Genomic DNA, 72,089 nt, shown 5'->3' with positions numbered 1-72,089 from the left:
AGAAGCAGGTTTATACCAAAGTCAGACACAAAGTGCTGGAGTAACTCAGCGGGACAGGCAGCATCTCTGGATAGAAGGAATGGGCGATGTTTCGGGTGACATTTCTGGTCGAGATCCTTCATCAGGATGCCCTTCGGCCCATCGAGTCCGCACCAACCAGCGATCCCCGCACGTTAACACTATCCTAAACTCACACGGGGAATAATTTTACATTCATACCAAGCCAATTAACCAGCAAACCTGTACATCTTTGGAGTGTGGGAGGAAACTGAAGATCTCGGAGAAAACCCACGCAGGTCACAGGGAGAGCGTACAAACTTCATACAGTCAGCGCCCGTAGTCGGGATCGAACCCGGGTCTCTGGCGCTGTAAGTGCTGTGAAGCAGCAACACTACCACTGCGCCACCGTGCTGCCCCCACAAACTAATTAAATCTTTGTAATCAGAGCTCTATTGAAATCAAAGTTGTATCTGGTTCAGCACTATAGATCTCATTAAAGGCAAACATCATTGGATTCCATTGAGTGTGACGTGGTCTGAACAACATTGAGTGTGACAGAGAAATATTAATCGGGAAACCAACTCCACATTTGTGCGATAGAGTTGCTGCCTCACAGCACCGGAGACCCGGGTCCGATCCTGACTACGGGTGCTGTCTGTACGTTCTCCATGTGACCTGCGTGGGTTTTCACCGGGTGCTCTGGTTTCCTCCCACACTCCAAAGACGTACAGGTTTGTAGGTTAATTAGCTTGGTAAAAGTATACAAAAAGTGTCCCTAGTGTGTGTAGAATAGTGTTGGGATCGCTGGTGGGCCGAAGGGCCTGTTTCCGCAATGTTTCCTTCAATGTTTCCTTCAATGTTTCCTTCAATGTTTCCGTAAACTGATCTTTCCAACTGAACTGGCAATTGGGGAAAAAAACAGTTCTGGAGGAACTCAGCGGGTCAGGCAGCAAGGAATGTTTTAGGTCGGGATCTTTATACATATTGATCTGGAAATCTGGATTCTTCCACACCACTCATTCAGCACCAACCCAGATAGATATCGGTTGAGGGAGACCTTTTTGCCCACCTCCACCTTTCTCCACGGTTCTGCGTTATCCAACTCAGTTTCCCTGGTCCTTACCGTTCGCCCCTCCACCGGTTTCCGCACCCAATGCATCCTTCTCCAACATGTCCGCCAACTTCATAGCGATCTCACCAGCAGTCACGACTTCCCATCTCCACCCCTCTCAGCTCACCGCAACTCCTTGGTGTGATCATATCCACCACTTTGCATCAATTAATGAAAACAGGGTCATAGACCCTTGGCTTTCTCCTTCCTAAAGTCTACAAACAGCTCCTTGATCTTGTTGGTGTTGAAAGGAAGGTTGCTGTTCTGGCACCAATCACATATTCAATCTGACCTTATTGCCCGTCAATGTAGGAATGTTACAATACTTACCTTCAGTGGCGCTGCAATTCTGCCACTGGCCGTGTGCGCGATTTTGGCGCGTTTGAGGGGGAGGCGGGGTTAAAACGCGGTTTTCTCCGACCTGAACCTGAATTATATTTTGTTGGAGTGCAAGATGTTGCTAAAGAATCGTTCCAAAGGCCATTCTGTGTGTTTTAAAAAAAAAATTTGCCCGACAAGTTAATCGCTGGAGTAATTTTTAAATCAGCTTCTGAAGCCGTCAACGCTGACAACGGGGACGGATTTTATGTAGGGGACAGGTAAAAGAAAGTAGTTTATTTTTATGTATAAAAGTGTTTCTTAAGATGCATTTAAGTCACATTTTAAGTAGCGAAACGGCGATTTTTTTCCCCCCGAACGAACCGGCAGTGTTTTTCATGCCGATATGGGGACTAAAATAGTAAGATTAAACGAGAACTTACCAGTTTGAAGTTTGATCTGTATTTTATTAGGAGGTACGATGAGGGATTACGTGAAGAACCCGCTCAGCACCCATGCGCGGCATACTTCAAAGCAGCGGTGTGGAATCACAGATAGACACAGTTATTGAAGTAAACATAGTAACGACAAGGAGACATCAGTTTATCAGTTTGACCCATATTATTGAGGGTGGGAGTGGAGGGCACGTAATCCCTCATCGTAACTCCTCATAAAATACAGATCAAACTTCAAACAGGTAAGTTCTCGTTTAATCTTCCTATTTTACTTCGGAGTCACGTGAGTGATTCCGTGAAGACTTCAAAGCTCTGTGATTTCAAACCGTGTAACAGTTATTACTTCACGCACTGCCGAAGCCCTTGAGGGAGGAAGTGTGTTATCGTTATCAACCAATGAATCTGTTTGTAGAAAAACACAATGGTATTTTTTAACAATAACAACAAAGACATTAAATTGCTCCCCTGGGCTTAAATTAAATATTTGCAGTCTGTAAAATCTTTCCTGCAAATAAAACAGGTTTTGCCAACGGCTTATTATAAAATTTTCTGAACGATCTTTCCCCCCACCATCCTGCTGTAGCCAGGATGTGTCTATAGGCACGTCCATTCTTTTAGCCGTCGACGTGGATGCTGCCCTGGTGGAATGAAATTTGTACATGTTAGTTTTTATCCCAGCAGCTTTTAGCACCTGCTTGAGCCATCTCGAAATGATTTGGCTCGTCACCCGACCATAAGGTTTTTTATGACTGACCCACAAGGCTTTTCATCTCCCTCGAGTATGTTGGTTGTGTCTATGTAGCATAGTAGGGTCATGGCACATAACCGTGTTTCTGGCGGGTAAGCCCGGAATTCCATGACTGGATTAGGTGTTCCTAGTCTGCTCTGTTTGATCATTCCCTGGATAACGACAGAGATCTGGTCTGGAGCTGAGCATGGTTTCCAGTCGCAATAGGTGTAGTGACTGGACCCTCTGTGCAGATACAAGTGCCATCAACATGAGTGTTTTGAGCATAGATTGTTCCAGGTTGAGGGATCTGGCTGGTGGCCATCCCCTGAGGTATGTCAGGACCACACTGACATCCCATGTATGGGTGTACCTTGGTCTAGGGGGTTCATGTGCCTATCCAAAAGTCTGAAATACCATTTTTGTAAGTTTAGTCTACTTTAGTTTAGTTTGGAGATACAGTGCGGAAACAGGCCCTTCGGCCCACTGGGTCCGCGCTGACCAGCAATCCCTGCACACTAACACTATCCTATACACACTAGGGACTACTTTTACATTTACCAAGCCAATTAACCTACAAACCTCTACGTTGTGGGAGGAATCTGAAGATCTCGGAGAAAACCCAGGCAGGTCTCGGGGTGAACGTACAAGCTGTACCCGTAGTCGGGATCGAACCTGTGTCTCCGATGCTGCATTCGCCGTAAGGCTGCAACTCTACCGCTGCGCCACCGTGACTGCCATGTGGGTGGCAGTACCTCCACTACCACCCACATGGCAATCTTCCAACATCATTAAACTTAAGTGTTGGGTCACTAAAGGGCCTGTCCCAGTTTCACGACCTAATTCACCACCACCGCCGAGTTTGCCCTTGACTCATTCTCGCAGCATGGTCGTCACGAGGTCGTAGGAGGTCGTAGGTAGGTCATAGCAGCCCGTGATGCTAGTCGTAGGTACTCGTGGCATCAAGTATGTCAGGGCGTTTTTCTAGCATGATGAAAAATGTCCACGTGTAAAAAAGGTTGTGAATTAGGTCGAGAAAGTGGGACAGGCCCTCCACTTCTTCCTTCAAGTGTAAAATGTAAAATGAAGCCATCACTGCGATTCACAGATTGATACTTATGCATTGCAACCAGGCCCTTTCCACCAGCATATCCATGCAAATTTCCTGGCATGTGGGCAACACAGGAGTGTTTAGGGTGGTACGCTGGCACAGCTGTTAGAGCCGCTGCCTAACAGTGCCGGAGACCTAGGTACGTGACTTTGATTTCCCTGTGATTGCGTGGGTTTTCTCCTGGTGTTCCCGTTTTCTCCCTCATCCCAAGGAAGTGCGGGTTTGGGGGGAGTTACACCTGGAAACTTTCCATCCAAGTGCGCAAGAAACTGCAGAAAGCTGTGCACATAGCTCAGACCATCAAACAAACCAGCTTAGGAAGTTTGGCATGTCCTCTACGACCCTCACCAATTTCTACAGGTGCGCCGTAGAAAGCATCTTATCGGGATGCATCACTGCTTGGTGTGCGAACAGCTCCTTCCATGACCGTGAGAGATCACAGAGAGTTGTGGACACAGCCCAGACTATCGCAACCTCCCTTCCATTGACTCCATCTGCACCTCACCCTGCCTCGGCAAGTCCAGCAGCATAATCAAGGACCAGCCTCAGCCCGGTCACTCCCTCTGGCAAGAAGTACAGAAGTGTGAAAACGCACACCTCCAGATCCAGGGATACTTTCTTCCCAGCTTTTATCAGGCAACTGAACCATCCTCTCATCAGTTAGAGTGCAGACCTGACCTACCATCTACCTCCTTGGAGAACTTCAACCTATTGTTAATCCAACTTTATTAGACTTCAATGCTGTATCTTTGTATTGAATGCTAGACCCTTTACCCCTTATCTGTGCACTGTGGATGGCCTGAATGCATTCATGCATAGTCTTTTCTATGACTGCATTGCACGCTAACAAAAGCTGTTCACCCACCATCATAAATATCCCCCACCATAATAATGTTTCCGTGTTTTACATGCCTAACATACGATAAGCGTTTGACGGTACTCGCTGGAATTTAGAAGGATGAGTGGGTAGCTGATTGACATATACAGAATAGCGAAAGGCTTGGATGGAGTGGATGTGGAAAGAATGTTTCCACTGGTGGGAGAGTCTAGAACTAGAGGTCACAGCCTCAGAATTAAAGGACTTTCCTTTAGGAAGGTGATGAGAAGAAATTAATTTAGTGGTGAATCTGTGGAATTCATTGCCACAGATGGCTGTGGAGGCCATCAATGACACAGACACCCATAACTCCTGACACCCGTACTAATCAAGAATCTATCTCTGCTTTAAAAATATCCATTGACTTGGGCTCCACAGCCTTCTGTGGCAAACAATCCCACAGATTCACCACCCTCTGACTAAAGAAATTACTCCTCATCTCCTTCCTAGAGGAAGGTCCTTCCATTCTGATTAAGACCCCCTAGACTCTCCCACTAGTTGAAACATCCTCTCCGCATCCACTCTATCCAAGCCTTGCACGTATCTTCAGCTGACGGTTTATTTGTCTAGTGTGAGATTGCCTCACATGGATTTAGCTTTCGAAAGGAGAATTTTTGTTTCAGCTTATTTTGTCGGCAGCGTTCACTCCTTCTAAACAAAAACAACTGGAACCAAACCACCGAGCTGTGGAGCAACTTTGTTCCAAACAGCTGTCGGCCTTGAAAGGGGAATGTCTGAGACGGAAAGCTACAGGTTTGAGTCCCACTCTGGAGACTTTATTTTGGTGTTGTTTTAGAGATACAGCGTGGAAACAGGCACTTCGGCCCACTGAGGCCGTGAATTTTATGAATTTTTGTGCAAGGCCCCCCCGATAGTCTGTGTCTGCAAATCCGTTCCCTTTGAGCTGAGAGATTGCAGGGGTCAGATATGATACCATGGAATGTAAGCGAATTGTGGTCTGCCAATTAATTACACAAGGTTGCCCACTGATCGAGGATTCCACATTAGTCCCTTTGAACCAGTATCAGTCACGCAGCAATTGAAGTGTTTAAGAAGGAACTGCAGATGCTGGAATATCGAAGGTACACGATAATGCTGGAGAAACTCAGCGGGTGCAGCAGCATCTATGGAGCGAAGGAAATAGGCAACGTTTCGGGCCAAAACCCTTCTTCAGACTGATGGGTGGTGGCAGGGAGAAGAAAGGAAAAAGGAGGAGGAGGAACCCGAGTGCTGAGGGATGGGAGGAGACAGCAAAGGCTAACAAAATTGGGAGAATTCAATATCCAAGTTTGAGGAGTCTGCATCCTGCGGGCATGAACATTGAATTGAATTCAACTATAAGCATGGGCTGTCTCCTCCCATCCCTCAGCCCTCGGGCTCTTCCTCCTCCTTTTTCCTTTCTTCTCCCCGCCACCCCCCATCAGTCTGAAGAAGGGTTTCGGCCCGAAACGTTGCCTATTTCCTTCGCTCCATAGATGCTGCTGCACCCGCTGAGTTTCTCCAGCATTTTTGTGTACCTACGCTGCAATTGAAGTTTTGTTTAGAGATACAGCGCGGAAACAGGCCCTTCGGCCCACCGAGTCCCCGTCGACCAGCGATCCCCGCACACTAACATTATCCTACACACACCAGGAACAATTTACAATTTTTCACCAAAGCCACAAACCTGCACATCTTTGGGGTGTGGGAGGAAACCAGAGCACCCAGGGAAAGCCAACGGGGAGAGCGTACAAACTCAGTACGGACAGCAACAGCATTCAGGATCGCTGTAAATGTAACTAAGTGTGTGAGATGTTTAGAGATCCCACGTGTAAACATTCGGCCCGCTGAGTCCACGCTGACCATCGGTCACGGGTTCACACCCATTCCTTGTCTCCAGAGATGCTGCCTGTCCCGCTGAGTTACTCCCTCTTTTTATGTCTATCTTTACACTAGTTCTATGTTATCCCACTGTATGTCCCTGTATGTCATTGTAACTTGCGGGCGGAGCACCAAGGCAAATTCCTTGTATGTGAATACTTGGCCAATAACTTATTCATTCATTCATTCATTCATTCATTTCTCATCCACTCCCAATGCACCAAGGACAATTTACAGTGGAGAAATTAAACTACAAACCCGCATGTTTTTGCGTTTAGAGATACAGCGTGGAAACAGGCCCTTCGGCCCACCAGGTCCGTGCCAACCACAGATCCCCGCACATTAACACTATCCTACACCCACTAGGGACAATTTTTACATTTACCAAGTCAATTAACCTACAAACCTGTACGTCTTTGGAGTGTGGGGGAAACCGAAGATCTCGGAGAAAACCCACTCAGGTCACGGGGAGAATGTACAAACTCCATACAGACAGCACCCGTAGTTGGGATCGAACTCAGGTCTCCGGCGCTGCATTCGCTGTAAGGTAGCAACCCTACCACTGCGCCACCGTGACCGCCCATGTCTTTGGGATGCGGGAGGAAACCAGAGCACCCGGAGGAAACCTACGTGGTCACACAGGGAGAGCGTGCAAACTCCAGACTGTTAAGATCTCAACCCACAATATATTTTTTTAGTCTTGAGGGTCACCAAGTCACTCTACATGGCACCTGCTGGTGGGGGAACATGTTGATCATGTTGGGAGTTTAGTTTAGAGATACGGGGCAGAAACAGGCCCTTTGGTCCACCGAGTCCGCGCTGACCAGTAATCGCCCCTTACACTGGCACTAACCTACTCACACTAGTGACAATTTTCAATTTTTACCAAAGCCTAATTAACCTGAAGAAGTGTCTCGACCCGAAACGTCACCCGTTCCTTTCCTCCAGAAATGCTGCCCGTCCCGCTGAGTTACTCCCGCATTTTGTGCCCATATTCGGTGTAAACCAGCGTCTGCTGTACACAATAACCTACAAACCTATACATCTTTGGATTGTGGGAGCACCCGGAGGAAATCCACGCTGTAACAGGTAGAAAGTACAAACACTGTACAGACAGCACCCGTAGCCAAGTTCTGGCGCTGTGAGGCAGCAACTCTACCACTGCACCACCATGCCAGAGTTATTGTAGGGAGGCTGTTTCATAAGCACAACAGAAAATAACAGGATTAAATTCTGCTGCTAACTTCTGCCCCTGGTAATATGTCCAATCTGTCTCACTGTTGTTTATGGAGGTACTGACTGAGCCTTAGATTACTATCGGCAAATCCCACTGTGAAACTTCACTGTGCTAACATGAAAATGATTGTGAACATGTGTCAATTATTCAATTTGGGAAGATTCCACCCTGACTCCTTAATTCAAACAATTTGGTTAGCGATGAATTCCCAGCTATCAAATTACAGCCCAAGGGCCCAAACAAGATTAGTCATTAAAGTGCAAACAGCATGCCGTGGCCAGTAGGGACAAAGAACCACAGACACTGGTTAATACACAAAAGGACACAGCAGGTCAGGCAGTACCTCTGGAGTTCAGTTTAGTTTATTGTCACGTGCGCAGTGAACAGCTTTCGTTACGTGGTATTGAATCAACAGAAAGACAATATATTAGTTCTTCCATACACGTCCTTCAGCTCACCGAGTCCGCACTGACCAGCGATCCCTGCACACAAACACTATCCTGCGCACGCTAGGGGCAATTTACAACTTATACCAAGCCAATTAACTTCAAGACCTGTACATCTTTGGAATGTGGGAGGATACCAAAAATCTCAGAGAAAACCCACGCGGTCACGGGGAGAATGTACAAACTCCTTACAGACAGCACCCGTGGTCGGGATCAAATCCTGCTCTCCGGCGCTGCATTCGCTGTAAGCCAGCAACTCTACCGCTGCCCCACCATGCCACCCTGCAGGGAGGTCGGTTTGCCTGGAGAACGTGGATAAGTGACGTGATTACAAACGAGCCATTTACTGTGTACAGATACATGATAAGGGAATGACGTTTAGTGCAAGATAAAGCCAGCAAAGTCTGATCAAGGATAGTCCGAGGGTCACCAATGAGGTAGATAGTAGTTCAGCACTGCTCTCTGGTTGTGGTAGGATGATTCAGTTGTCTGATCACAGCTGGGAAGAAACTGTCCCTGAATCTAGAGGTGTGTGTTTTTGCCCCATGGGAGAGAGGAGAAGAGGGAGTGGCCAAGGTGCGACTCATCCTTGATGATGCTGCTGGCCTTGCCGAGGCAGCATGAGGTATAAATGGAGTCAAAAGAAGGCAGCCCAAAGAAGGGCCTCGACCCGAAATGTCACCCATTCCTTCTCTCCACAGATGCTGCCTGTCCAACTGAACTACTCCAGCATCTTGTGTCTGCCTTCAATAGAAGAGAAATTAGATTGCGTGGAGAACGTGGTAAGTGACAATGCCCCCTAGTCTTTCATGTTTCTCAAATCTCCAATTCTTCTCCGTGGATTGTCACCTTGTAGTGATCGAGAAGCTTGTGTGGACCTGAGATCCTGAGAGCGATGCCGTCTGGAGCGATGCTCCTGGTAGGGCCACACATGGCGGTAGAGTCGAGGGGGAGGTCTCTGACAAAGAGCAATCCAACCAAGACCTCAATGGTGGAACAGGCAAAGGACGATGAAGGATGAAGGCTGCAGCAGGAAATGGTCTCCGGTCGTCTTGGACACCATGTCACTGGATCCTGACCCAGATCTGTCAAGGACCGTGTGGTGGCTGTCTGTGCACCAGTCTCCCCACGTTAAACAAAGTCACGCACAGGCGTACTCCATATAGGGAATAGCACCCTGGAGACACCCATGGTCAGCCATGACCGAAAGGGGGCCAAAGAATCTAGGAACAAGGTTTCAAGAGTATGAAGGAACTGCAGACGCTGGTTTAAACTGAAGATTGACACAAAATGCTGGAGTAACTCAACGAGTCTGAAGAAGGGTCTCGGCCTGAAATGTCACCCATTCCTATCCTCCAGCGATGCCGCCCGCCCCACCGAGTTACTGTAGCATTTTGTGTCTAACAAGGTTTTCCCTGTCTATTCCACCTGACATTTTCTTCATGGTTTGGGTTGGGATAATGGAAGGGGTGGGAGATTGCAACCTTCACGTGGTCCACCCTGTTTCAACGAATGCAATCAACCTGGCGTGCACAATCAAGTAAGATCAAATAGAACAAGTTGTCCTACAACTCTAGGCTGTGCACGACACACTGCAAGAAGAAGAAGGATAATGGAACATTGGGAAAACTCCTTGGTCTTTTCTGGATGAAAGGACTGGAGGGAACGCAATCAGATAAAACACTCAAAACGTATCAGCAAAATGTAGGGTAGTAACTACAGCAAAGAGCTAATTACAGAGCCAAAGGTGAATTGGAAGCATTGTGCAGACAAGCACGTTGAACCCAAATATAAGATAAAGCATTTTACAACTAAATTAGTTTTTATCTCCTCTCTGAGTACATGCAGTGTGATGTTGGGCATGTTGGTTTATGGATCCTGCCCATAACATTGCCGTGACACAGAGGTGAGCGTCTCCGTGACGCATGATATGGACCCAGGTCATGATCTGATGTTCATAAATTCATAAATTCATAATTGATAGGAGCAGAATTAGGCCATTCGGCTCATCAAGTCTACTCTGCCATTCAATCATGGCTGATCCATCTTTCCCACCTAACCCCATTCTCCTGCCTTCTCCCCATAACCCCTGACACCCGTACTAATCAAGAGTCTAGTAAAAAATACTCACTGACTTGGCCTCCACAGCATCGGTGGCCAGGATCGAACCTGGGTCTCTGGTGCTGTGAGGTAGCAACTCTACCGCTGTGCCACCGTGCCGGGAATATTGTTACCTGGCTCACATCCCTCTAAATGATGCATCATCTACAAACCCACTCTCGTGATGGAACATATACCATCTACAGATAGACCCGAAAAGCTGGAGTATCTCAGCGGGACAGGCAGCATCTCTGGAGAGAAGTAATGGGTGATGTTTCGGGTCGAGATCCTTCTTCAGACTAGTTAGGGAAACGAGAGATATAGATGGTGATGTGGCGAGATAAAGAACAATGAATTAAAGATTTGCAAAAAAGTAACGATGATAAAGGAAACAGGCCATGGTTAGCTGTAGGAAGAACACTCTGCACCCCGGGGGCATGAACATCGAATTCTCCCAATTTTGTTAGTCCTTCCTGTCTCCTCCCCTTCCTCAGCCCCCCTGCTGTCTCCTCCCATCCCCCAGCCTTCTGGCTACTCCTCCTTTTCCCTTTCTTGTCCCCCAACCCCCGCCCCCGATCAGTCTGAAGAAGGGTTTCGGCCCGAAACGTTGCCTATTTCCTTCGCTCCATAGATGCTGCTGCACCCGCTGAGTTTCTCCAGCTTTTTTGTGTAACCTTCGATTCTCCAGCATCTGCAGTTCCCTCTGAAACTTAAAGGCCATTGTTAGCTGTTTGTTGGATGAAAATGAGAAGCTGGTGCAACTTGGGTGGGGGAGGGATAGAGACAGAGGGAATGCCGGGGCTACCTGAAGTGAGGGAAATCAATATTCATACCACTGGGCTGTAAGCTGCCCAAGCAAACTATGAGATGCTGTTCCTCCAATTTGTGTTTAGCCTCACTCTGACAATGGAGGAGACTGAGGACAGAAAGGTCTGTGTGGATTTCTTCTCCGTGGATTGTTACCTTGTCGTGGTGGAGAAGCTTGTGTGGTCCTGAGATCCTGAGAGCGATGCCGTCTGGAGCCATTGCGGTAAGGTCGAGGGGGAGGTCTCTGACAAAGAGCAATCCAACCAAGACCTCAACGGTGGAACAGGCGGAGGATGATGACTGACCTTAGTCACAACGGTTAGGAGGGCGGATGAAGGCTGCAGCAGAACCCGGTCATCTTGGGTTCGATGCCACTGGATCCTGACCGAGATCTGTCAAGGACCGTGGGTGGCTGCCTGAGCATCAGTCTCCCCACGTTAAACAAAGTCACGCACAGGCGGCCTCAGACTCACTTCGAGTGACCACTGATGAGGTCAGTGTGGGAATGGGAAGGAGAATTAAAGTGAGTAGCAACAGGGAGAGTTTCTGCAATTGCACTCCAGCAATTCATGACATTTTCAATTACACACACACAGGGGGGTGTAAAATCATGAGGGGATTAGTTAGGGTGAATGGACAGAGTCTTTTACCAAGGAATGGGTGATGTTTCGGGTCAAGACCCTTCTTCAGATTGGTTAAGGTTAAGGGAAAGGAGAGATATAGACGATGATATTGTGTCTCATGAGTCAGGGTGGATTTTGGCCTTGGGTCTCTGTGAGTCTACATTACCACTGGCTTGCCAAAGTTCATTGACAATTCATGAGCTTTGCTCACTGCGTATCACTCTGTTTTATGTTGCAGAGAGATAAGGGACAAAGGGAAATGCTTTGGAATTGTATCAGCAAGAAGTGATTGCCCTGACAAATAGCGGCGTTTCCTGATATCAATTCCCGCACCCCAGCTCTCACACCCACCCTCTTCTTGGAACAAGTAAGGTCAACCTTGCCCTGAGTCCTTCTCTTCCACTCCACTCCACTCCACCCCTTCTGACAAGCTCTGAAAAGCTTCCGCACCACCACCCCCCCCCCCCCCCCACCCCCCTCCCCAACCTCCTGAAGGGACCACTCCCTTCTTAAGTACACAGGATGTTGCCAGGACTAGAGGGTGTGAGCTATAGGGAGAGTTTGAGTAGGCTGGGTCTCTATTCCACGGAACGCAGGAGGGTGAGGGGTGGTCTTATAGGGGTATACAAAATCATGAGAAAATCATGAGAGCAATTGATTGTAGACGCACAGAGTCTCTTGCCCAGAGTAGGAGAATCTAGGACCAGAGGACACAGGTTTAAGGTGAGAGGGAAAAGATTTAATAGGAATCTGAGGGGTAACCTTTTCACACAAAGGGTGGTGGGTGTATGGAACAAGCTGCCAGAGGAGGTAGTTGAGGCTGGGACTATCACACCAATTAAGAAACAGACAAGTACATGGATAAGACAGGTTTAGAGGGATATGGACCAAGCGCAGGCAAGTGGGACTAGTGTAGCTGGAACATGCTGGACGGTGTGGGTAAGTTGGGCCGAAGGGCCTGTTTCCTCGCTGTATCACTCTATGACTCTATGACTCTGTGACTATGCCACATTCACAAATTCTAGCAGCAGAATTAGGCCATTCGGCCCATCAAGTCTGCTCCGCATTTCAATCATGGCTGATCTATCTCTCCCTCCTAACCCCATTCTCCTGCCTTCTCCCCATAACCTCTGACAATCAAGAATCTATCAGTCTCCTCCGTAGAAATATCCACAGCCTTCTGTAGCAATGAATTCAACAGATTCACCACTCTCCGACTAAAGAAATTCCTCCTTTCTAAAGGAGCGTCCTTTTTATTCTGAGGCTATGACTTCTAGTCCTAGACTATCCCACTGGTGGAAACATCCTCTCCACATCCACTCTATCCAAGCCTTTCACTGCTCTGCACATTTCAATGAAGTTCGCCCTCATCCTTCTAAACTCCAGCGAGTGCAGGCCCAGTGCCGTCAAACGCGCATCATATGTTAACCCGCTCATTCCCGGGATCATTCTTGTAAACCCCCTCTGGACCCTCTCCAGAGCCAGCACATCCTTCCTCAGATACGGTGCCCAAAACGGACTTAATGCTCGAAATATGGTCCGACTAGCGCCTTATAGAGCCTCAGCATTACACCCCTGTTGTTATCCCTTTGGTTCCCACTGACCATTCCCCAACCAAGCAACCACCGGAGTCTCTCACCTCTTCCTGTCTCACCTCTCACCCATTCTCTCACCTCTTCCTGTCCTACCATCCAGGGATAGCGAATGGAACATAGAACATAGAACAGCACAGGCTTCGGCCCACAATGTCTGTGCCCAACATGTGGCCAAGAGCAATTTTTATCTGCCTGCACATGATCCTCATCCCTCCATTCCTTGCATATCCATGTGGGCGTACATCCAAGATGCAGCACAGAACGCCACAGGAGATCCTTCTTCCCTGTGACTCTCAAACTGTACATAGAAACATAGAAACATAGAAAATAGGTGCAGGAGTAGGCCATTCGGCCCTTCGAGCCTGCACCACCTTTCAATATGATCATGGCTGATCATCCAACTCAGTATCCTGTACCTGCTTTCTCTCCATACCCCCTGATCCCTTTGGCCACAAGGGCCACATCTAACTCCCTCTTAAATATAGCCAATCAACTGGCCTCAACTACCCCTTGTCCTGGACTTCCCCAACATCAAAAACAATCTTCCTGCATCTAGCCTGTCCAACCCCTGAAGAATTTTGTAAGTTTCTACAAGATCCCCCCTCAATCTTCTAAATTCTGGCGAGTACAAGCCGAGTCTATCCAGTCTTTCTTCATATGAAAGTCCTGACATCCCAGGACTCCAGGTACAACTCCACACCCTTCTGTCGTGGGGTAGACTGAGACTGTGACCGACTTCCCCGTGCCCCCAATCTTTGCACATCCCCAATCCTTTCCACTCGTCACTTTAATTTCATGTTTCATGTATCTAGTTGTGTTTCTATGATCAATTTCCCTCCTGGGTTAAATTAAGTTCTATCGCATATCCCAATATTGACATGTTCTGTTGTGCTGCTGCAAGTAAGAATGTCATTGTTCTATCTGGGACACATGACAATAAAACACTCTTGACTCTTACCTATCCAAGTCACAATAAATACCACTAAATACCCCTGGCATTTCAAACACTCACCATTCTCTGTGTTAAAAACCTTGCACAGCACATCTCATTTAAACTTTGCCCCTATTCTCGGGCTATAAAGCTACTTTATAATACTAACAGCGAGAGATGGAAAGGAATCTGGTGTGTCCAGGAGAAGTCTAGAGAATGTTCAATCTCCTTGAGGATGGCACTCAGGGTCTGGACGAAACTTGGGCTGCTGAAGCCTCGTGAACAAGCTGATCCGTCCACTGTCTCTCCTCAGCTGGACACTAAATGCTGGATCAGCGGGACAGGCAGCATCTCTGGATGGAAGCAATGGGTGCCATCTCGGGTCGAGACCCTTCTCAGACGGAGTCTGAAGCATCACTCAATCCCTCTCTCCAGAGACGCTGCCTGTCCCGCTGAGTTACTCCAGCATTTTGTGTCTACCCTCAGTGTAAGACAGCATCTGCACTTCCTTACTGCACCTCTCTCCTCAGCTCAGGAGCCATTAGAGACGGACTACAAATGCCACATTGCCACTTTCAACCAAAAAGCATGAGCGGATAAATAAAGACGACCCATTTCAGAATGATATTATCCAACTCCGCAAGCTTGTGTAAACATATAATTTTGTGCACAGTAGCTATTAACAGAAGACATAACCTGGGTGGTCATGGAGAAATTAGACGCTATTTAAGTCTAACTCACTCAGTTAAGTGATGGTGTAGGTTTTTGCAAGCCCTAACTGGAAACTGGCATACATCCAATCTCCAGACAAGACATCATAGTTCAAGGTTGCTGTCGGATAAAGTCAATAGTATCTAAGTCCCAAAGTATTTGAAGTATTCGGCCTATGGTTTGTTGGCTGCAAACATCAAAGCCAGACAGTGCTTCGAAAACACAAGACACTGCAAATGCTGGAACCTCGAGAAACTCAGCGGGTCAGACAGCGTCTGTAGAAGGGTCTCGACCAAAAATGTCACCTATTCCTTTTCTGCAGAGATGCAGTCTGACCCGCTGAGTTACTCCAGCTTTTTGTGTCTATCTGTGGAGGGAACGGAGAGGTGACGTTTTGGGTCAGGATCCTTCCTTAGAACTTGTTCATACATCAATTCTTGTTATTGAGGGAGTGCAGCGTAGGTTTACAAGGTTGATTCCCGGGATGGCTGGGCTGTCATATGCTGAGAGAATGAAGCAGCTGGGCTTGTACACTATGGAGTTTAGAAGGATCAGAGGGAATCTTATTGAAACATATAAGATTGTTAAGGGCTTGGACACGCTGGAGGCAGGAAACATGTTCCCGATGTTGGGGGAGTCCAGAACCAAGGGCCACAGTTTAAGAATAAGGGGCAAGCCATTTAGAACGGAGACGAGGAAACATTTTTTCTCAAAGAGCGTTGTGAGTCTGTGGAATTCTCTGCCTCAGAGGGCCCGCCCCTGCCCCCGCGGGTGGCCCGAGAGGTCGGCAGCAAAGATCCTCCACTATAGGATCTTTGGTCGGGAATCAGATGGGCCAGCGCAGAGAAACAGCACTAAACCTAGCTCGACTCTGCCTGTCCCGCCAGGTGAGCCTACAGCCTTCCTAGACTTGTGAGAAATATGGCCAGTGTGGAGTAGCAGCGCTGGTATCCCGTCAGTCCATACAGGGCTGTAGTTAACCAGGTGAGACAGGCAGAGTTGAGCTGCATTTAGCGCTGGATTGAGTCTCCGATGCCGCAGTAGTGTGTGTGTGTGTGTGTGTGTGTGTGTGTGTGTGTGTGTGTGTGTGTGTGTGTGTGTGTGTGTGTGTGTGTGTGTGTGTGTGTGTGTGTGTGTCCCCCAAAAAACTGTGTCCCCCCGTCCCCTCCATGTTTTGATAGCTAGTTCCGCTCTTGGATTGTAAGGGGACAGTATATAATTAATTCCAAGCCCCTTAACACCATTGATGTACAATGGTATCTCGGCGTCCCAAGTCCATAACTCCCTGAAAGTGGCAACACAAGTAGATAGAGTGGTAAAGATAGGTACGTTACAAAACTTACCTTCAGCGGCGCTGCAGTTCTGTCTCTGCCCGTGTACGCGACTTTGGCGCCTTTGAGAGGGGGGCGGGTTTAAAATATGATTTTTCTGCAGCCTATTCAAATCGATCTCTGTCAGGCTGTTTAGTTGCTAAAGAAAAATCGCTTTGACTGCCGTTTTATTAAGTTTATTAAAATTAGCGCTGAATCATTTAATTGTTGGAGTAAAATTAAAATCATCTTCAAATGCCATCAACGCCAACAACGGGACGGATCTCACGTCGGGGACAAGGCAAGGGTTGCCGTTTATTTTTTTTATATAAACTTGCTTCTTAGGATGCCTTTAATCAAAATTTCAAGTTGCGAAACTGTCATTTATGTAAATATACGAACCGGCAGTATTTTTCCTGCTGATATGGAGTTTAAATTCACTGCAACCGCAATGTTCCAAACCAGCGCGTTCCATAAAAACCCACTCGCAAGATGATTTAAATGCCCATTAATTTACAGGTATTAAACACTAAATTCCTTCCATTTGTCCTATAAATTCATGACAATGCGATTTAAAAATAATGTTATATTGTGAATTCTTGTGTGGATGTTGTTTGGACACTTAGGCTTTTTTAAAATGTGAACCTTTTCTTAATGGATAGATGTTTTTAGATCTAGTAATTGAATTTTGTAATTAGCTACAATTGGGTAACTAACTAATTATATGCTTTAATTTCAGGTCATCCAAGTAAGATTGTTTCATATTTGTTTCAAAATGCTACAATCTATAATAACTGAAAATTTAATTCAGTTCTCTTAATTTTTAAGAAAGTTATGGGCTTTTGAAAGTCCTTGATCACAGCTTGTGTGTTAAGTCAATGGAAAAGCAATAGGGAACAGGATTCTAATTTCCGAGTATGAAAATGGCCATAACTTTTTTAATACTGAAGATATGAAAGTGAATTACGTGTCAAATTAACTTCTTTTTATGCTTTATCTGATGGTATAAATTGCAGGCTTGATTTTAAAATCTCAAAATTTTGTAACATTGCTAGTAAAGGATGCTTGGTATGCTTGCCTTCAATGGGGTAAAGGTGAATGGGACAGTGCACTAGCTTATAGTTCAGAAGCCTGATAACAGAGGGGAAGAAGCTGTTCCTGAGTCTGGTGGTGCGCGCTTTCAAGCTTCTGAACCTTCGTCCGGACGGGAGCGGGGAGAAGAAGGAATGACCGGGGTGGGTCGTGGACAAGCCTTTGATTGTGTTGGCTGCTTTCCCGAGGCAGCGTGAAGTGTAGATGGAGTGGATGGTGGGGAGTCTGGTCTGTGTGACGGACTGGGCTACATCTACAACCCTCCGCAATGTCTTGTGGTGTTGGGTCGAGCTATTTCCAAACCAAGCTGTGATGCCACCCGACAGAGTGCTCTGTACGGCTCTTCAATGGTGGAGGGTAAAGTGAGGGGAGAAGAAGGAAAAGTCTGCGATAAGGTGAAAGCAGTTCAGTGTGGTTTATTATCATGTGTATCGAGGTACAGTGAAAAGCTTGTTGCGTGCTAACCAGTCAACAGAAAGATAATACACGATTAAAATAGAGCAATTTACAGTATATAGATACATGATAAGGGAACAACGTTTTGTGCAAGGTAAAGCCAGCAAAGTCCAATCAAGGATGGTCCGAGGGTCACCAATGAGGTAGATAGTAGTTCAGCACTGCTCTCTAGTTGTCGTAGGATGATTCAGTTGCCTGATAACAGCTGGGAAGAAACTGTCCCTAAATCTGGAGGTGTGTGCGTTTTCACACTTCTGTACCTTTTGCCCGATGGGAGAGGGGAGAAGAGGAGTGGTCTCAGGAAAAAGGAAATGACAAAAAGGGGTGACCGTACTTTGTAGCATTGTGTAAAAACATGTAATGTGGAGGTGGTTCAGGTAGAAAAGAGAAAGGAAGCACGTGAAGGCACAAGACACAAGAGGCTGCAAAATCTTTCGAGATACAGCACTGAAACCGACCCTTCGGCCCACTAAGTCTGGCAATCACCCTGTACACTGGGACTATACTACACACACACTAGGGATAAATAACAATTTTACCGAAGCCAATTAACCTACAAACCAGCACGTCTTTAGTGTGGAAGGAAACCTGAGCACCCGGAGAAAACCCATGTGGTCACGGGGAGAATATAAAACTCTGTACAGACAGCACCCGTAGTCAGGATTGAACCTGGGTCTCTGGCACTGTGACTGTGAGGCAGCAACTCTACCGCTGCACCACCTAGAACCCTCTGAGTTCCTCCAGCACTTTGCGCTTTGATATCAATGCTGGTAATGTGAGGCACAAAGACCGGATTATTTAAAGCTGCTTAGAGCTCAGAAAACCTTGAAGGCATTAAAAATAAAAACATCAAGACACTGTGAGTATATTTATATATATATAGATATATATATAAACTGTTTTATTTACATTCTCAAATGAACATTGAAATAAATTAGGTCCACAATTTACAGAGACCATACAAGACAGCATTTAATACAAGACATTCCAGGAATAAATACAACATTGGGCATCTGGAGGACACCATTTACTTGATTCAAGGAATAATGGAGTGATGTAGACACACAGAAAACTTTTGCCGACTCTTTATCTGCAAGGGATTTTAGTTTAGCTTATTTGAGAGATACAGCCCTTCGGCCCATCGAGTCCACGCCACCCGTTCACACGAGTTCTACGTTATCCCACTTTCGCATCCGCTCCCTACACACTACGGGAGCAATTTGCAGAGGGACAATTAACCTACAAACACGCACGTCTTTGCGATGCAGGAGGGAACCGGTGGAAAGCCACCTGGTCACAGGGAGAACGTGCAAACTCCACACACGCACGCACGCAGCACCAGAGGTCAGGATCGAACCCAGGTCTCTGGCACTGCAAGGAAGCAGCTCTACCAGCTGTGCTTTGCTTAAAAACCGTTCCACGGGGGTTAATCCTGTAAAAGCACACAATAGTGAACCATTCAGAAGATGTAGTGCACAGTGGAATTTCCTGGGTGTGTGGGTGAAAGATAATAAACTTGTGTTACTCTTCATTGTACATTTTTACTGACCCACCGCTTCATCTCATTCAATAAAGGTGAAAATGCTATACCGCTTTAAACAAAGGTGATAATACCCAGCAGAAATTTTAAAGGCAGCAATGAACACTCGAAGGAGACGCATAGATCCAGAAAAGTGGTGGAATCATGCTTGGACTACAAAGTGTAGAGGAACTCAGCAAGTCAGGCAGTATCTGTGGAGGGAATTGAACAGGTGACGTTTCGGGTCCCAGCCTGAAATATTGCCCATCTACGTACATCCACACATGCTGCCTGGCCCGCTGAGTTACTCCAGCATTTTGTGTCTCGACGCTCACACTGTGTTCTGCTCATACAATCTCAACGGTTTACAAGGACATCAGAGGTTTTAGACGTTACTTTATCTGGAGATACAGCATGGAGACAGACCCATCGGCCCACGGGTTCATGCCGACCAGCGATCCCCCCCCCCCCCGTACACCAGCACTGCCCTGCACACTATTTTTACAGAAGCCAATTAACTTACAAACTGCACGTCTTTGGAGTGTGGGATGAAACCGGAGCACCCAGAGGAAACCCACGAGGTCACAGGGAGAAGGTACAAACTCTGTACCGACAACACCCGTAGTCAGGATTGAACCCGGGTCTCCGGCACTGTGAGGCAGCAACTCTGCGCCACCATGCCCCCCTTATTTTCAACTGATTAGATCCCTCCTCTGTAACTGGCCCCCTGTCATTTGGCTTCCAGCAGTCAGAGAGATGTCAAGTTTTGGTTGTACATTTGTGGAGATTAGATATCTCCTCAGAGATGACCAGAGATCTGGTCATGGGTAAGCTTATAGTCCAACATTTAATTTTCTCAGCAGCAGTTACATTCTCAAGACCCACCTCATGATACATAGATGGATTACAGAGACATTCTCAAAATGCTCTCAGTAACTTCAAACCAAGTACGGAGTGTGTTCTAAAAAAATATTTGCTCGATTTGGACAGAGTGGATGTGGAGAGGATATTTCCAGTAGTGGGAGAGTCTAGGACCAGAGGCCACAGCCTCAGAATGAAAGGACTTTCCTTTAGGAAGAAGATGAGGAGGAATCTCTTTAGCCAGAGGGTGGTGAATCTGTGGAATTCTTGGCTGCATATGGCTTTGAGGTCAAGTCGGTGGATATTTTTAACCATATACCATATAACAATCACAGCATGGAAAATAGGCCATCTCGGCCCTTCAACTCCGTGCCGAACACTTATTTCCCCCTAGTCCTATCTACTTGCACTCAGACCATAACCCTCCATTCCTTTCCCGTCGATATACCTATCCAATTTATTTTTAAATGATAAAATCGAACCTGCCTCCACCACTTCCACTGGAAGCTCATTCCACACAGATACCACTTTCTGAGTAAAGAAGCTCCCCCTCATGTTACCCCTAAACTTCTGTCCCTTCATTCTCAAGTCATGTCCCCTTGTTTGAATCTTCCCTACTATCAATGGGAAAAGTTTATCCACGTCAACTCTGTCTATTCCTCTCATCATTTTAAAGCCCTTAAGTCAGAGATGATTCTTGATTGGTACGGGTGTCAGAGGTTATGGGGAGAAGGCAGGAGAATGGGGTTGAGAGGCACAGATAGATCAGCTATGATTGAATGGTGGAGTAGACTTGATGGGCCGAATGGCCTAATTCTGCACCTATCACTTATGATCTTATGAACCCCATTTGCTGAGAGTACGAAAACAATAAAAATGACAACTAAAACACGTTTATCAAAGTTATCATCTCAATCACACTCTATCATCTCACAATGAAACTTGAAATAAAAAAAATCAACATTGCTTCACAGTATTGGTCTCCAAATCGAGGTTAAAGATGGAATGTTTTTCCATAAGGAAAAATCTACGGGGCAAGGTTCCAGTGGATGGAAATACAAAGTAATCTCGCACAGAACACAAAGTGCTGGAGTAACTCAGTGGGTCAGGCAGCATCTCTGGAGAACATGCATAGGTGACGTCTGAGGAAGGGTCAGTTCAGTTTAGTTTATTGTCACATATACCGAGGTACAGTGAAAAGCTTTGTTGCGTGCTAACCAGTCAGCAGAATGCACGATCGCAATCGAGCCATTTACAGTGTATAGATACAGGATAAGGGAATACCATTTAGTGCAAGGTAAAGCCTGCAAAGTCCGATCAAGGATAGTCCAAGGGTCACCAAAGAGGTAGATGGCAGTTCAGCGCTGCTCTCTGGTTGTGTTAGGATGATTCAGTTGCCTGATAACAGCTGGGAATAAACTGTTCCTGAATCTGGAGGTGTGCGTTTTCACGCATCTGTACCTCTTGCCTGATGGAAGAGGGGAGAAGAGGGAGTGGCCGGGGTGCGACTCGTCCTTGATTATGCTGCTGGCAGCGTGCGGAATAAATGGACGGGAGGTTGGTTTGTGTGATGGTCTGAGCTGCGGCCACAATTCCCTGCAATTTCTTGCGGCCTTGGATGGAGCTGACCTGACCCGCACCAATTAAGAATTTATCTATCTCTGACTCAAAATTATACAATTATTTTGTTCTCAAGGTTCAGGTTGAAAGCAGAAAATTACACAAACTATATTCTTGCAGCAGCTACTTTCTGTAATCGATAGTTTTTGTTAGGGGGGGGTATGTGTGTGTAATATATATATCACACGCACATACAAACACATGTCTGTGTGTAATTTATATACACACACACACATCCATATATATACACACACACACACAACCACATTAACCGGTGAAAGGGATCAGTTACAACACGCTCGGAGCATTGGTTTCTTCGGCACGTGTTAGTGCCTGACAAGATGCAACTGGATCCATGTCCAATTACTCAACTGGCAACCCACACAGCTGCAGACCCACCTCCTAAATGAGACAGCCCGACATTACATGTAAACAATTAAGTGCTTTAAATATACAATTATTTTTGTTGGCACGGGACACCTCCGTCCCACTGTCAGAGTGCAACGATGCAGAGCTAGCAGAATAACGAAGGTAGACTGGCTCAGCCACACCATCGGTCATGGGATAACGGTTGTGGAATTTGTGGGTGGATGAGGAACAGTGGGATCCATTCATCATCCATCACTGGGTGCTTCCTCCATTTATAGCCAAGGGTAAGGTCAGAGTTTCATTGCTTCATTTGAATCGCACATGGAGGAAGATACTTGGCTTGTTTGTGATTCCCACCCCCTCTCTCCTGCAGATTGCCTCCGGGGCAGGTCTCCACAGGCACCTTGCCTTTTACACACCTTTAGTTCATGCATTTTTAGAATAGCTCGTTCATTCACCACCAAAGCCTGATTTACGCCTTTGGAACAGCGCGCTCAGGTTTACACCTGACATCCTCGTCACGTGTATGTTTCATTTATGCCTTTTGGAATTGGGCGCTTCTTTTCAAGAACGTAAAACCACGTGTAGAAACGCACCGCGCTCGTACACATTAAAAACAAAATCATCTCCAAATTATCCCTAAACTACACAACGGAGGCAAAAAGGAAAGTACCGAATCTAAGCAAGATCCAAACTTCTCATTAGGTCCAAACGTTTAAACGTACACAGGGTCACAAAGAGAAGGGTAAGCTTGTAACCTGCAAGATCTCAGGAACAGGCAGGCAGCTTTTCATCGCCACACACAGATTGAGCTCAGGTCTAGTTCCGCGGGCGGTAAAAATAACAAGTCATCAGCAAAGTAAAATGGGTTCCGTTGTCGAAACGCACACAACCCCAGCCCAAAGTTCCCAAGTTTAAAACAAAATATCAAGTGTGTGGGAATTCTTCATTAAATTTTTTCTTATGCTGTCAAAGCTAAGTCAGGAAAGCTCAATAAAACCTCAAAAAAATAACATGGAACTAAAAATCAATGTCCTTGTTTTAAGATCTACAGTTCCTGGCTAAAAGTTTAAAAAAAAATCTTCAGAAATATTTACTTTAAAACAAAATTGGTCATCTGGAAGAAAAATAAAACTCACAGTTTTCATCAAGAAAAGTTTTGCACAGTATCTTTACATTTGGAAACATTTTAGTTTGTGATGTTCCATCTCAGTCTTTGTTTGTTCTGGAAATTCTGCTCTCCAATCCTCATAATTAGAAGAGGGGTTAATTTAAAAAAACTCTCTCCCCTCGAGGAAGTTGAAGTTTGTGCTTGTGCCTCAGAAGTACTCTCACTGTCATTAGCAGCTTTTGCAGTCTGTCCCCAAGGTCACCTAGCAGATTGGACCATGGGGACCCGGAGGAGAGAGGGTTTGGAGAACGAATCTCCAGGAGCCCTTGGCTATATCACCACCTTGATGTTGTGCACCTTGTTGTATCCGTTCATCAACTGTTCGTAGTCCGGTGGAGCTCCGAGCTTGAAGGAGAGGTACTCCGAATTGTTCTCGTCCGGAGATTCCACGAGCACATCCGACTCTCCCTCCTCCATCATGTTCTCGTCCACCGAGAGGTCCACAGAGAGGTCGGCCTTCTCCTCGTCGCTGAGAAGGTTCTGCTCGTCAATGAACCGTATGTTGGCGTTCTCGAAGAACAAGGGCGGGTGGGTGCGCATGTCCCAGGCCGCCCGGTCTTCTCGGGCGGCCTTGTCCAGCTGGTTCTCCCGCTGCGGTCGGCTGTGGGGGTCTTTCTCGTTGTTCAGGGGGGCGGCGATCTCCGTCACCTGGAGGCCGGACAGTTTGGGCGGCTCGTAGCGAGACCTCTTCAGGCCAGTTCTCCTGAACTCCCTGGCGCTCAGCCCGCCCTCCAGGTCCTTGGCCGCCCCTGCCGCCGCCTTGGCCGGGACCTCCGCCCCCCTCAGCAGGTCGTTGCTGCTGCTGCTGTTGCTGTTGCTGCTGCTGCCCTTCAGCGTCTTGGAGCCGATCTGCTTGATCAGGTCGTTGTAGCTCTCCTGCTTCTTGGAGAGGAAGCGGAAGATGTTGACCTCCGTCGACTCTGCCACCTTGGCCTGGGTGGCCAGCTTGGAGTTCAGGGCCCCGGGGCTCTCCACATTCTCCGACGACCCCCTCATCCTCTTCCGCCTCTTCTTGATGGCTTTGTGGGCTTGCACAAACATGCTGACCTTCCAGTTGAAGAAGAGCGAGAGCCATGCCAAGCCCAGGTATATCCACAGCTCGACAAAGTACCTGTAGAGGATGTGGTAGTTTGCGTTAGGGTCGACACCTGGAGAGAAACAGACAGAAGAAGCCAATGGTCAGCACAAGAGTTAACGGGATTGAAACATTTGTAAAAAAATCTCATTCCAAAATAAGGTGTAGATACAAGGAACTGCAGGCGCTGGTTTACACAAAAAAAGACACAAAGTGCTGGAATAACTCGGCGGGGTCAGGCAGCATTACATAAGTTCTTAAATTCATAAATCATAGGAGCAGAATTATGCTCCTAGTATTTATGAGCATAATAATAAATTTTGCCTGTGGCCCGTCAAGTCCACTGCACCATTCAATCATCTATCTCTTCCTCCATCGATCTCTCCCTCTCAACCCCATTCCCCTGCCTTCTCCCCATAACCCCCGACACCCATACTAATCAAGAATCTATCTGTCTCAGTCTTTAAAATATCCATTGACTTGGCCCCCACAGCCTTCTGTGGCAAGGAATCCCACAGATTCTCCACCCTCTGACTAAAGAAACTCCTCCCCAACTCCGTTCTAAAGGTAGGAGGTAAACCAGCATCTACAGTTCCTTGTTTCTATTTTTCACGCTTCATATTCTGAAGAGGGTGTCCAGGCTAATCTCCAGCAGTGCTGGTCAATGGGTCTTGGAGACCGGTGGGCAAATGGGCCTAGGTTAGATGGGGCATCTCGGTCAGCATAGGCGACTTGGGCCCGTTCCTGCGCTGTGTGACTCGGAGAAGTGACCCGACTGTAGTGCGTTACTTACCGGCCACAAAGTCACCAAATCCAATGGTGGAGATGGTAATGAACGAGTAGTAGAGTCCTTCAATGTACGACCAGCCCTCGGTCACTTTGAATACAAAAGGCGGAACGACCAGATGCACCAACACCCCCCAGACTATGAAGATGGCTGTGCACGTTATCTGAGCCTTGCGCTATTAAACCAAAGGATGAAGCAGAGTGTTAGAACAAAGAACAGCGTCCAGCACAGATTATTCCCCACAGAAAGTAAATACAACTTTACCATCACTTTGTATCTAGTTTAGAGATACAGTGCGGAAACAGGCCTTTCAACCAACCAAGTCCGTGACGACCAGCCAACACTACCCAACACACTGGGGACAATTTACAGAAGCCAATTAAACAACAAACATGCACGTCTTTGGAGTGTGGGAGGGAACCAGAGCACCTGGAGAAAAACCCACGCAGCCACAGGGAGAACGTGCAAACTGCGTGCAGACAGCACCCGTGGTCATGATGGAACCAGTGTCTCTGGCGCGGAGAGGTGGCAACTCTACCGCTGTGGCACCCTGCAATCTTTCACTTGCATTCTAAAACATCGACTTCAACAACTTTTAGATTCAAGCTAAGTGAAAGACACACTATTTATACATGCTGAACGCTTACATGGTTCAACTCTCAGGCAGCAACTGTGCCACTCTGCTGCCCATGTCTTTGGGATGTGGAAGGAAGCTGAAGCAACCCCATGCAGTCACAGGGAGAACATGCAAACTCCACACAGGCAGCACCTAGGGCCAGGATTACCATAAAACCATAACACAGCGGAGCAGAATTAGGCCATTCAGCCCGTTGAGCACTCTGCCATTCAATCACGGTCTATCTACTTTCCCCCTCATATCCTCATTCTCCGGCCTTCTCCCCATAGCATTTGAGATCTTTAAGGGCCTGTCCCACTTAGGCACTTAGGCATTTTTTTCAGCGACTGTCACAGTCGTAGCAGGTCGCCAAAAAAACGGCAACTGAACCTCCATCTGACAATGTCCACGACAAACTACCACCTAGTCGACGTCAAGCTACGGCAAGCTACCGACAACCGGCGACCCATTAGGACGTCCATCTATGACCACACCTATGACAACCTACGTCCACAGCCGCGACAAGCTACGACAAGGTAGGACAATTCAGTCGCCGGTTGACGCGGGTAGTCGCCAATGGAATTCGTCGAAGTCAGCACCGGCGACAACCTATGTCAGCACCAACGTCAGGAGAAGTCAAGCTACGCTCGTTGGCGTCAAACCCACTGTCGCCGAAACGTTTTGAACATTTCAAAATCCAGCGACGACCAGATTCTTTGGGCGACTGAGGAGACGACTCACGACCATACAGGCGACACCCATAGAGGTGCCAATGTGGCAACATCCTAATCGCCTGTAGTCACCTAAAATAGCCTAAGTGGGACAGGACCATAACTAATCAAGAACCTATCAATCTCTGCTTTAAAAATACCCAATTACTTGGCCTCCAAAGCTGCCTATGGCAATGTATCCCACAGATTCACCACCCTCTGGCTAAAGAAATTCCCCCTCATCTCCATTCTAAAGGACGTCCTTTTATTCTGAGGCTGTGGCCTCAGGTCCTGGACTCTTCCATTGCCACAAACATCCTCCCCACATCCCCAATGTGAGGGGGTAACTATTTCACACAAAGGGTGGTGGGTGTCTGGAACAAGCTGTCTGAGGAGGTAGTTGGGGCTGCGACTATCGCAACGTTGAAGAAACAATAGACAATAGGTGCAGGAGGAGGCCATTCAGCACCACCATTCAATGTGATCATGCCTGATCATCCCCAATCAGTACCCCGTTCCTGCCTTCTCCCCATATCCCCCGACTCCGCTATCTTTGAGCCCTATCTAGCTCTCTCTTTTTGAAAGTATCCAGAGAACCCGCCTCCACCGCCCTCTGAGTATTCCACAGACTCACAACTCTCTGTGAGGAAAAAGTGTTTCCTTGCTTCCTTATCTCCGATCTTACCCCTTATTCGTAAACTGTGGCCCCTGGTTCTGGACTCCACCAACATCGGGAACATATTTTCTGGACACCCCCAACATAAGAAACAGTTACACAGGTACATGGATAGGACAGGTTTGGAGGGTTATGGACCAAACGCAGGCCAGGTGGGACTCGTGTAGCTGGGACATTGTTGGCCGGTGTGGGCAAGTTGGGCTGAAGGGCCTGTTTCCACGCTGTATCACTCTGTGATTCTGTGACTGTGACTTACTGGACTCAATCCTTTCCTGGTTAAGGCTTCGCCGAGCTTCTTGGCCCGTCCTCCGAAGAATTTCCCCAGGGCGCTGATCCAGGCGAGGCAGAGGGGTGCACCGAACAGCCCGTAGAAGATGCAGAAGAGACGGCCCGGAGACGTCTTGGGTGAAATATTTCCATACCCTGCGCCACGGGAAGATGAAATGAAGCCACGATAAGTCCAAGGTCAACGGTTCTCCCCCCTACTCCTTACTCTTCCTCTTCCCATTCCCCCCTTCCCCCTTTCTTCCCTTCCTCCACCCGAACCAGTTCCAAGGTTCTCCACAATATTTCTCTCGAGATCACAAGAGGGCGGCACGGTGGCGCAGCAGTAGAGTTGCTGCCTCACAGCGCCAGAGACTCGGGTTCAATCCTGACTACGGGTGCTCTCTGTACGGAGTTTGCACGTTCTCCCCATGGCCTGCGTGGGTTTTGTCCAAGATCTTTGGTTGCCTCCCACACTTCAAAGACGTACATGTTGGTGGGCTAATTGGCTTGGTGTAAGTGTAAAATTGACCCTACTGTAGGATAATGTGAATGTACAGGGGATCGCTGGTCAGTGCAGACTCGATGGGCTGAAGGGCCCGTTACCGCCATGTATCTCTTATCGAAAATCACACCTTCCCCAGCGAACAAAGGGTCTTCGAGGCACTGCCTTGCCTGAGATCATTTGTGGCCGGCTCTGACTGGTCCTGGTCTTTACTGGCATCCAGCTCTTCACCCCCCACCCACCTCCCCACCACTACTTTCAGTCTGAAGAAGGATCCCGACCTGTAATGTCACCCATCCTTTTTCTCCAGAGATGCTGCCTGCGGTGTTGAGTTCCCCCAGCACTTTGCACTAGAAACATAGAAAATGGGTGCAGGAGGAGGCCATTCGGCCCTTCGAGCCAGCACTGTCATTCATTGTGATCATGGCTGATCATCCACAATCAGTAACCCGTGCCTGCCTTCACCCCATATCCCTTGATTCCGCTAGGCCCTACAGCTCTATCTAACTATCTATTAAATTCATCCAGAGATTTGGCCTCCACTGCCCTCCGTGGCAGAGAATTCCACAAATTCACAACTCTCTGGGTGAAAAAGTTTTTTCTCATCTCAGTTTTAAATGGCCCCTGGTTCTGGACTTCCCCCAGCATTGGGGATGTTTTTCCTGCATCTAGCTTGTCCAGTCCTTTTATAATTTTCTATGTTTCTATAAGATAACCTCTCATCCTTGTAAATTCCAGTGAATACAAGCCCAGTCTTTCAAATCTTTCCTCATATTACAGTCCTGCCATCCCAGGGATTAACCAGGTGAGCTTACGCTGCACTGCCTCAATAGCAAGAATGTCCTTCCTCAAATTAAGAGATCAAAACTGCACACAATACTCCAGGTGTGGTCTCACCAGGGCCCTGTACATCTGCAGAAGGATCCCTTTACTCCTATACCCCAATGGTTCTTATATTATCACCTGTACCAAGATACAGATTTTAGAGATAGGGTCTGGATATCCGGATCCCTTTGGCCCACCAAGTCCATGCCGACCTGCGATAACCCGTACATTATAACTATCCTACACACACGAAGGACAATTTACGATTTTCAAGTCTGCCCTGACCAGCGCTACCCTACACACACACAATAGGTGCAGCAGTAGGCCATTCGGCCCTTCCAGTCAGCACCGCCATTCAATGTGATCATGGCTGATCATCCCCAATTAGTTTCTGCCTTCTCCCCATATCTCCTGACTCCACTATTTTTAAGAGCCTCATCTAGCTCTCTCATGAAAGTATCCAGAGAACCTGCCTCCACCACCCCCTGAGGCAGTGAATTCCACAGACTCACCACTCACCACGAGAGACAATTTACGATTTACAGGAGCCAATTATCCTACAAACCCGCATGTCTCTGGAGTGTGGGAGGAAACTGGAGCACCCGGAGAAAACCCACACAGGTCACAGGGGGAACGTGCTAACTCGGTACAGACAGCACCCGTGGTCTGGATGGAACCTTGGGTCTCTGGCGCTGTGAGACAGCAACTCCACCTGCGCCACCGTGCCACCCTGATGTGATTCTTATTTTTTTCGCATACAAGATTATTGCCGCAGATAAATACAATCCCCGGTTAGGTACAGAATGCATAGAAAGAGCCCACAGTGTCTGTGTGCCAGAGTCGCCAGGGTTCGTCACCCCGCGATATTGGAATCAGCCGCCGGCGTGGTTTACCTACCGATTGTGGTGATGACGGTGGCGGCAAAGATGACGGCGTTGGGCCAATTCCAATTGTTGAAGGTCTTGTTCCCAGTGATGGTGACACCTTGCCCGGCAGCCTCTTCCACAGTCTGCAAGCACAGCGGGGACGAAAGATTTAATATTTGCCCTCATATGCGGAGAGCCTCACAGATGGGGCGGCACGGTGGCTCAGCGGTAGAATTGCTGCCTCACAGCGCCAGAAACACGGGTTCGATCCCGACTACAGGCGCTGCCTGCATGGAGTTTGTGCGTTCACCCCGTGACCTGCGTGGGATTTCTCCGAGATCTTCGGTTTCCTCCCACACTCCAAAGGTGTACAGGTTTGTACGTTATTTGGCTTGGTGTAAATGTAAAAATTGTCCCTAGTGTGTGTAGGATAGTGTTAATGTGCGGGAATCGCTGGTCGGTGCGGACTCAATGCCCAGAGTCGCAGAGGCAGTGGGCAGGTAAATTGCTGAGTGTATCTAAATAATGAACACACCGTCTCGAAACAACATGCCACCTGCAATCATTTGGCAACCAGGGACTCGGATTCGATCCTGACTACGGGTGCTGTCTGTACGGAGTTTGTTTTGTACCTTCTCCCAATGACCTGCATGGGTTTTATCCGGGTGCTCCGGTTTCCTCCCGCACTCCAAAGACGTACAGGTTTGGAGGTCAATTGCCCCCCCCCCGTAAATTATACATTGTCCCTAGTGTGTGGGATAGTGTTAATGTATGGGAATCGCTGGTCGGCACGGACTCGATGGGCTGAAGGGCCTGTTTCCATAATGTGGGTGGCACACTGGTGCAGCGGTCGAGTTGCTGCCTTACCGTGCCACAGACTCGCGTTAAATCAAACTCATACACACAAACACCCACACTGGGGAGGGGCAGGTGCGAGAGAGGGAGAGGACCGAGAGGGGAGAGAGAAAGTGGATACAGAGGAGAGATAACACAAAAGAGAGAATACGGAGAGGGAGGGAATGCAGAGGGGAGAGAGAGAAATACGGGAGGGAGAGAGAAATACACACACGGGGTAGAGAGAAAAGGGGAGAGACACGGGGGCAGACAAAGAGAGAGAGAGAGAGAGAGAGAGAGGAGGAAGAGAGATGGGGAGAGAGAGAGACGGGGAGGGAGAGAGAGGGAGATAGTGGAGAGATGGAGACGGGGGAGAGGGAGACGGAGACGGATATAAGGAGAGAGAGGAGAGGGGAGAGAGAAGGGAGAGGGGAGATAAAAAGAGAGAGAGTGAGAGAGAGAATACAGAGGATACAGAGGGGCGAGAGGGAATTCCAAGAGAGACACACACAGTAGAAAAAGATGGGGGAGACAGAGAGAGGCAGGGAAGAGAAAGAGAGAGGCAGGGAAAAGAAAGAGAGAGGCAGGGAAAAGAAAGAGAGAGGCAGGGAAGAGAGAGAGAGAGAGTGACACATGGGAGAGAGGGACACAAGGATGGCTTGCATTTTATACTGATAACTAAGAGTTAACGCCCCAACCATGGGACTGGTGATTGTGAGTGTTTCAAAGAGCAGGACGACAGAGTTGTGGATGCCTTTAGTGAGAGACTTAATTACAGAGAGCGTGAAGAGCAGGGCTCAGTAAACAGGGAGCTGGCACGGCCAGCAGCCGTAATGTTCCCTGACCAACATGAACCAACTGAAACTCGAGTAGGGGACTGGGTCTTGGTGTTAATTCAGCAGGTGATCATTTAAAAAAATCAGTCAAAAGAATACATGGACTTCTTGCAAGCAGTTACAGCAAAGCAGTGTACAGGTTTGTTTTTGATGCTGCCTGAGCTCATTACATCATAAGACAGGAGCAGAATTAGGCCATTCAGCCCATCAAGTCTGCACCTTTCTATTTTTCCCTCCGATCTATTTATTGTGTATATCTAATGTCAAATCCATACCGTCCATTCCATTTGCCGGTCTCTCTCTCCCTCTCTCTCTCTCTTTCTCTCTTTCTCTCATTCTCTCTCTGAGAGGAAGGATGTGCTGGCTCTGGAGAGGGTCCAGAGGAGGTTTACGAGAATGATCCCAGGGATGAGTAGGTTAACATATGATGAGCGTTTGATGGCACAGGGCCTGAACTCGCTGGAGTTTAGAAGGATGGGGGGGAGGACCTCATTGAAACATACCGAATAGTGAAAGGCTTGGATAGAGTGGACGTGGAGAGGATGTTTCCACTAGTGGGAGAGTCTAGGACCAAAGAGTGCCGCCTCAGTATAAAAGGACAAACCTTTAGAAAGGAGATGAGAAATTTCTTTAGACAGAGGGTGGTGAATCTGTGGAATTTATTGCCACAGAAGGGTGTGGAGGCCAAGTCAACGGATATTTTTAAGGCAGAGATGGACAGATTCTTGATTAGCACGGGTGTAAGGGGCTATGGAGAGAAGGCAGGAGAATGGGGTTGAGAGGGAGAGATAGATCAGCTGTGATTGAATGGCGGAGTAGACTTGATGGGCCGAATGGGATAAATCTGCTCCTCAAATTACCCAGAGGCTAAGAGATTTGCCAATGTAGCAGAGGTGCAGTACATTCGACGGTCGCTTCAGGCTAAAGAACTTGGTGAAGAACTATTTACTTTGGTGTGTTTCGTTTTGAAAAATTGCAATGATTTCACCGCGAGAATCTATGTAGGTTAACACCAACGGCAGCTGCAGGCTCGTTTCCTCATTTGGTGCAAGAACGCGTTAGGTTTTGTTTTCTCCAACAGAAATGAGTGCTTTGGGTTAACTTTCACAAACAACAACTCTCCAGAGAAGTGCGAATAAATGCTCAGCGTCCCTTCCCAATACAGTCAAATAAGCGGCAACAAGCAAGAAGATACAGCAACACCGACCAAATTAGAATTAGAATACAATAACAAAAGGGTCTTTTGGCCAGGAGGTGCTGGAGAGGCTTGGATAGGGCGGATGTGGAGAGGGTGTTTCCACTAGTGGGAGAGTCTAGGACCAGAGGGCACAGCCTCAGAATTAAAGGACGCTCCTTTAGAATGGAGATGAGGAGAAAGTCCTTTCGTCAGAGGGTAGCAAATCTGTGGAATTATTTGCCACAGAAGGCTGTGGAGGCCAATTCAGGGGTTATGGGGAGAAGGCAGTAGAATGGGGTTAGGAGGGAGAGGTAGACCAGCCATGAATGAATGGCAGAGACTTGATGGGCAGAATGACCTCATTCTACTATTCCTTATGACTTAAATTCACTTCTATCCAATGTGCTGGTAGAATCATACAGCAAGGAAACAGGCCCTTCAGCCCCACTCATCCATGCTGACCAAGATGTTCCATCTGAGCTAGTCCCATTTGAAGAGAGGGGGAGAACTAGAGTGGCCGGTGGGAGAGAGAGAGAGCGCGAGAGAGAGAGAGAGAGAGAGAGAGAGAGAGCGAGAGAGCGAAAGAGCGAGAGAGCGAGAGAGAGGAGGAGAGAGATTAAAAAAGAGAGGGGCAGAGAGAAAGAAAAAGAGGGGGTAGAGAAAGAAAGAGAGAGGGGAAGCAGGGAGAGAACGAGAGAGAAGGGGAAACAAAGAGAGAGAGAAAAAGAGCGAGGAGGATGGAGAGAAAAAAGAGGGGGGTAAGAAGAGAGAAAGAGAATGGAAAGGAGAGGAAGGGGGGGAGAGAGAGAGAGAGAGGGAAGATGGGTGAGAGAGAGGGGGGGAGAGAGAGAAGGAGGGTAGAGGGACAGAGGGAGAAATAAGGTGGAGAGTGAGAGAGGAGAGGGGGAGAGAGTGAGGAGACAGAAGAGAGGGAGAAAAGAGAGTAAGAGAGGGAGGGAGAAAGAGTGAGGAGAGCAAGAGAAAACCATGCTCACATAATCACAACAATTCTACTGCTTTGATCAGTAATTAATAATAATGAATAGTAAGCCATTGGTCACAAGCTTCTAACTGCACAGTCTGGAAGCAACAGTCATGTGCTGGTGTCAACTCACTTCTGAACACAGGGGTATTTGGTGGGAAAGTGTGAGGGCAGAGACCATGGCAGTCAGCCAAGGTGCTAACTGCACCTTACTAAATGCATGCTCCCAATTTGTGGTGCAGAGTGAATGAGACATTTCAGAGGCTAATTTTATTCGCGACGATATCCAGACCTAGCTAACCGAACTCCGCCTGCAGCCGGCAGGCCGGCTGGTAGTTTGCAATCTGTTTCCTCAACTCCACCCAAACCACAATCTCCAAGCACTAGTCCCCAACTCAACAAGAAACAGCTACAACACAAAGTGCTGGAGGCACTCGGCGGGCCAGGCAGCACCTGCGGAGGGAATGGACAGGCAGCGTTTCAGGTTGAGACCCTTCTTCCGACTATGAAGATTTTTTCAGTCTGAAGAAGGGTCCTGACCCAAACGTCCCCTGTCCATTCCCTCCGCAGATGCTGCCTGACCCGCTGAGTTCCACCAGCACTTTGTGTTTTGCTCAAGATTCCAGCATCTACGGATCCTCGTGTCAATACGAAATGGAGCTCAGAAGTTTAATAGACTAAGAGGGAGAAAAAGAAACAGGGTGAAGTTGCGCTGTTTCAGAAATTATGATACAATTCGAATAGAGGTAGAAATGGGATAATCTGTTTACGAGTAATTAGAGCCCCATCTTTTATTCCAGGATTTGGTGATGCTGCCTTGAGACTAGACTAGTGGCGCAATTTGTTATAGTGTATGTGTGCGTGCGAGCGCGATTGTGACCACACGCATGTGACTGTGCGCGCGCGCGAGTGATCATGTGCATGCAAGTGTGAGTGTGCACATGCAAGTGTGAGTGTGCACATGCAAGTGTGCGTGTGCACGTGCGAGTGTGATCACGCGTGTGTGAGTGTGCACGTGTGTGTACACGTGTGAGTGTGTGCAGACATGAATGTGTGAGTGTGCATGTGCATGTGAGTGTGCGTGTGCGTGCAAGGTTCTGTATGATCAAATGTGAGCGTGAGCACTTACGAGTGTAAGTGAGTGTGTGTGAGGGCGAGTGCGTGTCACTGTGCATGTGAGCGTGTGTTTGTACGAGCGTGTGTGTGTGTGTGTGCGAACGAGCGTGTGTCAGTAAGTGAGTGCGTGTGCGATGGAGGGGGGAGAAACACATACATATCCATGGCCTTGGTTTTACCCTGACTTTAAATTATTCAGGGAAAGAAAATGTTGCTGTATACACCGATAAAAGTAACTGAATTCCTTCATTCTGCCCTCCACACTACCACACCCTTCATTCAGGGTGTGCCTGGACATAAAGATAGCAGGTTCAGAAAGCAAATTATGGGACTGGCTAAGGATAATGCCGCTAAAGACTAGGATTATAAAGGGTGAACAATTACATTTCATTTGGTTTTCCCAGAATTTTCAAACCCATCTCAAATTAAACTCATGGAAACATAGACAATAGGTGCAGGAGTAGGCCATTCCACCCTTCGAGCCAGCACCACCATTCAATATGATCCTGGCTGATCATCTAAAACCAGTACCCCGTTCCGGCTTTCTCCCCATATCCCTCGATTCCTTCAGCCCTAAGAGCTAGATTTAGCAAGAATCAAATCTCCCTCTCCCCTGATTCAGTCTGAAGAAGGGTCCTAACCCAATAGATCACCTATCCATGTTCTCCAGCGATGCTGCCTGACCCATTGAGTTACTCCAACATTTTGTATCTGTTTTAGCAAACTAGCATCTGCAGTTCCTTGCATCTCCTCAGACCAATACAGTATTTTATTGCTTAATTTCAGACATTTCATTCTCGATATTCTACTGGAAAATGGACTCCCAAAAATCAGCCAGTTTGCTTCAGGTAAATTGAATCTAAACATATGACACACTCCTCCCCCACTCCAACACCCACCCTGAAACCAGTGGTAACTTCTCACAGAAGCAGGAGACATTAGACCTTAAGTTTAGTTCAGTTTCACTTTTTTATTTTAGTTTAAGTTTTAGTTTAGCCGTAGTTTAGTCTCAGTTTTGTTTAGTCATGCAGCGTGGAAGCAGGCCCTTTGGCCCACTGAGTCCATGCTGCCCATCGATCAGCCCACTTGCACTAGGTCAATATTATCCCACTTTCTCATCCACTCCCGACATATCACACACACACACACACACATGCACACACAAGCTGGGCTAAGGGACCTGTTTCCACGCTATGACTATGAATCAGAAACAGAAACTGCTCAAAATTCTATGTTGCCAGCAGATCCACTAATCCAGGGGTGGGGAACCTGCGGCCTTAAGGCTGCATGCGGCCTTCTAGGCCATAAATTGTGGCCTTTTGAATTAATCCAAATTTTGTAGAACAAATCCTTTTATTTTTATTAATATAGTTTTGTTCGTCTTCTATTATTTTTATTTTAATCTTTAAATGAACGTATTTAAAATATCAAAGAGTACAAGAAGATTCAACTAAATAATCCTATATCTAATTGAAGTTTCTTGGATGCGGCCTTATTAGATTACAGCTAACAATGCAGCCTTCCAACATGAAAAGGTTCCCCACCCCTGCACTAATCTATATTTTATCTAGATTTATCCAAGAGTTCTGTTCAAAGGTCTGTGTTATCTTTATGGAGATTATGTTTGCCTATGTTGTTTGTTTTCACGTACGACTGGTATTTATTTTTGCTGCCGTGCAATTTAGCCAATATTTTAAATAATTCAGAACGAATCCACCCCACAGCCATTCTTCGCACAGTAAGGAGTCCAACGGAAGAAGTACTTCTCCTGAAGCGAGTCATAAAATGCGGGCGGTGGGGACTTTCATCGCCACAACCCGTGGTTTTTACAATCACTCATTGTTCAAAACAAGAGCAATGGGAGAAATAGAACGTAGATGATAGAACAGCACTGTGCAAGTACAGGCCCTGCAGCCCACAACTGAGGTCAGAAGGTCGTAAGTGGTAGGAGCAGAATTAGGCCATTCAGCCCATCAAGTCTACTCCGCCATTCAATCATGGCTGATCTATCTGTCCCTCCTGACCCCATTCTCCTGCCTTCTCCCCACAACCCCAACCAATCAAGAACCTATCTATCTCTGCCGTAAAAATATCCACTGACTTGGCCACCACAGCCCTCTGTGGCAAGGGATTGCACTGATTCGCCACCCTCGGACTAAAGAAATCCCTCCTCATCTCCTTCCTAAAGGATCATCCTTTAATTCTGAGGCTGTGCCCTCTAGTCCTAGACTCTCCCACTAGTGGAAACATCCTCTTCACATCCACTCTATCCAGGTCTTTCACTATTCTGTACATTTCAATAAGGTCACCTCCTTATTCTTCTAAACTCCAGCGAGTACAGGCCCAGTGCCGTCAAACTCTCATCATACGTTAACCCACTCATTCCTGGGATCATTCTTACTCCTGAGAGTAAACCTCTCTGGACCCTCTCCAGAGCCAGTACATCCTTCCTCACATATAGTGCCCAAAATTGCTCGCAATATTCCAAATAAGGCCAGACTAGTGCCTTATAGAGCCTCAGCTCGATAATTATCTGTGTGGAACACGATGTCAAGACTAACTCTTATCTGCTTGCACATAATTTAACTAGCCTTCAGAGGAGGTAGTTGAGTCAAGGACTATAAACAAAGTTTAACAATCAATTAGGAAGGCACAAATGCTGGAGAAACTCAGCGGGTGTGGCAGCATCTATGGAGCAAAGGAAATAGGTAACATTTCGGGCCAAAACACTTCTTCTGACTGTTAGACAGGTACATGAATGAGACAGGTTTAGAGGGATGTGGGCCAAACATAGGCAGGTGGACTAGTGGAGATGGTACATGTTGGTCGGCGTGGGCATGTGGGGCCGAAGGGACTGTTTCAGTGCTGTATCACTCTATGACTGTATAATCCCTTCATACCCACATGCCTGCCCAAAATGTAACTTAAATGCCACTATCGTATCTGCCTATACCACTAACCACGGTGGCAAGTTCCAGTCACCCACCGCCCTTTCCCCGCACATCTACTCTAAACTTTGCCCGTCTTGCCATGAAGCTGTGCCCGCCAGTATTTGAATTTTACCATTCCGGGACAAAAGGTTCAGACTGTCTACCCTGTCTAAGCCTCTCATGAATCTGCCTCCACCACCCCCCACCCCAAGCAGCACCTCCAGACGCACTCACCACCCTCTGTGTAAAATAAACCTTTTCCCCGCAAATCTCCTCTACACTTTTCCCCCTCTCACCTTTAACCTATGCCCACCAGTTTGGATGGCACTATGGTCCAACAGAAAATGTCACGATTTTTTTAGGCCATCGCTGTCATTTCCAGAGGACATTCAAAGCCCTGTCCCACTGAACGAGTTTATTCAAGAACTCACCCAAGTTTGCCTTGATTCGAACTCGGAGATTTACGGTAATGGCCGCTTGCAGGTACTCGGGGCTCTCGTGGACATTTTTCTATGGAAGAAAAATCTTCCCAAGCTTATTGCGTTCCCCGAGTACCTGCCGTTAGCGTAACGAGCTGTTAAGAGACGTCCCCGAGCTCCGACGTACCCTCTACGTTCATTCTCCATGCTTACCACGAGTTTGATTTTTTTTTAAACTTGGGAGAGCTCTTGAATGAACTTGTACAGTGGGACAGGGCTGTTACCATCAGAAATATTATCAACGGGGTTGAAATGCCTCTGAAATTTTCAACGTAACCAGTATTGGCAGCCAAGAAAACAAAAATGTCTACCGTTGAACTGGAGACATGTAGAAGACAAACGCACCTTTAAGAGAAGGCTGGCTCTGTGCCAAGGACCATGTTAACATTTATTCCATACCACTGCAGTTCAAGAAACTGGTTTAAATAAGCAATGATCACATCAGCCATGAAGACAGAGAGACTACAGAGCATTGACAACACTTAAGAAAGACTGATTTAGGTCAAGCCAAGATACAGTGCAGTTCCATTATAGGCCTGTCTCACTTGGTGATTTTATTTAGGCAACGGCCGGCGACTGTCGTCGTCGTAGCAGGTCGTCAAAAAACCGGTGACAACCTACGTCATCCTGGCGACAAACTACGACGGCACCTACGTCAGGACAAGTCAAGCTACGCTCATTGGCGTCAAACCCACTGGCACCGAAAATCTTTCAACAATGAAAATATAGCGGCGACCAGAAAGACGCTACGACTTTTTGCGCAACTGAGGAGACTACGCCCGACGACCTCCGGCAAACATGTGGTGACAAACTACTCGCCTGCAGTTGCCTAAAACATCACCTAAGTGGGACAGGCCCATTATACTCTTTAAGGTGGCAGTAAACATGAATCAAGACTTCTACTTCCCACTGAGGTGCTGGCTTAGTTATTCCACCCGATTCCACGCCTTCATAACAAGAGGAGTTGAGTATAGGAGCAAAGAGGTCCTTCTGCAGTTGTACAGGGCCCAGGTGAGAACACACCTGTAGTATTGTGTGCAGTTTTGGTCTCCAAATTTGAGGAGGGACATTCTTGCTATTAAGGGAGTGCAGCGTAAGTTTACAAGGTTAATTCCCAGGATGTCATATGCTGAGGGAATGGGGCGGCTGGACTTGTACACTCTGGAATTTAGAAGGATGAGAGGGTATCTTATTGAAACATATAATATTATTAAGGGTTTGGACACGCTAGAGGCAGGAAACGTGTTCCCGATGTTGGGGGAGTCCAGAACCAGGGGCCACAGTTTAAGAATAAGGGGCAAGCCATTTAGAACAGAGATGAAGAAACATTTTTTCACACAGAGAGTTGTGAGTCTGTGGAATTCTCGGCCTCAGAGGGCAGTGGAGGCAAGTTCTCTGGATACTTTCAAGAGAGAGCTAGATAGGGCTCTTAAATATAGCGGTCAGGGTATATGGGGAGAAGGCAGGAACGGGGTACTGATTGTGGATGATCAGCCAATGATCACATTGAATGGCGGTGCTGGCTCGAAGGGCCGAATGGCCTACTACTGCACCTATTGTCTATTGTCCCTCATAATGCTTCGTAAGGCAGAAGCTCATACAGCACGGCAACAAGGCCCTCGCTCCACCAGGACCACACAACCATAGATGGAGTAACTGAGTGGAGATAATCACAAAATGCCGGAATAACTCATGCAGCATTTCGTGTCGAGACCCTTCTCCCGAACCAGTCTCGATCTGAAACATCACCCATTCCTTCTATCCGGAGATGCTGCCTGTCCCGCTGAGTTACTCCAGATTTTTGTGTCTATCTTCGGTGCAAACCACCATCCGCACTTCCTTGCTCCACACAACCAACAAGCAACAAGAGGGTGCCATAGTGGAGCAGCGGGTAGAGCCGCTGCCTCGCAGAGCCAGAGACCTGGGTTTGATCCCGAGCTCGGGGGCTGTGTGTGTGCGTGCGCCCGTGCATGTGTGTGTGGAATTTTCCACATTCTCCCTGTCACCACGTGGGTTTCCTCCAGGTGCCCCAGTTTTGTCCCACATCCCAGAGTCATGTGGGGATATTGGTGAATCGCCCTCTGTAAGTTGCCCCTAATGTGTAGTGTTTGGAAAGTTGGATAACATAACTTTTTGTGTCTATCTTCGATGGAAATTAGTATCTGCAGTTCCTTCCTACACCAATTGCTTGGTGTTCAATGTTGACTGGCTCCACCAAGAGTATTTGTTTACACATGTCCCCGCTATCATTGTTCAGGATAAGCACTGCTTAGCGAGTCAACACCGATAAAATCAACAGGGAAAGGCGATTATTCGATTATTCATCAGCCACATGGAAGGTACTTTCCATTTCTGAAGCACAGAGTAAAGAAAACTCCTCAAGGGTTTGACACAGGCAAAATCTTTGGTTTACAGCGCGGAAACAGGCCATTCGGCCCACCGAGTCCGCACCGACCAGCGATCCCCGCACATTAACACTATCCCACACTAGGGACAATTGTTAGATTTATACCAAGCCAATTAACCTCCAAACCTGTACGTCTTTGGAGTGTGGGAGGAAACCGAAGTACTCTGAGAAAACCCACGCAGGGCACGGGGAGAACGTACAAACTCCATGCAGACGGCACCCGTGGCTGGGGTCGAACCTGGGCTTCTGGCACTGCACCACCGTGTCGCCCACAAGATGCCAACAGAATGACATCTACTCCAAGATTGGTCAGGGGAAGAGGGGTTTAATGAGTGCTCTGAGGAGGTGGGAAGGTTCATAGCTTGGGATCCTGGCAACTGAACTAACAACTACATTTGGATGAGCAGGACTCTCTGGGGACAATACTGGAATGGAGAGGATTAGTTTAGTTGAGTTTATTGTCACGTGTACCAAGGAGCAGTGAAAAGCTTTTGCTGCGTGCTATCCAGTCAGCGGAAAGACAATACATGATTATAATCGAGTCATCCACAGTGTACAGATACAGGATAAAGGGAATAACGTGAATAACGTTAAGTACAAGATAACATTCAGTAAAGTTCGTTTAAAGATTGTCTAGAGGGACTCTAATGAGGCAAATAATAGCTCAGGGCTGTGTTCTAGTTGTTGGTAGGATAGTTCAGTTGTGTAGGAAGTAACTGCACATGCTGGTTTAAACCGAAGATAGACACAAAATGCTGGAGTTACTCATAATCATAATCATACTATATTAGCCAAGGATTTTTTGCAACATACGAGGAATTGCAAATTCCAAAGTTACTCAGTGGTAACTATGGGGATGGTTTAGTTGCCTGATAACAGCTGGGAAGAAACTGTCCCTGGATCTGGAGATGTGTGATAACAGTGACAAGGAAGGACATGAACTCTGGAAGAATTTGAATGCAAGGATGAGAATTTTAAAAGCAAGAGGTTGACAATGTAATTCAGCAAACATGAGCTTTAAAGGTTGTTTGGCTGAAGTTAGAGCGTGGTATGCAAGCAGCTAACTAGAGATGGCCGTCTTTGGGCGTCCAGGGATGCTGCCTGAGCCACTGAGGTTCTCCACCACTTTGTGTTTGGTTATGCCATGATTAATTCTCACCATATATACAAAGCTGCCGCCTCCAAGTTAAAATGTGTAGGAAGGAACTGCAGGTGCTGGTTTGCTCCGAAGATCGACACAAAATGCTGGAGTAATGGGCCTGTCCTACTTAGGCGATTTTTTAGGCAATTGCAGGCGACTAGTTTGTCGCCACATGTTCGCCGCGAGTCGTTGCGCCTTTCTGGTTGCCGCTAAATTTTCAACAGGATAAAAAATCTTCGGCAACAGTGGGTTTGATGTCAATGAGCGTGGATTGACTTCTCCTTACGTAGATGCTGTCATAGGTTGTCGCCAAGATGACGTAGGTTGTCGCCGGTTCTTCGGCGACCTGCTACGACTATGACAGTTGCCCAAAACAAATCGCCAGGTGGGACAGGCCCATAACTCAGCGCATCAGGCAGCATCTCTGGGGAGAAGGAATGGGTGACGTTTCGTGTCTAGACCCTTCTTCAGACCGAGGTTAAAAGACTTGTCCAAGTTAAAAGGCTTGCATGAACATCACTACTCATTTATCCGCTACATAAAATAAGATGACTACGACCTAAATAAACCATCAGAACAAAAAAATCCATTGTGTCTGTTCCGAGTCCTAAGTTGGGTAGCAGCAAATTAATCGCGTTTCATTTAACCCACAAAGTTCCGCACAAGTTCCTTCACTGAGATAACTGAGCAGAGTATGAACATCAAAGTATTCTCTGCAACAAAGCATTCAACAATCCAACTACTATTGCCAAGTGCAAACTCGGCAATTGTTTCACTGAACACCTCGCGCTCAGTCTGCCTAAACCTACCTGATCTCCTGGTTGCTAAACACTAACTCCCCCTCCCATTCCCACACTGACCTTTCCGTACTGGGCCTCCTCCACTGTCAGAGTGAGGCCCAGCGCAAATTGGAGGAACAGCACCTCATATTTCGCTTGGGTAGCTTACACCCCAGTGGTATGAACATAGACTTCTCTAACTTCAAGTAATCCTTGCATTCCATTCTCTCCAGTCCTCCCCCCTTCAAAGTTGTCCAACTAATCTGACTGTCATTTTATGTTACATTTTATCTCTGCTTGCTTTGTTGTTACCTTCTCCCAGCTAACAATGATCAATTCTACATATTCTTATTCTCCATCCCCTTTGTCTCGTTTTCACACCTTGCACTTCCTTATCTCTGTGTCTCCCTCTCCACTGATTCAGTCTGAAGAAGGGTCTCGATCCAAAACGCCGCCCCTTCCTTCCCTCCAGAGATGCTGCCTGGCCCGCTGAGTTATTCCAGCATTTTGTGTCTATCTTCAATTTAAACCAACATCTGCAGTTCCTTCCAACAACTATTTCTCAGAATTGAACTTTAGTTTTCGGCTTGATAAGACTGGGTTGCTTGCATCACACGGTATCATGTGGGTAATCATAGCAGTGAAAAATGCTCATTAAAAAAATGTCTTGCAATGCAAAACAGAACTGCTTAAGTCATCTTATCATAAAATGATAAGACTGCAGGTTTATGACCAAGATGGCTTTAGGACTAAAGTGCTGTAGATAATCTTTGACCACAACATCAAGGGGCAGAATTGACAAGCAGTTTCATAAGATCATAAGTGATAGTAGCAGAATTAGGCCATTTGGCCCATCAAGGCTACTCCGCCAATCAATCATGGCTGATCTATCTCTCCCTCCGAGCCTCATTCTCCTGCCTTCCCCCCATAACCCCTGACACCCGTGCTAATCAAGAATCTATCTATCCCCGCCTTAAAAATATCACTGTAAAGACTGATGCAAAAAAAAATTATTCAATTCCTCTGCCATTTCTTTATTCCCCGTTATCACTTCTCCTGCATCATTTTCCAGCGGTCCAACGTCCACTCTTGCTATCCTCTTTTGCATTATTAGCAAGCTTGCCTTCGTACTTCATCTTTTCTCCTCATATTGCCGTTTTAGTTACCTTCTGTTGTTCTTCAAAAGCTTCCCAATCCACTGGCTTCCCCCTAATCTTTCCATTTTAAAGGGAGTAGTTTGTTCAGTTTATGCTGCACACATAGAACACAAACGCAGGAACGGGCACTTCAACCCAGAATGTCCATGCCAAACACGATGCCAAGTTCAACTAATCTCCTCAGCCTGCAGGTGATCTATATCCCTCCCTTCCCGAGTATCCATGTGCCTATCCAAAAAACCCTTACGCATCACTACCATAGCTGCAGGGATGGGAAAGGTTTGGCGGCAAATGGGCCAAACACAGGGCAGCTTGAACGAATATAAAATGCGACATCTTGTTCAGTATAGGGGATATCTGGCCTGTTTCTGTGATGTATGACTCTGGATGTTAGAAGAATAAGGACCGACCTTATTGAAATGTACAAGATTGTGAGATCCTTAGTCATAGGGTCATAGAGTGATACAGCGTGGAAACAGTCCCTGAAGTCCAACTTGTCCACACTGGCCAACAATGTCCCAGCTACATTAGTCCTACCCACCTGCGTTTGGCCTATATCTCTCCAAACCTGTCCTATCCATGTACCTGTCTTACTCTTTCTAAAAACAATTGTATTAACCATGACATGTGACAATAAATGTTCTTTGTCCTTTGACTTTGACATGGGAAGAGCTATGGTACCTCTGAGGGATGGAGTCCAGAACTATGTGGCTTATTTTCATGAGAAGGTGCATTTGGAATTTTCCATCAACACGGCTATAGTGGCTAAGTGGAGTAGAGGCCAGAGTCAACATATCTTGGTTTCAATAGGAGGCGTTGCCTCACAAAGGCAGCCAATATCAACAAGACCCACACCATCTTGGCCACGCTTACATTACAGATGGGACTAGTATAGCTGGGACATTGTTGGCCGGTGTGGGCAAGTTGGGCTGAAGGGCCTGTTTCCACACTGTATCACTCTATGATTCTAAGAGTATCAAGGTTATTCATTTGTTGTAGTTTTGATTATTATAACTTATCTGTGTGTATTGTGTTTATGGGCCGGTGTCACCGCAGCTGGTAGAGACGCTGCCTCACAACGCTGGTTCGATCCTGACCTCGGGTGCTGTCCGCGTGGTGTTTGCACGCTCTCCCCGTGACCCCGCCGATTTCCTCCCACATCCCAAAGAAGTGGGGGTTTGGAGGTTAATCGGTCTCTTGGGGGGGGGGGGGGGGGGGGGAATGTCCCCAGTGTGAGGGGAGGAGAACCAGTATGAACAGTTGATCGATGGTCGGCGTGAATGCGGTGGGCTGAAGGGCCTGGTACTAAATGTATCGTTAAAGTAAAACTAAATGGGATTGGGCATGAAAGGGGAAGGATCAGCCATGATTCGATTCAATAGCAAAGCAGGCAAAAGGAACTCTATGCTCAACTGCTCCTCCTAATTGTTTTGTTCCAAATAAGTCAGTTATTAATAGATAATCGTGTGTGTGGATTTTTTACAACAGACATATCTACAGCTCATGTTTTGCACAGAACCCTGAACTATTGTTAACTTCATGAAACCGAACACAATATGTAACAAAAACAGCTGCAAATAAAAAATTGATCAATGTTTGTCTTTGTGCATGGTGATTGATATTAAAAGATAATTAAGAACAGCACAATGGTTGAAATTTTACCATCCGTTTGGGCAACCGAGCAAGGCAGACTGATGCAATCAGCTCATATTTTTGTTCCCTTTTCGCGAGAACCTACGACGGTTTTCGCAAATGTTGCAAGCTGTTTAAAACATTCGAAACTGGGAGCAAGGCTCAGCGAAGTACAGAAACCCCCAAACACATTGTTTCATTGGTTTCTGCCAGTCTTGCTCAAAACTTTTCCAACTTCCCTTTTACGTGATTAGCCGAAGGGCAGAGGAAACCACAGGTCTTTTGACACATTGCTGTCACTGTATTTCTTGCGGTGTTTGAGAGAGTCGGCATGGAAAGCAGGCCCTTCGGCCCACCGAGTCCGTGCCGACCACTATCCTACACGCTAGCGAGCATTTCCAGAAACCTGCACATTTTTGGGATGTGGGAGGAAACCGGAGGAAACCCACATGGTCACAAGGAGAACGTGTGAACTCCACACAGACAGCACCCGAGGTCAGGATCGAACACGGGACTATGGCACTGTGAGGCGGCCACTCTACCCCTACGACCGTGCCACTCCGACATGGACTGAATATTAGCCTGCATTCCATACTAAATAATATTGCTTTCTCTAACTTCAAGTAACCCTGGCATTCCTTCTCTCGCCACCCTCCCCCACCCAAGTTGCATTAGCTTCTCGTTCTCACACAACAGACAGCTAACAATGTCCTGTTTCCTTTATCATCGTTACTTCAATGCCTATCTTTCATTCATTGGGCCTTATCTCTCTACACCATCATCTGTGCCTCTCATTTCCCTTATCCCCAATCAGACTGAAGAAGGGTCTCAGCCCGAAACGTCACACATTCCTTCTCTCCAGAGATGCTGCCTGTCCCGCTAAGTTACTCCAGCTTTTACTGTCTATCTTCGGTTTAAACCAGCAGCTGCAGTTCCGTCCTAGACTAAATAATATTTATGTTCACAGCTAGTGATCCAGCAGCAAGCCAAGACTATCATCAGCATAATAAATGTTTTCCTGTGTAGACCAAGGGCCTGGCACTTTATATCCAGGAGAATGTAGTTCCTTGCCAACGGGATGAGAAAAATCTTTGGTCAATGAATGGCCCCACTGTGCTGGATGGATTACTGTTCGCATTGCAACAGGATGGTTTGAGAAAGAATCCAAAATAGTCTGAAGAGTCATGCTGCACCTCGACCCAACGCCCATGCCTCATCTATGCTAGTCCCACTTGCCTGCATTTGTCTCATCTCCCCCCAACCCTCAGCTGTGCATGTACCTGTCCAAATACCTTTTAAATGTTATCATGGTCCCCGCCTCAACTACCTCCGCCGGCCACACACTTCCATACACCCACCGCCTTCTGTGTGGAAAAAGGCCCTTCGGCCCAAGTTGCCCATGACCACATCTACACTAGTCCCACCTGCCCGTGTCTGGCCTGTGTCCTTCTGAAACTTTCCTGTCCAAATGCCTTTTCTAATGCTGTTATAATCCCTGCCTCAACTATCTCCTCTGGCAGCTTGTTCCATACACCCACCACCATCTTGGCGGGTGGTTTCATATACTTTCCACAAATACTTTATGGTCTCCAACTATGCTCAGAAAGTTCTGGAAGCTTCCATTCTGTTTGTCAGTGACCTTCCTTCCCCCCTCCTCCCTCCCTTCTCAACAGCATTCTGCACAGGGAATGCAGCCAACATAATCTTAGACTTTTCCCACCCCGGTCATTCCTTCTCTACCTCTCTCCCGCCAACTTGTCCATGCCGACACGAGTTTTACTCCCCCGCATTTGCCCCATATCCCGCTAAAGCGTTCCTGCCTCTAACGGGATTGCATCTGAGCTTCGGATGTGCGGGGGATAGTTGAGAATGTAGGTGAGGGCCTGCTAACCCAACAACAAATCAAAACTCCACATCAAGCAGCTCAGTCTCAAGGTTTGAAGGACTGAGCCAAACTCCAGTCTAACCTCTTCCACATATTTTGTCGTTGCTTGGAAATCTACCAGAAGGAGGAGAGGTCGGGGGGGGGAGAATAAAAAAAGGTTATTTCCCGCAGTTGAAAGCATTCCGGCTAAACTATCCTTGCCCACAGATGCTGCCCGACGTGCCGTGTTTCTCCAGCACGCTGCGTTTAAACCATCTGACATCCGGGTTACCTTAATAAACCACGGCAGAGGGGGAGGGGAGGGAGGAGGGAGGTCACCAACAGACAGAATGGAAGCTTCCAGAACTTTCCGAGCACAGTTGGAGAACACAAAGTATTTGTGGCAGATTAAACCAAGAGCCAATCCATCGCATCGATGGCCTTGACCACCAAACAGCACAAGAAATGGCAACATTTGCAATAAGTGTTGTTTTTAAATCAACGGGTAAAAAGAGAAAAACCGAAACAGGTAGCCATCAGAGTAAATGTGCTCGGTGACATGAACTAGATTGCCTGAAAATATGAGCAATATAGTCCTGATAGTTTGTGTGAACACTACCAAAAACAACACCAATGTACAGCCACGGAGAATGTCGGCAGCGTTTTTGCACAGTTCTTGCTTTGTATGTGGGTTTTTATACCGAATATAGTTTATTTTGGGAAGAGAAAAAAAGAGTCCTTACAAACCTAACACTCTTTAGAAAAAGCGAAGGCATGTTACAGGTCAAGTGGAAAAACCCATCTGGTGGATAAGCAGAAATGAGCACACTGGTAATACCCAGCAGGTCAGACAGCCCCTGTGGGGAGAGGTGCGGAGTTTGCCTCACACTCACGAGCGTTCATAGTCACCAAGGCTTTTAGACTCAGTTCCTTTGAACAGAGATCAGCCGAGACAAATGAAGATGTTCCCAACCCGAAACGTTGCCTGTCCATTTCTTTCCACAGCTCTGACTTCCTCCAGCACTTTGTGTTTTGCTCAGGATTCCAGCATCTGCAGTTCCTAGTGTTATCTGAAGCACTGGATGTTTTTTTTTTTTACCCCTCCTTTCACCAGGTCCACACCGGGGGGGGGGGGGGGGGGGGGAAATGGGGTAAGAAATTGTCCCATGATGACAAACACCCATTGGGAGCATATCTCAAAAGGTGTAGGCTTCGTGAAATTGCTCCTTGAGATTTTTAAAGCATCAACGTTATAGTTTTGCAATGAAAGGAAGTGCCAAGTTGTTGTACTACTGCCTCCACACCAACACAAGGCCAAGTCGCTATCAAGTTCCACAAGCTTCATCGCGCCAACATCAGCAGTTTTGTTTTTACTCTTCAAGGTCAAGCAGTTGGAAGTGGAAATATTAGTTGCAATATATATGGCAGATGGCTCAATTTTCCATGGGAACATAAAGAGAGTTTTATATTGGAAAAACGTGTAGAATATTACTAATTTCTCCCCCTGGAGTGTCTTCAGGACTTGTCTTTGCCAATTCTATGTTGCTTTCTCCCGAAATGTTGGCCGGAGAGCTAAGAAAAAAAAATGGTGGCCGTCCAGAAAAGGCGATCGAACCTGCCTCAACTCCTTCGCAGGTAAGGCACAGGTGCCTTCTCTCCAAGAGGACCCTAGATGGCCTGGTGGCTATAGCAACTGGGTTCAAAGTTCACCACTGTAAGGAGTGCGTGCCAGAACCAATATTGGTTGCAGTGGGCTCTCTGCAAAGTGGGCGTAGCCAGCAGAGATACTTTGAAAGATTGTCAAATGTTTTATTAGTATGGGTGTCGGGGGTTATGGGGAGGTCAGGAGAATAGGGATAGGAGGGAGAGATAGATCAATTCTACTGATTCTACTCCGATAACTTATAAACCTAAGAACTTGTGACATGGCGATTAGTATTAATCGTGCAGAGCACAACAATCTATCCCTCTGGAAGTCCGAGCATTTAGATGCCTGGTGCACGTCGACAATTCAAATGCCACTGCGTAAATTGACTTGCTTAGATTGACAGTGAGACTCGCATTTAACATTAGCAGAAATTCAAACAAGATATTTGGCTTTAGATTTCTCCATACCAGCAAAATTATCATTTAGATGTCTATGCAATGCCTCCAAGAATGACAAACAGCCGCACACGTGGTTTAGCTTCAGAGATACAGTGTGCACTCAGGCCCTTCAGCCCGCTGAGTCCACGCCAACCAGCGATCACCCCATTCACACTAGTTCTATTCTACGCATTAAGGACAATTTGCAGAAGCCAATTAACCTACAAACCTGCACATCTTTGGGAGCTGGGAGGAAACCGGAGCACCCGGAGGAAACACACGTGGTCACAGGGAGAAGGCATTGTGGTCAGGATCGAACTCGAGTCTCTGGCGCTGTGCGGCAGCAACTCTACCACTGTGCCACCCTCTGAGCCGCTTGTATGAGGATGAGCGAGTTGCCAACCATTTAAATTACTTGACTTAAAAAAAAAAGACTGATTGGAGGTAAGAAAGGATAAAAATGGGTAGTGTTTAAGACGGATCTGCAGATGCTGAAGAATCGAAGGTACACAAAAAGCTGGAGAAACTCAGTGGGTACAGCAGCATCTATGGAGCGAAGGAACTAGGCAACGTTTCGGACCGAAACCCTTCTTCAGACTGATGGGGGGTGGGGGGGGCGGGGAGAAGAAAGGAAAAAGGAGGAGGAGCCCGAAGGCTGGGGGACAGGTTTGGAGGGATACGGGCCAAACTCAGGCAGGTGGGATTATTGTAGATGGGACATGTGGGTTGGTGTGGGCAAGTTGGGCCAAAGGGCCTGTTTCCACACTGTATCACTCTATGCCTCAAAACGACTAAGACAGAGCCATTCAAAATTAAGAATATGTCTTACGGTGAAGGAATGGTTACAAGGGTTGGTTTGCTGCCTGCTACCCTTTTTCAAAAATCGACACGATGCATTTTAAGCCCAGCTTCAGGGCGGCAGATTGGCGCAAAGAGACCCGGGATCAACCCTGACCTGGGGTGACCTGGGGTGCTGTCCGTGTGTGGAGTTTACACGTTCTCCCAGCGACAGCGTGGGTTTCCCCCGGGTGCTCTGGTCTCCCGTCACATCCCACAAAGACGTGCGGGCTTGCAGGTTAGTTGACCCTTTGTGAAAATTGCCCACTAGTATGTAGGGAGTGGATGGGAAAGTGGGATAACGTGGAGCTAGTGTGAATGGGTGATCGATGGTCGGCGAGGACTCGCTGGGCCGAAGGGCCCGTTTCTGCGCTGGATCTCTGCAACCAAACCAAACTAAGCTTGGCACGGCTAACTAAATCTGGGCGAAAATCATTGACTTGCCCGTAGATCGTTACAATTCCGCCCGAGTCCTTCAGAGTTCCCCAGCGAACACCCGCGGTCATGCTCGAGAGACCACCAATCGTCCCACTGCCTCCAGCGGCACCCAGCTACGCCGCTTTAAGCAAAAAAAACAAAGAGAGACAAAAACACAGTTAGGAATGAAGAGAGTTAACAGTGACCCCCAGCAGTGGGGGAGTGGGGAGAGTGGAGGGAAGAGGCAACTGGCTTCATAGGCTAGAGGAGGCACAATATGCTCCACTGTAGTCCAATGGTCAGAATAAACAGGGTGCGGGTGCGTGGGCAAGAGAGAAGAAGTGTCGGTAAACAGAACCTCTACTAACCACAACCTTTGAGGGGTTGTCGCCCAGCTCACACTTCAGGTGAAGACATGCTGGAGTGGTATAACGTGGAAACAGGCCCTTCGGCGCAACTTGCCCAGGCCGACCAACATGCCCCACCTACACTAGTCCCACCTGCCTGCGTTAGGCCCATATCCCTCTAAACCTGTCCTATTCATGTACCTGTCTAACTGTCTCTTAAATGTTACGATAGTCCCTGCCTCAACTACCTCCTCCGGCTGCTCGTTCCATACACCCACCACCCTTCGTGTACAAAGGTTGCCCCTCACATTCCTATTAAATTTCCCCCCCGCCCTCAACTTAAACTGGTACAGGGTTAGCACAGGTCACAAGATACCCAACAGTCCCAGAGTTAGTCAAGACTCAGGGCCGAACTGTGCACTGTTAAAATCACAATTTAGGCAAAAGTACAGATGGTTCTTGGTACCCGATGGAAATAGCTGCCCAAGAAGGCATAAAAAAATTTAAAAAAAGATGGGTGGGTGGGGAGGGGATTCAAAGTTACCCAGGGACAATACAAACGTCAAGAGATCTTAAGAGCCATTTGGATGGGGACCTCGAGAAAATCTGTACCAGCATCCAGCTCCCAATCAGGTGACTGTTCTATCAGTTTGAAAGCAAGTCCCATCAGGTAAGTCAAAGGGCAAACCATTAAACGCATGCTAAAACACAATCATCAACAGAACAGTGGTTTATTAGACAATTATTACCATGGAAAGCTGACATTAGAATGGGCAAGGGGCCATCACCATAGCTACAAGGCACACAGACAAGTTCAAAATACAGACTAAAGGTTGTTTTCTCCATTTTAATCCCCTGTGAGGAGAGTGGGCTGGTTAAAACGTGTGTGTTTAATGTATTCTGTCTTTAACGTGGCCATTTAAACTGCGTAGAGGAAATTGAAAACCCTTCATGACAGTCAAGCCAATAGCAAGGGGTTGGGCAGGCCAGGACTTTATTCCTTGGAGCCCAGGAGGCTGAGGGGTGAACCTCAAGAGGTGTATAGATCATGAGGTGAATAGATCGGGTGAATGCCCAGAGCCTTTTACCCAGGATAGGGGAACCAAGAACCAGAGTTTCAGGTGAGAGGGAAAAGATTTAATAGGAACCCGAGGGGCAACCTTTTCACTTATGGTGTATGGAATGAGCTGCCAGGGGAGGTAGTTGAGGCAGATATTATAACAACATTTAAAAGACATTTAGACAGGTGCCTCTGTCCATACTACTTGACTCTGTGTCAAGGCCTGACTGGGTGAGTTGGGCCAAAGGGCCTCTGTCCATACTACTTGACTCTGTGTCAGGGCCTGCATGGGTGAGTTGGGCCAAAGGGCCTCTGTCCATACTACTTGACTCTGTGTCGGGGCCTGACTGGGTGAGTTGGGCCGAGGAGGGGCCTTGTTTCCGTGCTGTGTGACTCAATGACTCGAAGTCAACAGAGAGAGGAAGATGAACAGTTCAGTCATTTCTTACTGAGGAGGGGGGGTGAGGTGGCCACCGCTGCGGACCTGCCGGGCGGATCTTTCCACGCACGGGCGGCGCTACCCAGCTGAGTCGCGGTGCAGTTACGTCGCCGGCATTAGCTGCGTGAGAAAATACATTTTAGTGTGCACTGGAAATAACCACTTCAAAAATGCCCCCATCGGATCCCGTGAGGTAACTCTCCATCCTGGAGATACCCCACACCTTGGGCTCTCTCCCTCTCCTCTCCTCCGGCCCATCAGGTCTACTCCGCCAAACCTAAATCTCTAAACCTAAAACTAAAAGCTCAAGATAACCTGGTCAACCTGTTAGTTCCTGAATTTCTGTATCAATTAACTATCGTAGGTTAACGGTCGGTTAATTGCCCCTCTGTAAATTGCCCCTCCTATGCAGGGAGTGGGTAAGTGGGATAACATAGAAACAGAGTGAACGGGTGATCGATGGTCGGCGTGCTCATCGGGCTGAAGGACCTGTTTCCATGCTTTATCCCTAAGTTATGTAAACATCTCTGTGAGTCATAAGGTCATAAGGGATAGGAGAAGAATTAGGCCATTCGGCCCATCAGATCTACTCCGCCATTCAATCATGGCTGATCTACAGTGCCCTCCACAATGTTTATGACAAAGACCCGTCATTTATTTACTTGCCTCTGTACACCACAATTTGAGATTTGTAATAGTAAAAAAAAAATCACATGTGGTTAAAGTGTACATCGTCAGGTTTAATTAAAGGTGGTTTTTATACCATTTGGTTTAAGCAGGTAGAAATCACAGAAGTGTTCATACCTAGTCCCCCCATTTCAGGGCACCATAATTTGATCTAGTACAAATCTCAAATTGTGGAGTACAGAGCAAACATTATGGACGGACACACGCACACACACGAAGGGTGGGGGGCGGAGAAGGGGAGAAGGGGAGAAAGGGAGAAGGGGAGAAGGGGAGAAGGGGAGGGGAGACACTTTTAAAAAGCCAGAAAACTTTTTAAAAAGCCAGAAAACTTATAATAAAGTTTAGCGGGCATTTAACATTACCGGTCGGTTTTCCTTGGTTCAGAAAACTCCAATGAGACAATTAAAATGCCCGGTCAGCAAAGGAGATTGCCTACGGCTACCTCAACTGCCTAACGACCCCACTCCACAGCACTACGAGTTCAAAAGTACTGTGCCGACCAATATTTTCTCACTGAAAATTTTTCAGCAACCTGAGGCCGCGAGTTGGCGGGAACTTCCCTCGAGCAGGAAGGAGAGTTCCAGTGACCTCGTAGGACCATGTGTCGACCATGCTGCGAGTTTGAGTCGAGTGCAAACTCTTCAAAACTCACAGGGTAGTTCGCCACAGTGGGACAGGCCCTTTAGCTCTTCTGCTGAAGTTACGAATGCTGTTTCAATTGTACAATGGTACTTTATCCTCACAAGTACCTAGGTACAATGAAATCCCTTCTTTGCTTGGAGCTCAGTAAAAATGTTACTATACATATGCACAATCCTACTCAAGTACAAAAATATTTGTGGCGGCACGGTGGCGCAGCGGTAGAGTTGCTGCCTTACAGTGCCAGAGACCCGGGTTTAATCCTGACAATGGGTGCTGTCTGTACTGAGTTTGTACATTCTTCCTGTGACCTGCGTGGGTTTTTCACCGATTTCCTCCCGCACTCCAAAGACTTGCAGGATTGTAAGATAATTGGCTTTGGTGAAATTGTAATATTGTCCCGAGTGTGTAGGATAGTGCTAGTGTGTGGGGATCGCTGGTAGGCGCGGACTTGGTGGGCCGAAGGACCCGTTTCAGTGCTGTATCTCTAAAGTAAACTCTAAAGCATTAGAATAGTAGATTACACTGAGGCAGTACACAAAGGTCACCATGTTTCTGGCACCATCTTGCACCCTACAAGTTCAACATTAATAAAAAAAAATGTGGAGCCATAAAGGCCCATTGCCCTGGCGACGGCAAGGGTCAGCCGGGACTGACGATGTGTCGGTTTCCTCCATCACCGCTCAGTGCACTGCAGGCCATGTCCGATCCACACTCTCGGCCTCCTGGTGCGGTACCCAATCTAACTGAGCCCCAGGTTGCTGCAAGGCCTCTAAACCGACAACTCGTCCCGGACACGTCAACCCGCCAACGAGCCGTCCCCGCGGCCACCGCTCCACCTCCATGCCCCGGGGAGCCTCTCACAGCCAACCCCACAACCCCCAGAGCGCAGGAGGTGAGTCCTCAGCCCCTTTCCTCCCCCCACCGCTGCCACCATCTTGAAGGTCTGCCTTCAGTGGGAATCCACGAGCATCAGCCAACATCAGACAAGTAGGCATTCTTCGTATGCAAGCACCCACTCTCTGTTTGGTTGTGGATGCCGTCATGTCAAACACTGATCAAACATCCCAGACCAGCACAGTGACGCAGTGGTAGAGTTGCTGCCTTACTGTGGCAAAGACCTAGGTTCGATCCTGAGCTCGGGAACTGTCTGTGTGTATATGTGTGGAGTTTGCACTTTCTCCTTGTGACCATGTGGGTTTATTCCAGGTGCTCCAGTTTCCTCCTCACCCCAAAGACGTGCGGGTTTTCAGGTTAATCGGCCCTCTGTAAATTGCCCATTAGAGTATAGGGAGTGGATGACAAAGTGGGATCATATAGAGCTAGTGCGAATTGGTGATCGATGGTCAGCGTTGATGCAGTGGGCTGAAGAACCCATTTCTACACACAATCTATGAACAAATTTGTTTCAGCGATTCTGGTTGAAGAATAAATATTGTTCAGGAAACAAGGACGAGCTCAAGATTTATAGCATCTGCAGTCTCTAGCGCCTTTATCTTAAATGTTCAGGTCAGTTGTTTGAACATTTTGGAAACTCTAAACCTTCATGTGAAAAGAGGCAAAAATAAATTTGCCCAATTAAGGAAAGTCAATTTATCAAGAAGTCAAAAGAAAATCATTGGTTTGTGGAAAAGATGTAGGAGACTTAGAAATTCCTGGAGAGAGAATGTCTTCTGTTCAAAGCTAGTCACAAAAGGCCGGAGTAATTCAGTGGGTCAGGCAGCATCTCTGGAGAAAAGGAATGGGTGACGTTTCAGGTCGAGACCCTTCTTCAGACTACTCTTCAAAGCTACTGTTTACTTGTGCAAGTTCTAGATACATGGAGCTGTTTGCAAATGGTGGATATGCCAAGCAACCACAGCATGCTGTGTAGGAAGGAACTGCAGATGTTGGTTTACACCGAAGGTAGACACAAAATGCTGGAGTAACTCAGTGGGACAGGCAGCATCTCTACAGAAAAAGAATAGGTGATGAATAGGTGGAGAAAAGGAATGGATGATGTTTCAGGTCGAGGCCCTTCTTCAGTCTGAAAAAAGGCCTCGACCTGAAACGCCACCTATTCCTTTTCTCCAGAGTTGCCATTTGGCCCATCGAGCCAGCACCGCCATTCACTGTGATCATGGCTGATCATCCACATTTAGTACCCCTTTTCTGCCTTTTCACCATATCCCCTAACTCCGCTATCTTTAAGAGCTCTATCTAACTCTCTTGAAAGCATCCAGATAATTGGCCTCCACTGCCTGAGGCAGAGAATTCCACACATTCACAACTCTCTGGATGAAAAGGTTTTTCCTAATCTCCGTTCTAAATGGCCTACCCCTTATTTTTAAACTGTGGCACCTGGTTCTGGACTCCCCCAACATCGGGAACATGTTTCCTGCCTCTAGCGTGTCCAATCCCTTAATAATCTTATATGTTTCAATAAGATCTCCTCTCATCCTTCTAAATTCCAGAGTATACAATCCCAGCTGCTCCATTCTCTCAGCATGAGTCCCACCATCCCGGGAAATAACCTGGTGAACCTACGCTGCAATCCCTCACTTTGCACTCCAGCACTTTGAGTCTAATGCCAGCTTATTTATTCCACAAAATAAATACAGCTAAATTCAAAAACCAGTTCAAGCAACAACAAAAAACAATGGTGATAGAAAAGATAGCCTTATATCTTGAGGTAGCGTATGCTGTGAGAAATCCTCTTTGCAAACTTTTGGCTGAGATCGTCCAGTGTGAATGAGTTGCACACCAAATTTTTTTTCCATTTGCAAAATCTAAAATAAATGCATTTTTAAAACTCTAGTGTTAACCGATACCATCTTCCACTCTGCCCACTTCCGCAAATTACTTGACGACAACTCTGCAGACTCGGGGAAATTGCACAGAACTGTACAAAACAGAATGATACCAGGAAATTCGACCAGTTTCCCCACAAAACGCCCCCAACCATTTGAACAGAACCTTCAATTCCTTTCTCAGCCTCATGTTTACCCAGCTAACTCTTATGTATCTTGGTACTTGAATGTTAAATAGAACATAGAACAGTACAGCACAGGAACAGGCCCTTCGGCCCGCAATGTTCATGCCAAGATCAGCTAATCTCCTCTGCATGCACGTGATCCCTGTCCCTCCATTCCCTGCATATCCACGTGCCTATCTAAAAGCCTTCAGAACCAGGGGCCACAGTTTAAGAATATGGAGTAAGCCATTTAGAACGGAGACGAGGAAACACTTTTTCTCAGAGAGTGGTGAGTCTGTGAAATTCTCTGCCTCAGAAGGTGGTGGAGGCCGGTTCTCTGGATGCTTTCAAGTGAGAGCTAGATAGGGCTCTTAAAGATAGCGGAATCAGGGGATATGGGGAGAAGGCAGGAACGGGGTAATGATTGGGGATGATCAGCCATGATCACATTGAATGGCTGGCTCAAAGGGCCGAATGGCCTACCCCTGCACCTATTGTCTATTGTCTATTAAACGCCACTATCGTATCCAAAGATCGTATCTGCCTCCACCACCACCCCTGGCAGCGCGTTCCAGGCACCCACCACCCTCTGTGTAAAAAACTTGCCCCCGCACATCTCATTTAAACTTTACCCCTCCCTCACCTTAAAGTTATGCTCTCTTGTCACCCTGGGTAAAATGTTCTGAATGTCTATACTATCCATGCCTCTCATTATTTTATATACTTGTATCGGATCTCCCCTAAAACTCCAGCAATCCAGAGAAAACTATCCAAGTTTGTCCAACCCGTCCTTGTTGCTAATACACTCCAATCCAGGTAGCATTCTGGTAAACCTCTTCTACACCCTCTCCAAAAGCCTCCACTTCCATAAGAATCTAAGACCATAATACATAGGAGCAGAATTAGGCCGTTCAGCCCATTGAGTCTACTTTGCCATTCAGCTGTGGCTGATCTATTTTCCCCTCCATTCTCCTGCCTTCTCCCCGTAACCTTTGACACCCTTACTAATCGAGAACCTATCTATCTCTGCTTTTAAAAAAAGCCCAATGTCTTGACCTCCACCGCTATCTGTGGCAATGAATTCCACAGATTCACCACCCTCTGACTGAAGAAATTGCTCATCATCTGCATTCTAAAGGTACGTCATTTTATTCTGAGGCTGCGCCCTTTGGTCCCAGACTCTCCCACTACAGGAAACATTATATTAGCAAATAAACAAAGGAGGAATTCCCAGTCTTCCAATCTACCTCATTTGGGCTTGTATTTTTTTACTGCACTTTCTCTGTAGCTGTGCCACCATAACCTGCACTCTTGTTTGCTTTCTCTTTTTGCACAAAAATACATAATGTCTTGGCCTCTACTGCTGTCTGTGGCAATTAATTCCACAGATTTACCTTCATCTCTCCTGTAATGTGGTGACCAGAACTGCGCACAAAACTCCATTATGTTCCATTTTTTTACTCGCAAACACTTAGCTGCTCTCCTGGCAGTTGCATGTCTCTTAAACAAGATTCCTTAAATCCGATATTGAGATCATCAAGTGCAGGGAGGAACTGCAGAGGTTACACAAAAAAGCTGGAGAAACTCAGCGGGTGCAGCAGCATCTATGGAGCGAAGGGAATAGGCAACGTTTCGGGCCGAAACCCTTCTTCAGACTGCAGAGGAACTGCAGATGCTGGTTTTCCACACAAGATGCTGGAGTAACTCAGCGGGACAGGCAGCATATCCGGAGAGAAGGAATGGGTGCCCTTTCGGGTTGAGACCCTTCTTCAGACTGAGAGTCAGGGGAGAGGGAGACGAGAGATATAGGCGATGAACACGTGAAATTGATTTTTCTTCAAATGAGGGCTGTGTCCCTCACAATCCAACCTTTTGTTGGGCTCTTCGAAACCCAATGAACACCACAGCAGAAGCCATTAGGATGTTCACCTCATCTCACCCCTCCCCCTCCCCTTCAAGCTTTTTTCTTTGCTAGAATCTCTCAGCTATTGTGGCAGCCACATATGCTCTGCAACACACCAATAAGGTCAAGTGCTGCTGTCTGCAAACTCCCCACCCACACACACACACACACACACACCGAGCGCCACCATCCACTCACCCAGTCTCACTCCTGCCGAGAAATGCCAGTGGCGTTCCTGAAAAGACAAAACATGTGCGACTTGACCGTGCAAACCGCCCACCTGCTGTGCCGTTTCCCCCTTCCCACCAAAGATCTTAGCTTCCAACCCCCCACCTTATCCCCTCTCACTCCCATTTTCTGCACAAGAATTCGCAAAGTAAGCAGATTCGCATTAAACCAAGGGAATGCACAGTGACACTGGGGGGAAGTTATGAGCAATGTTTAGCTGTTCACTTCAGCAGGACTTGTGTCAGTTCCTTAAAACAGATAAGACATACTGTGCTGGGAATTGTTTTTCAGTGTTTAGATACCAGCACTACCCTCCCTTTCATCCTCACGTTCTAGCTTTCCCTCTCTCACACACACTCTCTCTCTCTCTCTCTCTCTCCTCTCTCTCTCTCTCTCCCTCCCCCCTCTCTCTCTCTCTCTCCCCTCTCTCTCCTTCCCCCTCTCTCTTTCTCTCCCTCTCCCCCCTCCTCCCCTCTCCACATCTCTCTGTCTCTCTCAATCCAGCTCCCCCTCTCACTCTCTCCCCATTTACGTCTGTTCCTAATGTCCGCCTGCCCCCTCTCTCACTCCCTCTACCTCCTTTTTCCCCCCCCCCCCCCCCCTCTAGATCTCTCTCCCTTTCTCCTCCCTCTTTCTCTGCACCTTCCAGCTCTCTCTCTTTCTCTCTCCAGTTCCCAACACCCCCTCCTACAGCTCACTCTCCCAGCCCTTCTAGCTCATTCCCTCTCTCCCCAAAACTTTGGACAGATAACTCTCTCGCAGAACTGTCGGCTGGAGTTGTAAAGCTAACGACCGTGGCGCTGGGGTGGTCACGAAAAGAAGCGTTCAGCTCAATTGTCCAGCGTCCAGCTCGGTGCCGGCCGCCCTGCTTGACAAGTGAAAGAGCTAGCGAAGCGTGGCCGCCGCAGGATCAACCCGCCCGCCCGCCCGGCTCCCACCACCACCACCACCACCACCCCTCGCATCCACTTTCACCCCGTACCCTCTCGGCCTCTCTCCTCCTGTCTGTTTTACACTATTTTTTCTTCTCCACTGCCTGGTCGTTCTGAGCGCACACGTGCAATCCTGCCCGCTGCACAGAAAAAGAGAGTGCATGGATTATCAATAAAACAGACAACACGCACCTTCAGTGAAAAAGGGCCAACAACAACAACAAAACAAATATTTGCCGAATTAAGGAAAGACAATTTATCGAGAAGTCAATAGAAAATCATTCGTGAAGCTAGTCTGTGGAAAGTTCGAAGGAGACTTAGAAATTCTTGGAGAACGTCTTCTCTTCAAAGCTAGACACAACATGCTGGAGTTGGAAGGAGCCGCGGAAGCTGCAGTAACTCGGCGGGGACAGGCAGCATTTCTGGGGAGAAGGAATGGGCGATGTTTCAGGTCTCGACCCCAAACATCACCCATTCCTTCTCTCCGGAGATGCTTGCTGCCTGTCCCCGCTGAGTAACTCCAGCGTTTTGTGTTTTACTCATCCCCTTGTGTGTTTCTGGGAACTGGAGGAAAAAGCTTTCTTTTGAAGGGGGGGGGAAACAAACTCAATTTCAACGGGGTGGCGGTGGAGGGTGGAATTAGTTTTCAGCTGCTTAACCCAATGGTGTACAAACCCACCCACCCCCCTATCTCTCATGCCCTCCCTCTCTCCCAACGTGTGGGAGAGAGGATATTACACACATTGGGCTTGAATCCTATAGGCAGTCGGCCTTCAGAAAGAAAACAACACGCACGCCAAAATATCTACAACGGTCTTAACACCCAACACGTGTGTGTGTGTGTGTTGTCTGTGTGTGTGTGTGTGTGTTGTGGGAAGAAATTAGAAAGTTATGGACAGAAGGAACACAACATTCAAATCGACAGACACTCTGGAGATGTGTAGGAAGGAACTGAAGATGCTGGTTTAAACCGTAGACACAAAAAGCTGGAGTAACTCAGCGGGTCAGACAGCATCTCTGGGGAGAAGGAATTGGCGACGGTTTGGGTCGAGACCTTTCTTCAGACCACTCTGGAAAAAGCCTACAGGTCCTGAGGTTTTACTTTGAGGGCAGTAATGGGAGTCTGGTGCAGTTACTCATCTATTTCTCACTTGTAACCATCGACATCAGCGCATTTCGACACATGATTTGTGGTCAAATCCTCCAACTACCAAAGGTCACGCCACTATATTCCCTTCACCCCCGTTTCGCCTTGGAATCGGGTTTCAATAACAACCATTTGTGTGTGTGTGTCTTTCTCTCTTCCTTCGCGTTTCGAATAACAAAACTCATTGGCAATACGTTTTAAAAAAAAAACTTTTCAAGGCGAAAGAAAAACTATTCACAGACTCGACTTCTGTTGTGACGGGGCTCGGGAATGACTCCAAATGAAATGTGTCACGGGTTCTAGTGAACAAATCCCTGGCAATCCAGACTTAACAAAACGCCATCTGACTCTTCGGGGGAAAATATATTTTAATTTCCATGACGCTGTAACGCCCTTTGCTAAAATCGCCTCTGGAAAGAAAATGAGCGGGGGGGGCGCCAAAATGACTTTTTTTGGTGGGACAAGACAGTGAGGAAAAAATAAAGATCAACGCTGTAATATGAATCGTGACCCAGTCGTTGTTTATAAATCTTAACCGGGAAATTTTGATTTTTAGGAAGGATCAGCCTGGTTTAAACCGAAGATAGACACAACACGCTTGGCGTAACTCAGCGGGTCAGACAGCATCTCTGGAGATAATTGTTTCCCTGTAGAGATGCTGTCTGACCCGCTAAGTTAGTTACACCAAGTCTATCTTATTTTAATGTTCTATTAGGAGCAATGGGATATTTTTTTTAATCCGACTAGCTTCAGTTTGAAATGATAGTCAAAACATCGGGATGTAATGAAATTCCTCGTTTCAATGATGGTCTCGGACAATTAATATAACGGCTAATGCAAATACACAGTACAATGGTGCATATATCGCAGCGATATCGCGAACAGGAAACAATATAAACTTATTAATCATTTTAAAGTTACATACTAATCGGAAAAACCATGACTAATTTCAATCTCATTGCGATAGCTTAAAGTACTACACATATCTCAGCTATGAGTATGTTTTAGTTACACAGGAAATGATAAAAGCCTTGTTAAAATTTGACATATTAGGGCGAAAAGAGGGGGGTATTTTTAATCTTAGTCTGCAGGGTTTAAAATCTTTTTCAAAAGAAATGAGAGAGACATTGGATTGGAGGTGACGAGGTTAGATTGAGATAGAATTAAATTCAAAAGAAGAGTTAGTGTGGATAACAACTTTCAGAGCGGATTGGATCGAATGAATGAGAACTGAGAGAGACCGGACGGGGGGTGGGGGGAGGTGAGGGTCTACTAGGGAGTAGGAATGTATCTTACCGCTAAGATCTTCTCCAGGGCTGCTTGTGTAAGACAAGGATGTTCCTCAAGGATCTGAGATTTTTTCATCTTGTACTGGTCGGCTGCTGCGGTCCAGTTCGGCTCTTCTAAAACTTGGAAGATAGCAGCTCCGATGGATAGATAGAAGATGATAGCCGAAGTCAAGAGAGGTCCTCTGTCTACCATCCTTGCCGATGGGATTCAGATACACACACGCACACAGAGCCACGACACGGGGAGGGGAGAGCGTGTGGGGAAGGGGCGAGTAGAACACCAAAAAAAAATGTATACAAGAAAACAACGTTCTCCCACTTCGAAGCGCAAATAAAAGAGAGCTCACACACATATATAAAACAAACTCCCCCGGCCACTTCTCTGCGCGAAATTGATTTTCCAGTTAAGAGCGCCCTCGTCCCGGACGCCAAACTTTCTCAAAGTTGGAGCAAAAAGTTTATTCCTTCTTTTCAAACCAAAATCCACCAAATTATTCTAAAAGTCCACCTCGTGAGTGGATTAAAAAATCTACACCAAGGGGTGAATAAAGTTTTTCCACCCAGCTGGGTTTTTTTAAATCTGAAAATTAAAAAAAAAAAAACAACTTTTAAAGTATTTGAAGTTGATTCAGTACTTTGTTTTAAAAAAAAGTAAAGTTGGTGGATTTTTTGTGAATTTTTTCAAAAATCTTTCGCTCTCTCTCTCCCTCCTGCGACACGTGTCGGTCTAAAAGAGCGGCTCAGAGTGTGGCCAGCCGGTAGGAAAGTTCATATTTGAAGTGTCTGCTCGGAATTCAGGGGGCGGAGACTGCAACGGGTCTGTGTGTGTTTGTGTACATCGGCCCGCTCCCTGCACCCAGAGCCTGCTCCACAGTGTCTCTCCCACTGTAAGCTCTCTCGACCCGAAACGCCACCCATTCCTTCTCTCCAGAGATGCTGCCTGTCCCGCTGCAGTTACTCAGCATTTTGTGGCTATCTTTGTGCTGTTAACACTGCCTTTGAAAGCACCTGGAGGGTTAACTAATGCACACGCATACACCTATATACATGCATATACATACACATACACACACACTCACCTACTCTCACAATCACATAAACACACACACACACACACACACACATACATACATGCACACACTCACAGACACACACTTACATATGCACACTCACATTCACAGACACACACTCACATATACACACGCACATTCACACACACACTCACACACATACACACACACATACAGTGCCCTCCATAATGTTTGGGACAAAGACCCATCATTTATTTATTTGTCTCCGTACTGCACAATTTGATATTTGAAATAGAAAAAAAAAATCACATGTGGTTAAAGTGCACATTGTCAGATTTTATTAAAGGCCATTTTTATACATTTTGGTTTCACCATGTAGAAATTACAGCTGTGTTTATACATAGTCCCCCCCATTTCAGGGCACCATAATGTTTGGGACACATGACTTCACAGGTGTTTGTAATTGCTCAGGTATGTTTAATTGCCTCCTTAATGCAGGTATAAGAGAGCTCTCAGCGCCTAGTCTTTCCTCCAATCTTTCCATCACCTTTGGAAACTTTTATTGCTGTTTATCAACATGAGGACCAAAGTTGTGCCAATGAAAGTCAAAGAAGCCATTATGAGACCGAAAGACATCAGCCAAACATTAGGCTTACCAAAATCAACTGTTTGGAACATTATTAAGATGAAAGAGAGCACTGGTGAGCTTACTAATCGAAATGAGACTAGCAGGCCAAGGAAGACCTCCACTGCTGATGACAGAAGGATTCTCTCTACAATAAAGAAAAATCTGTAAACACCTGTCCGACAGATCAGAAACACTCTTCAGGAGTTAAGTGTGGATTTGTCAATGACCACTGTTCGAAGAAGACGTCACGAACAGATATACAGAGGCTGAACTGCACGATGCAAACCACTGGTTGGCCGCAAAAATAACATGGTCTGGTTACTTTAAATATGGCCAGCTTCACTAAGGAGGAGACAAACAATCTTCCTGATGTACTAGTAACAGAGGATCTGGGGTGGCGGAGGAACTGAAGGAAATCCACATTAGGCAGGAAATGGTGTTGGGTAGACTGATGGGACTGAAGGCTGATAAATCCTCAGGGCCTGATGGTCTGCATCCCCGGGTACTTAAGGAAGTGGTTCTGGAAATCGTGGATGCATTGGTGATAATTCACAGCATCCTTCGGCCGACCAACCGACTGACCCCTTGACCCTAACCCTAGCTCTACATTTATTATTTATCATTTTTAATTAACAGTTCACATCATAACTTTATAAAGATAAAGCAATTGAAAAACAAAATGATCAGCAAGGTGAGCATTACCTTTATTCCTTGGAAACCTTGCTATTGTTTTGATGTAATGAGGAGACCGCCATGATCCCAGGGTCCTCACTGCCTAGTGACCATAAAACAAAGCGCGGGATTGGTCAATTTGCATCCGACCTCAATGTCAAGGGTGCATTGATTGGACAATTACTACTTGGAAAATTGGACGTATTTCTCATATTTTTAAAACATGTGCAGGTTTTGTTCTTGACGCGTTTCAGGTAATGATTTATACAATATGTTTACACAATATGTTAAAAATTCAGGATTGTTCCATGAGTTGGGTCACGAACTTGAACAAAAAAGCTCCTCGGCCCACAGCCAAACTCAGGAACAGCTTCTTCCCCTCTGTAATCAGGCTTGTGAACGGTCCTTCCATAAGCTAGGGTGCTGTCCGATTCACCTCTACACCATTATGGACATTGGACCTTGTCTGTGGAACTGGTGAGCTACAATGCTGAGAACTATATTCTGCACTCTGTGTCTTCCCCTTTGCTCTACCTATTGTACTTGAATTTGAACTAATTGTATTTATGTTTCGTATAATCGGATCTGTTTGGATAGCATGGAGAACAAAGCTTTTCACTGTATCTCGGTGCAATATAAACCTAAAACTAATGTTTTTGCACTTTATTGCATGGCATTTGGACAGCAATCTCTGATATTAAATGTTGACTCAAATATCACAAGTGCTTAAGTAAAAGTGACAATAATAAAGATAGAGATACAGAGAGTGGTGAATCTCTGGAACTCTCTGCCACAGAAGGTAGTTGAGGCCAGTTCATTGGCTATATTTAAGAGGGAGTTAGATGTGGCCCTTGTGGCCAAAGGGTTCAGGGGGTATGGAGAGAAAGCAGGTACAGGATACTGAGTTGGATAATCAGCCATGATCATATTGAATGGGCTGAATGGCCCACTCCTGCACCTATTTTCTATGTTTCTAGACACAAAATACTGGAGTAACTCTGCGGGACAGGCAGCATCTCTGGGGAGAATGAATGGTCGACGTTTCAGGTCGAGATTGAAGAACGCCACCTGTCCCGCTGAGTTACTCCAGCATTTTGTGCCTGCATAACACTACAACCCATTCTTGACAAGGTAACAGATAGAAATAGCAGCGTTCTGCAGTTTCATGTAGACGACCAGAAGGCATTTGATAAAGCAGCCACAGTACAGGCTTATCACCAAAGTTGAAGGACATGATATAGCAGGCAAAAGGATAACATAGATATGTTTTTTCTTGTGGCTATCCATGTTCTCCAGAGATGCTGCCTGACCCTGCTGAGTTACTCCAGCACTTTGTTTCTGTAAGCCAGCTCTAAAAACACTACCGGAAAATGCTGAAGGTTTGCAGTAACGAATGAACATCGGAAGTTCGAAGGGCAGCAGAGAAGGCAGAAGGAACTGCAGACACTAGAATATTGAGCAAAACATGGGAAACTCAACACTAAAGGGCTTGTCCCACTTGGCGATTTTTTTTCGGCGACTGCCGGAATAATTGACTGACGTATCAGGTGACCGAATAATTTGCGGCTTGACGCGGCGTGATGACATATGATGCACGGTGTTTTTTCAAGTGTTGCAACATTTTTTTATCACCTCTGGATTTCGACACTGATATGATGCCGGTCATCGCCGAAAAATTCGCTGTGTGAGACAGATTAATTTAGCTGTGAAGACGGGCAGCACGGTGGCGCAGCAGTAGAGTTGCAGCCTTAACGCACCAGAGACCAGGGTTCAATCCTGAATACGGGTGCCGTCTGTACAGTGTTTGTACATTCTCCCCATGACCGCGTGGGTTTTCTCCAGGTGTTCCAGTTTCCTCCCACACTCCAAAGACGTACAGGTTTGCAGGCTAATTGGCTTCAGTAAAATTGTGAACATTTTCCCTAGTGTGTGTAGGATAGTGCTGATGTACAGGGGTCGCTGGTCAGCGTGGACTCGGTGGGCCAAAGGGCCTGTTTACATGCTGTATCTCCAAACAAGGCTAAACACAAAGTGCCAGGGGAAGTCAACAGGTCAGGCAGCATCTGGGGAAGGAATGGACTGGCTACATTTCGGGTCGGGACCTTTCTTCGGACTGATGGGTCTTTAGAGGCTTGGGATGTGGAGGTGCAGAGGTCTATTCTCACTGGAGCTCAGGAGATCAAAGAAGAACACAACATAAATGTATAAAAGGATGTGGAGAGTTTAGGAAAACTTTCCCCTTGTGAAGGCAGATAAAACTAGAGGAAATCAATTCAGAGTAACGGGGGTGAGAAATTTAAAGGGGATCTGAAGGAAACATTGTTCACCCAGAGAATGGTGAGTAAACATAGACAATAGGTGCAGGAGTAGGCCATTCTGCCATTCTGCCCTTTGAGCCAGCACCACCATTCAATATGATCATGGTTGATCACCCAAAATCAGTACCCCGTTCCTGCTTTCTCCCATATAAAAACATAGAAACATAGAAATTAGGTGCAGGAGTAGGCCATTCGGCCCTTCGAGCCTGCACGGCCATTCAATATGATCATGGCTGATCATCCAACTCAGTATCCCGTATCTGCTTTCTCTCCATACCCCCTGATCCCCTTGGCCACAAGGGCCACATCTAACTCCCTCTTAAATATAGCCAATGAACTGGCCTCAACTACCCTCTGTGGCAGAGAGTTCCAGAGAGTCACCACTCTCCCTGGATTCTGTTAGCCCTCAGAGCTAAATCTAACTCCCTTGAATACATCCAGTGAATTGGCCTCCACTACCCTCTGTAGCAGAGAATTCCACAGATTCACAACTCTCTGGGTGAAAAAGTTTTTTCTCATCTCAGTTCTAAATGGCCTACCCCTTATTCTTAGACCGTGGCCCCTGGTGCTGGACTCCTCCAACACCGGGAACATTCTTCCTGCATCTAGATCTGTCCAATCCCATAAGAATTGTATATGTTTCTGTAAGATACCCTCTCATTCTTCGAAATTCCAGAATATCTGCTTCAACTACCTCATCTGGCAGCTCGTTCCATATACCCTGCACGTCTTTGGAGTGTAGGGGGAAACCGGAGCACCCTTCAGTCTGAAGAAGGGTCTTGACCCAAAATGTCACCCATTCCTTCTCTCCAGAGATGCTGCCTGTCCCGCTGAGTTACTCCAGCATTTTGTGTCTATCTTCGGTTTAAAGCAGCATCTGCAGTTCCTTCCTACACACTTTGCGGTGGGTGCCTGGAATAAGTTGCCAGGGTGCAAAGGCAAAAAGGTGGAGGCAGATAAGATAGTGGCATTTAACAGGCTTTTAGATTGGCACATGGATATGCGGAAAATGGAGGGATATGGATTACGTGCAGGTGGAGGAGATTTGTTTAACTTGACATCATGTTCAGCTCCATTTCATTCATGTAACGAACGGCATAAAATTGCTATTGGTAGCAGAAGTTGAATAAATAGTGTAGGATTGTGTACCGTCGCTGATCATCAAAAGCAGCAGGGTGGCACGATGGCGCAGCAGTAGAGTTGCTGCCTCACAGCGCCATAGACCCGGGTTCAATCCTGACCATGGGTGCTGTCTGTATGGAGTTTGTACGTTCTCCCCGTGACCTGCATGGTTTTCTCCGGCAGCTCTGGTTTCCTCCCACACTCCAAAGACGTGGAGATTTATAGGCTAATTGGATTGGTATAGGGTGATTTCACCAAATGTCAAATGAGCGTAGATCCCCCCTCACATGACCGAAAATTTTAACTGGAGGACATATGTCACATCGGTACATGTTAGTGAATGGGGAAACACACACTTTCACACCCGTTAAAAACATGGAAAACGGCCGATTTTTGAGCTGAAATTTTCTGTGCTAGTCATCATTTCATCAGTTAATAATGCCTTACTTTTGATGAAATGCAGCGAGCAAACGCGATAATTCCCGATATTTTGAATCTTTAAATCTCCACGGCAAATGTCTGCTGTTCACTTCCGCTGTGTTCCACCTTCAGCTCCCTCTTGTAATTACCTTACTTTCTATCTTTTTTTTTGCCTCAAAATTTAGGTCGCTGTGCTTCACGGTCACCCCGACTAGCACAGAAAATTTCAGCTCAAAAAAAGTCCGTTTTCCATGTTTTTAACGGGTGTGAAAGTGCGTGTTTCCCCATTCACTAACATGTACCGATGTGACATATGTCCTCCAGTTAAAATCTTCGGTCACGTGAGGGGGGATCTACGCTCATTTGACATTTGGTGAAATCACCCTATAAGTGTAAATTGTCCCTAGTGTGTGTAGGATAGTGTAGTGTGCGGGGATCGCTGGTCGGTGCAGGTGTCTGGGGTTACGGGGAGAAGGCAGGAGAATGGGGTTAGGAGGGAGAGACAAATCAGCCATCATTGAATGGCGGAGTAGACTTGATGGGCAGAATGGGTTAATTCCGCTCCTATCACTTATGACCTTATGACTCGATTGGCAGAAGGGCCTGTTTCCGCGCTGTATCTCTAAACTAAACTAAGCAGCAGAAATGTGTAGGAAAGAACTGCAGATGCTGGTTTAAACTGAAGATAGACACAAAAGGCTGGAGTAACTCAGCGGGGACAGGCAGCATCTCTGGATGGAAGGAATGGGTGATGTTTTAGGTCGAGAGCCTTCTTCAGCATGATTGCAGCCATTTGCATTGAGCAGGTTTGCAGAGTGCTGAAGGCTCACTGCAAGTCACTGTCTGGATGTCAGCACTGAGACAATAACCAGTAGCGGGGAATCGGACAAGTGCTAACGGTTTATGCAGGGTTTTATCAGCGAGCTGTCATCTGCAGTAGGGAGGAAGCAGATGTTCTCATTTAGATTTCCTTTAGCAGTTTTTTTTTCATTCTTCTTACTAAACTGGACCTAAATTTCATAGAAATGTGTTTGGCTCTGTCATCATAATCATGATCATTATGTTTAAGAAAGAACTGCAGAGGCTGGAAAAATCGAAGGTGGACAAAAATGCTGGAGAAACTCAGAGGGTGAGGCAGCATCTATGGAACTAATCAATAGGTGATGTATCGGGCTGAGACCCTTCTTCATAATCACAATAATGCTTTATTAGTCAAGTATGTTTTGCAACATACGAGGAATTTGATTTGCCCTACAGTCATACCAATAAAAAGCAACAAGACACACAAAATACATTTTAACATAAACATCCACCACAGTTACTCCTCCACATTCCTCACTGTGATGGAAGACAAAAAAAAAAAGTTCAATCTCTTCCCTACTTTGTTCTCCCGCGATCAGGGGTCTCGGGGGTCTCGAGCCGTCCGTTGACGGGACGATCTTGGCTCTCATGGCTGGCGGTTGAGCCCTTCATGTCGGGGCGATCAAGCTCCCACATTGGGGAACAAGCTCCAGAGACAAAGTCCAATGTCCACAATGGGGTAGAGGTGAATCAGACAGTACCCTAGCTTATGGAAGGACCATTCAGAAGCCTGATAACAGAGGGGAAGAAGCTGTTCCTGAGTCTGGTGGTGCACACTTTCAAGCTTCTGTACCTTCTGCCGGACGGGAGCGGGGAGAAGAAGGAATGACCGGTGGGACAAGATTATGTTGGCTGCGGCTGGAGGCCGAGTGAAAGGTGTGAGTGCAAAGTTTAAAGGTGATGCTGGTCATCGGAATGAGGGCAATTGCAAGCTCAGTCTCTGGTGAATTGTAAGCCCATTCTCTGGTGACTGGTGACTTAGTCGAACACGCCCCATCTTGGATCCCAACCATGACCCATCCCATGCGATCACTTTGACCTCCGCTGCCTGCCGAAAATACAGAACTATCCTCATTAGGATGGCACAGTGTTGCGGCTGGTAGAGCCATTGCCTAGTGGGTATACAATAGTATAAGTGTGTGGGGATCGCTGGTTGGGAGAGCTCGGTGGGCCGAAGGACCTGTTTCCATGGTGTCCAACTCCAACTCCACTCTCGACCCAAACTGTCACCCATTCCTCCTCTCCAGAGATGCTGCCTGTTCCGCTGAGTTACTCCAGCATTTTGTGTCTATCTTTGATCTAAACTAAACCATCTACTGGTTCCGATCATTCAAACCTCATCTTGAATGGATAGTCAAGATGGTAATCTATTGTTTCTGTTAATTGTAGTGTACTAAGGCAATGAGAAACATTGAGCTGTCCAACATAGCATTACTCTGTTTCGGAAATAAACAATTTGAACAATTTTCGTTATCTACAACAATAACAACTTGCATTTACATAGCAGCCAAATCTCAAAGCCCACAAGTAATACTCCCCACCCCTCTCTGTCCTGTACTCCGGTTCCAACATCTTTCTCTCATTGTCGTCCAAACCACCCCCCCTCCCCCCACACCATAACCATGTCCCTTTCCCTTCTTTTGCAGTATCCCATCCATGTCTCATTTCCGTTTTTTCTCCCCTCTTTCCCCATTGTCTCCTTCCACCCATTTCCCTCCATCCACCCTATAGACTGCTTTTAACCTCCAGCCTTTGTCACTTGCATTATCCATCGACCAACCAAGCCCTCATCGCCCAACCCTCGAGTCACCATGCTTTTTTAAAAAAAAATCTCAAAGCCCACAAGTAATACACAAGGTACAATTTACACGTATACCAAACCAATGAACCAACAGACCTGCAGGTCTTTGGAGTCTGTCAGAGAAAACCCGCGCTGTACAAACTCTATACGGTTACAAACCAACATCTTCTACCGCTCTCTCATTGTAGCCACGTCCAAACCAAAAAGAAATTGCAGTCTCGACGAAAAAAAAGGTGAATTATTATGCGGGAATATGAGTTGAACAGGTTACTTTGAATCTGTCTTCACTAAGGAGGACACAAACAATCTTCATGATATAGTAGTGGCCAGAGGATCAGGCGTGACAGAGGAACTGAAGGAAATCCACATTAGGCAGGAAATGGTGTTGGATAGACTGATGGGACAGAAGGCTGATAAATCCCCAGGGCCTGATGGTCTGCATCTCAGGGTACTTAAGGAAGTGGCTCTAGAAATTGTGGATGCATTGGTGATAATTTTCCAATGTTCTATAGACTCGGGATCAGTTAGTGTGGATTGGAGGGTAGCTAATGTTATCCCACTTTTTAAGAAAGGCGGGAGAGAGAAAGAAATGGTGAATTATAGACCAGTTAGCCTGACATCGGTGGTGGGGAAGATGCTGGAGTCAATTATAAAAGATGAGATAGCCACACATTTGGATAACAGTAACAGGATCAGTCCGGGTCAGCATGGATTTACGAAGGGGAAATCATGCTTGACTAACCTTCTGGAATTTTTTGAAGATGTAACTAGGAAAATGGACAAGGGAGAGGCAGTGGATGTAGTGTACCTGGACTTTCAGAAAGCATTTGATAAGGTCCCACATAGGAGATTAGTGGGCAAAATTGGGGCACATGGTATTGGGGGTAGAGTGCTGACATGGATAGAGAAGTGGTTAGCAGACAGGAAACAAAGAGTATGATTTAACGGGTCCCTTTCAGAATGGCTGGCAGTGACTAGTGGGGTACCGCAAGGCTCGGTGCTGGGACCGCAGCTATTTACAATATACATAAATGATTTGGATGAAGGGATTCAAAGTAACATTAGCAAATTTGCAGATGCCACAAAGCTGGGTGGCAGTGTGAACTGCGAGGAGGATGCTATGAGAATGCAGGGTGACTTGGACAGGTTGGGGGAGTGGGCATGGCAGATGAAGTTTAATGCGGATAAATGTGAGGTTATCCACATTGGTAGCAAAAACAGGAAGGCAGATTACTATCTAAATGGTGTCAAGTTGGGAAAAGGGGAAGTACAACGGGAACTGGGGGTCCTTGTACATCAGTCTATGAA

General features: G+C 46.9%; 1 protein-coding gene and 1 long non-coding RNA gene across 2 annotated transcripts; both read right to left on the bottom strand.

The window, feature by feature from the left end:
• Positions 1 to 16,962: 16,962 nt before the first annotated feature.
• On the bottom strand, positions 16,963 to 63,661 carry kcnk5a (potassium channel, subfamily K, member 5a). The gene is made up of 5 exons (XM_055636345.1): positions 61,936 to 63,661; positions 29,663 to 29,774; positions 27,428 to 27,594; positions 25,176 to 25,344; positions 16,963 to 24,455 (listed from the first exon to the last, which is right to left on the bottom strand). Exons 1-5 carry the CDS (start codon positions 62,119 to 62,121, stop codon positions 23,578 to 23,580), a joined length of 1,512 nt encoding a protein of 503 aa, XP_055492320.1. The 5' UTR covers positions 62,122 to 63,661; the 3' UTR covers positions 16,963 to 23,577.
• On the bottom strand, positions 49,765 to 58,622 carry LOC129697633 (uncharacterized). Its single transcript, XR_008723556.1, has 3 exons — positions 58,531 to 58,622; positions 52,161 to 52,270; positions 49,765 to 50,446 (listed from the first exon to the last, which is right to left on the bottom strand). It is a non-coding gene; the product is annotated as an uncharacterized LOC129697633 (long non-coding RNA).
• Positions 63,662 to 72,089: the final 8,428 nt, after the last annotated feature.

Source organism: Leucoraja erinacea, chromosome 5, assembly GCF_028641065.1.
Source record: "Leucoraja erinacea ecotype New England chromosome 5, Leri_hhj_1, whole genome shotgun sequence".
Taxonomy (NCBI): Eukaryota; Metazoa; Chordata; class Chondrichthyes; order Rajiformes; family Rajidae; genus Leucoraja; species Leucoraja erinaceus.
Note: the sequence above shows the minus strand (reverse complement) of the source record. Positions and strands in the feature narration are given on the sequence as shown.

What these genes read in the sequence shown, in the direction of transcription:
- kcnk5a (XM_055636345.1), bottom strand. Translation starts at nt 62,121, where the DNA reads ATGGTAGACAGAGGACCTCTCTTGACTTCGGCTATCATCTTCTATCTA. An exon ending in CCCTGGAGAAGATCTTAGCG is followed by an intron (nt 29,775 to 61,935) that starts GTAAGATACATT and finishes CTGTGCTTGCAG; the next exon opens with ACTGTGGAAGAGGCTGCCGG. An exon ending in ATTTGGTGACTTTGTGGCCG is followed by an intron (nt 24,456 to 25,175) that starts GTAAGTAACGCA and finishes GTTTCTCTCCAG; the next exon opens with GTGTCGACCCTAACGCAAAC.